The sequence below is a fragment of the Sciurus carolinensis genome, chromosome 15, assembly GCF_902686445.1.
Source record: "Sciurus carolinensis chromosome 15, mSciCar1.2, whole genome shotgun sequence".
NCBI classification, from domain to species: Eukaryota; Metazoa; Chordata; class Mammalia; order Rodentia; family Sciuridae; genus Sciurus; species Sciurus carolinensis.
Window position 1 is genome coordinate 40898270 of NC_062227.1, and position 52508 is coordinate 40950777.

The 52508-nt window shown below is 35.8% G+C and overlaps 1 long non-coding RNA gene across 1 annotated transcript; it reads right to left on the reverse strand.

Annotated features, from left to right (window-relative positions):
- Positions 1-23156: 23156 nt before the first annotated feature.
- LOC124965624 (uncharacterized) lies at positions 23157-32000 on the reverse strand. The gene is made up of 5 exons (XR_007105211.1): positions 31881-32000; positions 30032-30156; positions 29317-29507; positions 25491-25618; positions 23157-23305 (listed from the first exon to the last, which is right to left on the reverse strand). It is a non-coding gene; the product is annotated as an uncharacterized LOC124965624 (long non-coding RNA).
- Positions 32001-52508: the final 20508 nt, after the last annotated feature.

Genomic DNA, 52508 nt, shown 5'->3' on the forward strand with positions numbered 1-52508 from the left:
TCAAAATTAAGTGTGGCTTGGTGGCTCATGACTAGTCAGGGCAGCACTCTTTGAGGAGGTGGCATCTAAACTGAGATGACAATGACAAGAGGAAGCCAGCTATCCTGACCGTGTTGACAGTGAGGGTGACTGGAGAGCCATGGATGACAGGGAAAGTGATATGAAGTCGGACTGGTAGGCAGAGACAGGGTCACATAAGGATTTACAAATGTACATATTTCTGCCACATGCTATTTTTAGAAGGTTTTAAATAGCGTGAGGGTGTCATCTGGTTCATTTTTTTTTCCCAGAAGGTCACTCCAATTGCTCTACTGAAAATAGATCATGGAGACTTAATAAAAGCAAAGAGACCAGTAGAAGGCTACCTTAGCCTGGGAGTTAAGCAATGAGACCTAGGACTGGGTGACAGTGGCAGAGATGAGGAAGAAGTTAGCATGCATAAGACTTACCAACCTATTAAACTTGGGAATGAGGATAAAGAAATCCAAGGGAAACCACTTGCTCTTTGTTCTTACTACCTTGATAAAGACTACCTTGGGCAACCTTGCTTTTCTTATCTTAAAGATTACATTTCAGTTTATATCCAAATAATCACTTTCTTTTGTTAACGACTTTGGTGCATAATTCTTTCATCCAGTCTCTTGGAATGTTGCTTTATCCAAAAGCAGTCTCAGATTCTACTGGCCAATATCCAACTGACTGTGTTAGGAAATTCTCCAACAAGATCACAAATTACCCTCATTTATGTCCCAAATCACTTCTTATTTACTTTGCTTATAAATTTAGACAGTGTATGAAATAAACACTTGAAACACCATTATTCAATAGGAGAGGTTAACTTCTTAACTGATGATTTCTTGTCAAACTATTTTCATCCATTCCCTTAAAGTGAACCAAGTGATTATGTACAGGAAAATTAAATTGTAGTGTTTGTTTTCTGGTTTGGTCAAAATAAAACTTCAATTTTTGTATCCCACATCCTTTTAAATGCACACAATAGCTACAATCATGCCCTGACTGTAGATGGAGCAGACCCCATGAGCTTTTTGTTTGCTCTAAGATTAACAGACCTCTAAGACAAGATGCAAAGTGATAAAATTCAATTCCAACTTAGAAATCAAAATGTCAAACTTGGGATGGAGGTAATAAAGAGAGACTGAATGATGGGTACCAAAGCAGTTAGATAGAAGTAATAAGTTCTAGTGCTTTGCAGTGTAGGGGTGTGACTATAGTTCACAATAATTTATTATGTATTTTATAATAACTAGAAAAGAAGATGACTTCAAACATAAAGTAATGATAAGAAGATGGAAACATTAATACCTCAATTCAATTATTATACATTGTATGCCTATATTGAATTACATCATAATGTACACCAAACATGTCAAATTAAAATAATAACAATTTAAAATAAAAATAAATTAAAGGGCTGGGAAGATAGCTCAGCTGGTAGAGTGCTTGACTTTCAAGCCCAAGGCCCGGAGTTCGATCCTCAGTACTGCAAAAAAATAAATAAATAAATAAATAATAAAAATTAAAATGTCAAGGAAAATAAATGAGACCAAGTGTCAACCACCAGTCGCTCTCATACTACGAGTTCCACTACTTTAGATTCCACACGTGAGTGAAATCAGTATTTTGTCTTTCTGTGTCTGGCTAATTGCACTTTGCCTAAGGTCTTCCAGGCTCATCCATGATGCGGCAAATGGCAGGTTTTTCTTCTTTTTAAAGGTTAAATAATATTTCAATGCGAATTATATTTACATTCTCTTTAGTTGTTCATCTGTTGACAGATATTCATGTTGTTTGTACATCTTGTCTACTGAGAAAATGCAGCAATGGACAAGGAAGTGCAGACATTTATTTGATATTCCAATTCTATTTCCTCTGAATGTGCAATTCTATTTTAACAGGGGATTGTTGGATCACTTGGTGATTCTATTTTCAATTCTTTGAGGGACCTTCCTACTGTTTTCCACAGTAGCTGTGCTGATTTATATTCCTAGCAGCAGTACACAGATGTTCCCTTGACCCCACATTATCACCAACACTTATCTTCTATTTATTATTAGCCATCCTAGCAGGTGTGAGGTGATACTTCATTCTGGTTTTGACTTTTATTTCCCTGATGATTAATAATGCCTTTTTATATACCTGCTGTGCATTTGCATGTCTTCTTTTGAGAAATGTCTACTCAGAACCTTCACCGATTTTTAATTATTTGTTCTGTTGCTATTAAATTGTAGGAATTCCACGTATAATCTGGATATTAAACCCTTATTAGATCTGTGGTTGCAAATGTTTCCTCCCTGTTCCTAGGTTGCCTTTTCATGTTTTTGTCATTTCTCTTGCTGTGAAGAAGTTTTTTAGTTCAATGTAGCTCTTCTTTGCCTGGGTTTTTGGTGTAATATCTGAAAAATCATTGTCAAGACCAATGTTAAGGAGTTTTTTTCTCTAGTTTTCTTATAGTTTTATGGTTTCAGTTTCATGTTTTGTCTTTAATCCATTTTTAGCTGACCTTTGTGTGTGGTGTAAGATAAGGATCCATTTTTCACTCTTTTGCATGTGGAAGTTCAGTTTTCCTGACACCATTTATTAAAGAGACTGTCTTTTCCTCGTGTACTTTCTTGGTACCCTTGCCAAAACTTGTCTGACCATGTGTGCATGAATCTGGCTTTTCTTCTAGTGCAGTGTGTTTGCATTCCCATCAGGGATAAAGTAGGAGGAAGGAGATGAGGTAATAACTCGCACTTGGTTGCATGACCCTCTCTTCTGTTAGGGCTTCTCTAAGTGCTTTTAGTACTGGACTGGGGTTCCCTGCAGCCCCCTTTCACTTCAAGTTCAGAGTCCACACGTAGGTGTGACTTCCCTAGTGGTCTACCTCACTCAGACACACTTTGCTGGAGTCCCTTCCTTCTTCCAGGGACTTGAGCCCAACTCCCCTCCATTTGGTCCACACGTGGTATCCATAGAAAACCCAGATCCCCTGCACCAGGGCACATTTGAGAAGTTTCATCTTGGCTACCCTGATGGTTCCACCCAGTCATAAGCAGATTACTTTTCCCGGAATCCCAGTCAAAAGCAGACATCAAAACAAAGATTGGCATCAAAATAACACATGTTCTTCAAAAAGTACAAATCACCCTTTGTATTAATTCTCCCCAAAACTGTCACTAAAAATAATCCAGATGAGAATATATGCATATAAATTAAATTAGTTTGGACTTCTGGAATCTTTCTCTCTCATTCTTAAGGATATATATTTTCAACTACATTGGGACTCTTTCTTATTTTGGAGCACATTTTCACTCATGCACAGTTTATTTGAATCCAAGAGTGGGACTCCATAGTTAAGGCTTACAGAGTCAGCAGGTTAGATCTTGTCCGCAGGGCAACTTTGCCAGTACTGTTGATTGAAAGTGGAGCTTCCAGAACACACCCTTGACTCTTAAAAGCATGAAAATGAGCAAGGGAGTCTTCTTTCAGTCATAGTTTTCTTAAACTTTGATTTTGGATTTCTTTTCTCTTCAGGATTTCTAAAGATTATGTCATATATGTCATATACTTGCATTAAGGACACCATGGAAATGTTTACCCAGGAGAATATAAATTTAACTAAACTATAAAACATTTATAAACAGGGAAGTGAGGATACCAACAAAACCATCACCAACACCCCATAGTCACTGTTTCATAACTCCCTGTATTCTCCAGAGCTTGTCTGTGCTTGCTAGAGACACTTTCAGGGGATGACACATTTCTTTGAGTACTCACTTCTTTTCATACTACTTTAAGAAAAATCAGTAGAATCCTAGTTACATTATTTATAGATAATATAAAAAATACTTTGCATTTTTTTCCTAAATTATTATGAACTATGGGGAAGAAGGACACACAGAGGACCAGCTGTGGACAGAACTCCAAAGGGGGTATGAATTAACATTGACCCTTTTTAACCACTTCAGAAATCATGCTCATTTGGATTTGCTCACTCTCTCAGGTGGGAGGAACACACATCTTCAGAACTTACAGCCCAGATTCTGAGACCCCTCATGGAGGAAGGGAAGAGAGGATTCATTTAATTCATTTCATCAGGTATCTGAAATTCTCCTGAAACAAAAAAATATAGACTTTTCTTCATTTGTATGAAATTCTCAAATTCTGAAAAACAGTGTATCTTTATTGAAAGTATTAAGAGATATCACATCCTTGGATTCATTCTTTCATTTATTCATTCCTTCAACCAATACATGTTTCTGGACACCTCTACCCATGGACACTTTGTAAGGGTTTGAAGACACAGTGGTGCACAAGACGGTCTGCTGCCATGGACACTTGCTGTTCATTTGGTTCTCTTGTGCTACGGTTTTTACTGAGCACTTGTCATACGTCTGAAAATGTTTTAAGGGCTAGAAAATAGCAGAGAATCAGCCAAAGCATAAACAATAAAAAAGTTAATAGGGTCATTTCAGGAACTGGTATGTCCATCGAAGAAAATGAAGCAGAGAAAGTTAATGTTAAAGTGAAGAAGTTAAGTTAAAGTGATGACAGGGAACATTTTTTCACAAATTAAGAGATGATGATTGAGCAAAAACCTGAATGATTAAAATGATGAGACAATCAAATATTTTGCAAAAACAGCATCTCAGGCAAAAAGAACACAAGCGTTAGGTCCTGAAGGAAGAAGGAATGAATTGCTTCCTTGAAAACATGGTAGATTACATGACCAGTTTCCAACTTTGCAATGTTCAAAATTAAAAACCTTTTTTTTTTTTTTCAATGCAGGAGATCAAACTCAGGATTTCATACGAGCCAGATAAACGCTCTACCACTGAATTACACCCCTAGCCTGCAATGTTCAAATTTAAACCAACATGCAATTAGGTATACACAGTCAACCCCAATAAATGCTTTGTACATTGAGCTTGAAATTTGTGTAGTTTGACACCTTTTGTTTTTCTGTGTGTTTGTTTAGATTTGGTATGTACCTATCCTCCTTGAAATCTCTAGGAAAAATGTAAACCATTCAAACATACTAGAGTCTATAATTTTTTGTGGTGGGGGATAATAAATTTCCTATAGGGACTGGGGATATAGCTCAGTTGGTAGAGTGCCTGCCTCACAAGTATGAGGTCCTGGGTTCAATCCCTAGCACTGCCAAAAAAAAAAAAAAAATTCTATACTTCTCTGTCCTCCTCAATCTGAATTGCTCTCTAGGTTAGCTGTCATGTTGGGTTTTGCTTTAACCAGTATCCAGACCATTTATTCTCTCCTGTGTTGGCTCTCCTGATTTCTGTTCCCACATTATTCTCTTTTTCATGTTAGTTCTCACCCTGATGAACAACATCCTCTACTAGCTTACTACAAAAAGATGCATGAGAAAAAAAATTTGAGACATTGAATATCTGAAGTTGTCCACATTCTATCCTTATACTAAACTGATAGATTGGCTGAGAATAGGATTCCAATTTGGTAGTCATTTTCTATTATTAAAGTATTAAAGGCATTTCCCTTCTATTTTCTAATCATGAAGATTGCTGAGAAGTCTGATGCCATTCATATTTAAAAACGAGACCATGAAAAGTTACATAGAGGCTCAGCATGCATGCACAGAGATTGTCAACCTTTAGAATTTGTCATTGGGTAATCTAGCTAGCAAATTAAATTTGACTACCGCCAATTCTCAGGATCTGTGCATCCCTGCGGGAGAAGAATCTTCCACCTCCCTATCCTGGAGAAATAATCCTGGAAGCTGTTATGTGTGAACTACTGGAGGAAAGGAATCAGGTTCTCACTATTCAAAATGTTGATTTATTTAACCTCCATATGTAGTAGGGGTATCTACAAACTTAGAGTTCCTTTAATTGAACCTCTCCAGGAAGTAATCTTCTAATCTTCTTTGGTAAAGAATGGCTATTCATTGGCTGTGCAGGATTTGGAAGATCAGATACTACCTACTCCAAATATCGACTTTCCACTTGGTTTTCCTCTGCTTCTGCATCTGTCTCCAATCCTTGAGGTCTTTTAGATTTTCAGGCATAAATTCATCTACATCTGATTTCAACTCTTAATGGTCTAATGATTAAAATTCCACTTGTCTGTCTGATTTCTACCTTCTACACCAACCTTATAATTGTCTGCCTTTTGCCTTTGTACATTAAACATTGTTTTAATCTCTTTATCATTTTTTAGGTTCAGTGTTAGTGGTACTCAATCTGTGGTAACCCAATTGTTTTTCACCCACAATTCCTTTCCTCAAAAAATTTCTTATAAAAAGAGTTTTCTATATCTCATCTAATTTCCTCCTTATTAAATATTAAGTGAAGTGTCATAAACAATACAATCCAGATACTGTGGAAATCAGTAGATTTCCCAGGAGCTCTATTTTTTTAGGGTTACTCTAATGCTTATTGGATGTAAGCCAGTTAAATATATAAACAATTATAAGGTGAAAGAATAAGCTTAAAAAACGTTTTAAATGCTTGAAATTTATTTTTGAAAATGATGTTTCATAGGTGACTTGTAATTAAGAAATTTGCAATGTAACTCTTTCTATAGCATATAAGTTTAACACTAGTCTTTAAGAAATTTCAATATCAGAAAGTTCTAATATATGTGCAAAACTAAAGAATTGCTCACACAATTTTTAGGTCACCATCTTAAAGTTAAGAGACATAAAGAAATAGATACTCAAAGTGAACATTTATAAAGTACTTTATGTAACCCAAGAGTTCTCTTGTGTGTTTTCAGGGAATTTCTTGACTCATTTACCTTCTTCTCCAATTGTGCTATGATTCCACACTATCTAATCTTATTTAAGTTTTAAAAATTATTCATGTTATATCTCACAGACAGCACAAATCAATGTAGTACCTCTTGGCCCTAAAAAACAATCTGGCTTGCTTAATTACCTGCTCAAGCAGGTAGAAAATATCTGAGAAAACAAGAAATTAAAGAGGATTAAGTATTAGGAATCAAACACAAATATGTATTATTGTTGATAAAATCCCACAAAATAGCAAGATTTTTCAACAGTAATCTTGAAAGCTGGAAGATAATGGAGCAATATATTTAATATTCTGAGGGAAATTAATTTCCAATTTAGAATTCATTATCTAGTCATATAGTTAAATGAGAGTAAAATGAATACATTTTCATGTAAATCAAGTCTCAGTTACTTCCAGTGCATCTCTTCTCAAAGGAATAAATCAAGAATGCAAAAATCATGAAAACAGGGAAGTAGGAGATCAAGAAAGGGAAAGAGTGACAGAAAATATGGAGGATGAGGATGGAGCAAATCTTGTCTAATCTGGCAAGAACAGCAACCAGACCACAATGGAGAGCTGAGAGACAGGTCATTCTAGTAGGCAATTAAAAAAAAAATTAAACAAATGAACTGTTAAGTTAAAATTCTGAGTGATCACCTAAGCTTTCAGAAATCTGTAAACGTTCATATATGAATGACCTATTGAAAGATACATAGAAATCTAAGCAACGCCACAATTATTAACTGAAAAAGAAATGGGAAAATGTAAAAATATATTTACTCCTAGTTGCTATGTGGTTCAGATATGTACAATATATATAGTAAGAAAAATGTAGGCACTGAAATTTTCTCTTACTAAAATTATGGGATAGCTGAATTAGGAAGATGAGTTGAGAGAGAAATATCTGTATGGAACAGGGTTTCCCTCCTCCCCTCCCCCCCCCTTTTTTTTTTGTTTTAAAGAAAACTAAATGGTTGTCTCATCTTCTATAGGAAGAATTTAATAGATTATACCACAAATTTTAAGAGAAACTAACATAAGATATTTAATAGTATGAAAGAAATAGGGTTTGAACATGAGAACGTTAATTTTTCTCATATATCTTGTCATTTTATTTGACATTTTAAAGCATAATTGTTATTATTTTCTGGGTCAGTAGAGAGAACTAGATTTTAATCTGGTCTGATTATTTATCTACCCGTATAGGTTTACTGAATTCCCTGAACTGTACCCCCAAATTACAAGTTTACAGCAAAATCATCTCCTCATTATACACCCTGGCACTCAGTTTGTTTTCTGAACCTAGAAGCCTGTTCTTGACACAGGACAGCATGCCTACATCCTCTCCCAGACCAGGGATGGTAAAAAGATATGTGCTCAAACTCCTGCCCCACCACCTGCTAAATGAATTCAGCAGAGGCTGAGGAATAGAAAGGTCCAAATTGGCCTGCAACCTTTAAAGATTCTGCAGACAGGCCAAGGAATTTCCAATGCATCTGTAGATTTATGAGGCTTCTAGAGACTCGCAAGTCTCCAGTTTCAATGTGTCTTTGAGATAGTTCTGAATGAGCAACAGAAGGAATGACTGTACATGCCCAGAGCAAGAGGCTGGGTGGTCACACTCCCTCATGGCATGGTGTGTCTATTGGGGTGTGTGCAAGTGCAGCGTGAGTCACCTTCTAATTCAGATTTAAATTCATGTACCTAACAAATACTTGGATGAGATTGTTTAAAACCTTATCTACCACACTTTAAAAGTTTGAATATACCCATGCATTTCATTTTTAATTTCCGTCCATTTCATTTGTAAAGCTTCTTCTTTTGGAAATTTGTATACAAATAAAATAATAAATAGATTATTAGAAGCAAATGGTGTCTGGCATTGTGTTTTAGAACACCTCTCTGTTTTTCTGTGTCTCCTCACGGTTGCTATTTACAAAGCAAACTGCACCTCCTTAACATTTCTCACTCTGAAAAACAGATCCACATTCTTCTCTTATCAGGGTCTGGTCCCTTGTACTCAACTTAATGTTTAACTAAAGTAACTCATGCTGATTTTACTTATTTGACATGCTTAAAAAAAAAAAAAAAAGTTCTCTTATGAGTAAAGAACTAAATGAGAACATTTAGGTTGTTTTAACGAGAATTGAACAACTTCTGTACACTGGAAGAGGGGTGTGTGTGTGTGTGTGTGTGTGTGTGTGTGTACATCACACTCATGCACATGTTCTCTGTCTTTAAAAAGTCTTAACACAAAGGACAACTGACCAAATGAAATAGAAACAAGCCTTAAGTAAATATAATCAAGTAAAGTTTAAAGATTAGCTGTAAACCATGTAAAAACAAGATTATCAATTTACTTTTCTACTGAATGAATGTAGATAACTATAGACAACTTGTTTCAAGTTTCCCATGTACTGGAGAGTATGTTAAAGACTTCACATTCTTTGCTTCATTTAACTGCCACCAAAATTGACATAGATACTGTTTTCTTAAATGTAAATCAGTGTTTTACATTTCCTTCTTGATCATCCCCTCAGTACAGGAGTAAATTGTTATATAGAAGTCAAAGTTAAGTATCTTAATTTCAATGGAATAAATACTCAAACCAGTCAAAAAGCAGTGATCTTCTCTAGTAAAAAAGATTCTAATAACTGGAATTAGAAACCTGGCATAATTCAACACAGTTTTGTTTTTTATATGCTTAGCAATATTGAATTCATAGAACAATCATTTTTTTGTGTAATTTTCTTATGAACATCACAGCAACTCCATGGAAAAGCACTTTCACAATTTCACAAAGCAGCACACTTGGGCTCACAGTGAAACAATTGCTACCCAAATCACATCAGTTTCTGTAACTGGCCAATTACAGAGCTCTTATAAACTGAGGATATGAACAGATTTCAAAGAAAGAAAATCCAAATAACCAATAAAAAAATATTGAAAATCCTCAACTTCATTAAATTCAGTGAAATGCACATTGAAACCACAGATACTGCAAACTTTTTATCCCTCAAATTAATAAATAGTTTAAACTTTTCCAACGATGAAAAGGATACTTAAATCAGGACTTGCTCCCTCATTCCATTGCACACAAAGACACTTAGAAGTGGCGCGGAGGGGGATCTAGAGGTGCAATGGAATACCTGACTTTATGAAATTATTGGGTAATTTTTGTGGTCAAAATAAATATATATTCCTTATGTGGAAAAAAGAATGTAATTTTATATTGGTTTGTGTGTTTTAGAAGAATGTCACTTCTATACAAACATAAATAAAAAGTTTACTATACATAGATAAGTACAGAAATTGCTTTTTAGTTATTATTTCTCTATTAGTCTTCAGAGCATGATTTAAAATGAGGAAATCTAAGGAGCATATTATCAACTCTAAAACTCTTTAAATTTCCAGCTTTAGAAGGATTTACATTTGTAATGAGTCATGACCTCAAACAACTTTCAAGATAATCCATATTTCAACCCAACATTGAGTGAAAATTATTTTCAAGATAAAAACAGCTTTCTTAAGCACATCTTAGGGAATTAAGTATAACTATATTAATAGCCACATCATTAAAAGGCACCAGAAATTATAAGGAAAATGCTTTATCATTTAATCCCTCTTAAGTAAGAAAATATTTAATTATTTCTCAAACTCTTTGCAATGCTATATGTAATTTTCCAAGTCAGATATAATATTTTAAAATATTTAAAATTCACATCATGGCTTTATTAGTTTTAAGAAATGTATTTTTCTTAATGGAGTAACATAGCTCATTTCAAATGCTTTCCAAACAGAATATTTTAATGTCAAAGTGCTATTTAACTCTTTGCTCTTGGGTAAAGAAAAAAAATCTTAATTTGACTACAGAGAATTTTTAACACCCTTTAAAGAGAAATGGATTCCCCAATATCATATATGCAAACTATCACAAGGTGAAATTTCCTGAAGGTGGCAGCATCCTAAGCAAATCTGTCTCGACCTTTGCAGCCAGCTGTTCTTATTTATAAAGTATTATGACATTTGCTTGTCAAAGCAGCTAGCAACAATACAAACTATTATTAATTATGAAAATAATCTAACAGTTCCCAGCAAGACTCCTAAAGTATAGCCTATACCTATAAATATGTAAGTAAACTCATTACAAATCTTTTCTAAGACCTTTGATATCTATGAAGATCTCATTTAATTCCCTGATAGCTTATGTTCATCTTCTTACTAATAAATGTTACATAAATGAGCTGTCAGATATTCACTCCAACATTGCAACTTCCCAATTTCCACTTTGAATCCTTTTTAGAGAAAATAATTTTAATGCTCATTTTTTCCAGATCTTTCTTGAAATCTAAGGAACATAATGACAAATATAATGACTACAATTCTTGTAACTAAGAATGGTCCCATAAGTCAGTATATGCATCCTAATTTAAACATTGGGCTTTAATTTATTCAATTCACTGCACACTTTGATCAAAACAGAAATTCATAAAGTCTTCTTGTCTGCTAGTAAAATACTGTGTAACAATGTACCTTTGAAAACAGAATGCCTTATACAGATAGTGTGACTGTTACTGCTATTGTTAAAGGGCAAGTTTCCTAATCTGTACTCTCTGATTAAGGACTCTAATAGGAAGAGACAGTTTTTGTTCTGGACATGAAGATCACTGCCATCCCTGACTTAATTACCCATCAGACACTAACCCCTGCCCCCAAGGATATGTTGGCATGTAAGAGCAATTGAAACAGACGTTTCATTGGTAAGAATCATTGAAGCCTGGCACGGGGGCACATGCCTATAATCCCAGCAGCTCTGGAGTCTGAGGCAGGAGGATCGCGAGTTCAAAACCAACCTCAGCAAAAGTCAGGTGCTAAGCAACTCAGTGAGATCCTGTCTCTAAACAAAATACAAAATAGGACTGGGGATGTGGCTCAGTGGTCGAGTGCCCCTAAATTTAATCCCCAGTAATCCCACCCAAAAAAAAAGAATCATTGTACACAGATCTTTCCATCCATCCCCAATCAAATGGCACCCGAATTCTCCCACATTCACAAAGCCTCTGAAGAGCACACCAGCCCTTTCTCAGTGATTCCAAAACTTAGTCCTTTATTGCATCTTGTCAACAAAGTTCAAAGTTCCTCTGATTCTTGGCATCTTTCCTTTAAGATGAGATGGGTTTCCTCATTTCTTATAATTTATTGGTTGCTTCCCATCACTTATTTTTTATTCTGTCTAAAATTCCAGGTAAGTGTCTAAATTCTAGAGTGTTTGTCAGTAACTTCCTGTCTAAATTTTAGTGCCCATTTATCATCATGTATATACTAAATTAAATTGCCACATAAACAAATGTTTCCTGGAAAGATAATGAAGCCTTTAGTGTCATAGTTTCAGAGACTGGTGCTCCTTGCAGTCCAACTAGCCCCCAGACGACCGTGACCATACACATTAGCAAACAAAAAGACCCTGGAAGGCAGCAAATGCAATCTTTGCATTATTTTTTTCTTTGGACTCTTCCCAGCCAGAATTTCCTCTCTATTCCTATTGCATTTTCATTGTTCTTCTTTCATTATTTTTTTTTTTTTTCTTTTTCCACTTCTGCCCTCTCTTCAGTTTCTGTCTCTCTAAGTCTAGGGGATATCAGGGATTTTCCTGGGGTATTTTTTAAAGGTTAGAATAAAGAATCAGGACCAGAACTGAAGTCACAGAAGCAGCACTAGCCCAGGCTCTCTGAGTGACTGTAATTGTGGATGGAGTCCTGACGTAATCCAGCTGAAAACAGCAAAAACCGAATGGAGACAGAAGTTTACTCTTAAGGTAAAAACAAAAACCTCCAACATACTCGTCGAATACATCTGATTTTTTTCATATTTGGGACTTGTTAGTTAAGAATTCTTAAGATATTTGTCTTCAATTCCTCTGTTAATATTATAGACAGAGAAAGTACTACAACTATGCAAGAATTTTCTAGATTGAGATGAGGACATGTAGACAGAAAAACTGGGCTGCTCTGTTCTATATTTTGCTAAACAGGCATGAGGAGAGTAGATTTAAGAAAAAGAATGAGGGTTATTTTGAACTAGACACAGAATGGCTGAAGCATAAGACAGAAAAGCATTAAAGAAAATAGAAAAACAAGCATGATTGGCAGGCATGTGGGGAGCCTACATCAGAATGAAAGTCAAAATACAAGAAACAATGGAAGGCTTCATATAAGTAATTAATAATTGTCTCTGAGGAAAATTAAAGGACTTGAGGAAGGGAAAAAAATTAATTAGGATTATGATGTTGGCAATGACACAGGAGAACAGAAACAAGAGTCAGAGAAAAGATCTAATGACAAGGGGAAAAAAAATTCTTGTTGACCAAAGAAGTAAAGAAAATAAATTTGGAAAAATTTATCATGGAGAAAGAAGCAGTCAGATTTACCATGAACAGAAGAAGGTAGGACTGATCTGCCAGGAGGAGGAGATTTGGACACCAGAGACAGACAGAGGAAGCAGTGAGTGCTGAGTGAAGGGTGTCATCTCTGCTTTCGATGGGAATTAAGTTACGTGTCTGTTGCCCTTTTAGGCTTGATGTGAAAATCTGCTTGCTGGCTAGAACCACAATCTCATGGGGTGTGATAATAGGTCAATCAAATCATGAACAGCATCAAGCTCATTTCTGGTGCTCATCCAAAGTGAGCAGGTGGGAATTTAAGTATATGACTCAGGATTTAGTCACCTGGAAAACTTTAGGTTTGCTTTTAAGATGCGCTTACTTGTTTCCTGAGCCCTCCTTCAAAATAAAGGTATGCATGCACTTCTTTGTTAAAGTGAACAGAGAAAGGAGAGCCCAGGCAGAGTCATCCCCAAACACCTCCCTCCTCCTTTGCCAGTGGGTTGAGCAGGCTGGTCACACCAAAGGTGTGGCATCCTCAGCCTCCACCCAGTTTCCAACTCTCCATTAGAATACTGACTCTCCTCTGTGGACTTCCAGCACAAGAATGTAATGTGAATTCTGAGTTTCCACAATTGGTAGATAATAGTTGTTAATTTTTTCCTATGCGGTCCCACCTGCCTGACCTCTTTAAACAAACCTGTGGTGTCAAAGGAATTTTATTTAGCAGGAGACAGGAAACAATGGAGCTCATATTCAGATTCTTCTGTGACTGAAGATTAGGAAAAGTCTAGGTTTTTATTATTATTATTATTATTTTCTTCAAACTCTAGGAAGAATGCCTTCAAAGGCATTGCTTCCAGGCAAAAAAGAGTAAATGCAGATGCCTCTGGACAAAGGAAAGCAGTCTTGGGCTTACAAATTTGCATGTATTTTGCTGAACTCCTTCCTTTAAGCAATGCTAAAAGGATCAAAGGTGGACCTGGTAGTGTGAGCCTGTAATCCCAGTGACTTGGGACGCTGAGGCAGGAGGATCACAAGTTCAAGGCCAGCCTTAGTGAGGCCCTAAGCAACTTAGAGAGATCCTGTCTCAAAATTAAAAAATGGAAAGGACTGAGGCTGTAGCTCAGTGGTTAAGTGCTCCTGTAATCCATCCACAGTACCAAAAAGGTATATAACAATAATAAATAAATACAAGGATCCAAAAAGTTATTTGTAAAAGTAAATTTATAAGAAGTTCTGTCCAAAGTCTTAGGGAAAGTTTAGTTACTTTAAAATCAGCATATAATATAAATACAGAAAACTGCACTGATCAGGCCTATCTATGCCTTGTTGAATTTTTACCCTCTAGCTCCTTGATCACAATCCAGAATGTTACCAAAAATCCTCCTTCACCAATGCTTCAAATGCAACTGCTAGCTAATTTTTTTTTATTATTATTGTATACAAATGGGATACATGTTGTTTCTCTATTTGTACATGGAGTCAAGGCATACCATTTGTGTAATCATACGTTTAAATAGGGCAATGATGTTTGATTCATTATTTTTTCCCTTCCCCCCCACCCCTCCCACCCCTCTTTTCCCTCTATATAGTCCTTCTTTCCTTCATTCTTATCACACTCCTTATCCCTAACCCTAAACCTAACCCTAAACCTAATGCTAACCCCTCCCACCCCCCATCATATGTCCTCATCCGCTTATCAGCGAGATCATTCGTCCTTTAGTTTTTTGAGATTGGCTTATCTCACTTAGCATGATATTCTCCAGTTTCATCCATTTGCCTGCAAATGCCATAATTTTATCATTCTTCATGGCGGAGTAATATTCCATTGTATATATATGCCACCGTTTCTTTATTCATTCATCAACTGAAGGGTATCTAGGTTGGTTCCACAATCTGGCTATGATGAATTGAGCAGCAATGAACATTGATGTGGCTGTATCTCTGTAGTATGCTGATTTTAAGTCCTTTGGGTATAGGTCAAGGAGTGGGATAGCTGGATCAAATGGTGTTTCCATTCCAAGCTTTCTGAGGAATCTCCACACTGCTTTCCAGAGTGGCTGCACTAATTTGCAACCCCACCAGCAATGTATGAGTATTCCTTTTTCACCACATCCTCGCCAACACCTATTGTTGCTTGTGTTCTTGATAATCACCATTCTAATTGGGGTGAGATGAAATCTTAGGGTAGTTTTGATTTGCATTTCCCTTATTACTAGGGATGTTGAACATTTTTTCATATATCTGTTGATTGCTTGTACATCTTCTTCTGTGAAGTGTCTGTTCATTTCCTTAGCCCATTTGTTGATTGGATTATTTGTATTCTTCGTGTAGAGTTTTTTGAGTTATTTATAGATTCTGGAAATTAGCGCTCTATCTGACGTATGGTTGGCAAAGATATTCTCCCACTCTGTAGGCTCTCTCTTCACATTGCTGATAGTTTCCTTTGCTGAGAGAAAGCTTTTAAGTTTGAATCTATCCCAGTTGTTGATTCTTGCTTTTATTTCTTGTGCTATGGGAGTCCTGTTAAGGAAGTCTGATCCTAAGCCAACAAGTTGAAGATTTGGACCTACTTTTTCTTCTATAAGATGCAGGGTCTCTGGTCTGATTCCGAGGTCCTTGATCCATTTTGAGTTGAGTTTTGTGTAGGGTGAGAGATAGGGGTTTAATTTCATTCTGTTGCATATGGTTTTCCAGTTTTCCCAGCACCATTTGTTGAAGAGGCTATCTTTTCTCCATTGCATATTTTTGGCACCTTTGTCTAATATGAGAAAATTGTATTTATTTGGTAAATTTTAATAATACAGTTTTGCCTTCTTGTTTTGTTTTGTTTGTTTGTTTAAGTAAATGAAATAATGGAGTAGGTTCTCTTTTGTGTCTCTCTGCTTCCTGTCAATATTATGTTTGTATGATTCATCTACGCATTTGGGGATTACTGCAGATTGGTTATTCTCTTTGCTGCATACTATTCCATTTTCTGAATATGCTATATTACCCAACATTAATGGATTTTTTTTGAATGGTTCGAGGATATGATGAATAGCACTACTCTGACATTCTCAGATGTATCTTTCAGTGCATATATTCATTCATTTCTCAAAAGTATGCATCAAGAGAGTGGAAATGTTAAGTCATCCTGTATGTATATATTCTTTTGTTTTAGTGAATAGCACCTGATAGGGTTTGAATATGTTCTCCAAAAGCGTGTGCTTGGTGCTTGATCCCCAATGCAACAGTCTCAAGAGATGGACCTTTGGGAAGTGATTAAGCCATGAGGGAATGGTTTAAGGCTAACAGAAGTGGGTTTGTTTTTGTGGGAGTGGCTTTATTAAAAAAGGTCAAGTTTGTCCTACCTGGTAGCCCTCTGCCCTCCACACCCTCCACATGCCTCCATAGAATGATACAACATAAAGGTCCATGCCAAATATGGATCCCTTGATATTGGACTTAATAGCCTATAAGAAATAAATCTCTGTTCTTTATAAATTACCAGTCTCAGGTAGTTGTTACAGTATCACAAAACAAACTAAGACAGTGACAAATAATTTTCAAAGTGTTTCTATGTATATATATTCCATCTGTAATATATGAGAATTCCAATTGCTTTACACTTTTTTAACAATATATAATATTGTTATATATCATTTTTAATTTTAGCCTTTCTGATAGGTGACCACAGGGGTTTAGAGCTATACTCTAGCAATAACCAAGATCTTGATAATTCAAGTTGTCAATGATATATTTAGGTTCAATATTCTACTTTGATATGTGATTTTGGTAACTGAAAATAAATTGACTCAAAAAGATCCACCCAAGAAGACTTTACTCAACAACAAGCTCTGAAAAACAGCTGGGGAGTATATTCTGTGAATCATTAAATCAAACAAACTTCCAGTTTTGAGGGTATGTATCTTTTCAAGTAATTCCACCTTTTCCTAATAATTTTTCTTTTAATCAGACTATTATTTTTTCTTTTTCAAGTTTATCCAAAATACTTTTGCTTTTTCCAAAACCAGAAGGGGACTCATTAGAAACCTTGTTCTGATAGCCAGATTGTGGAACCAACCTAGATGTCCTTCAATTGATGAATGGATAAAGAAACTGTGGTATATATATACAATGGAATATTACTCAGCCATAAAGAATGATAAAATTATGGCATTTGCAGGCAAATGGATGAAACTGGAGAATATCATGCTAAGTGAGATAAGCCAATCTCAAAAAACCAATGGACGAATGATATCGCTAATAAGTGGATGATGACACATAATGGGGGGTGGGAGGGGTTAGTGTTAGGGTTAGAGTTAGGGTTAGGGAGGGGGGCAAGAATGGAGGAAGGAAGGACTGTATAGAGGGAAAAGAGGGGTGGGAGGGGTGGGGGGAAGGGGAAAAAATAACAGAATGCATCAAACAACATTACCCTATGTAAATTTATGATTACACAAATGGTATGCCTTTACGCCATGTACAAACAGAGAAACAACATGTATCCCATTTGTTTACAATAAAAAAAAAAAAAAAGAAACCTTGTTCTGAACTAAAGTGCTATTCATTACATTACTTCTTCATGAAATTTACTATGATAATTATCGGTAATACAAAGCTTTTTTCCAATAACTCACAAACTAAGAAGAAAGGTTATAATATATTACATTCCTTGATGTTCACCATATGAACTTCAAATATATTATTTCATTTAATCATTTCAACAAACATATAAATAGGTTTTATTATTGTGCCTTTTCATAGAAAAGGAAACTGAGGCACAGGAAGTAGTGATGTTAAAATGTGATTCAAAGCCAGGAAGTCTGATTCCAGAGTAGGCTCTTAACCATTCCAGCACCCTATAGACAACGGTAGACCAGGATATGTGCTTCAAAACAGGGGTAGAAACAGTTTTCTGCAAAATATGAGTGGGAGAGATGAATTCAGACCACAGGAGTAGGGGACTTCATGGAAATGGTGCAGAATGAGCCAAAACCTTAAAATCAGGTAGCACTTTCAAGGAACTATATGAGGAGAACTGGAATTTCAGATAGACGTAAGAGTGCAGGTTCTAAGCTCCTTGGGGAATGAAGTTTGCTTTTTGTTTTTGTAACCTGGAAATTAGAAAAAGATCCGTGAGTTAGCTGATGTTGAATGAACACAGAAATTTAGGGTATATTGGGTGTGATGTTCATCCCACAGTCACACTGCAGTTCAGGGTGACCAATAAAGGACAGAATGGGTGGACACATGAGTGGGTAAAGGTGGGTGTGCAGAGTACTTTCAGGGAAACAGTACCTGGTCAGCTTGGCCAAAACATAGGAACTCAGCAAGAGGTTAAAAAGTCCTCATTCTTTGCAATTTCCTACAGACTATTCTGTTGCAATCTTCAATTACAGTAACTTTTTTCAAAATTTTTGGGGTGATTTTGCTAAAGGAACATTGAATTTAACTGTATACAAACTAGGCCAAATTTTAAACCAGTATCAATAACATGGTTTAAATAAGACGTGTTGAGCAACTATAAAATAAAATGAATAAACAAATAATGGTTAAGTAAAGATATTTTGAAATTAGTTCTCGAAATACTCAGAAGATATTTATGTATGCTTATAATCAAAGATTTGTGGTTACAACAACCTCAAGATGCCAAAAGACACCCAGGCAAGTGCCAAAAATCTTCTCAGTGATAATGCTGACTGTGTGGTGAAGAAATTGGTACAATGAAACATTACACATAACTTTATAAAATTTATGTTTTCCGAAAAAAATTTATTTTGGTGATCATGGATAAGTCCACATCATATTCCATTTCTGAAAATTTGGTTATTTATTTATTCAGTGGATTTTTATTGATCCCTTATACTAGGGTTCTATAACATAAATATCAGCAATATCCATCCTTCTCCTTGAAAAAGCAAATATAATAATTGAGAGCTTAAAACAAGTAATAAAATACTATTTTGAGTTTAATACTAGTTTCTATAAGGTACAATATGTCTGGGAGAGAGAGAAAACTAAGACCATACCATCCTTAGGAAGTCACTTTAAACAGTGATAACCTCATCTTGATGTTAGTGGAGAACTTATAATAATAAAAACAAATCAAGGGGGAAAAGTTCAAAAATTCAAAGTGTATTGGTTTAACGAAGCAGTTTAAAGCATTCTGATAAACTAAAGCAGAATATGACAATACTTTTTAAATTGCAAAACCACAATCAAGAAAGATATTATAATGTAAAATGGTTTGTGTAATATTATAACAAGCATGTAAAAATGTATGCAAATATAAGGTAATGGATAAAAGCTGACCAACTTGACTAAAGAAATATTTTAATAGAAAATGGTATTTAGTGTTTTGTATTCTCTTCAGTAAATGGTAAGCTTTGTTCATTGGATGGTTTTTGGAAAAGTGAAAGAAAATTCTATTCAAATAATAAAATTATAGCAATATACCTAAATATTGAGGTGAATACTCTGTTATATTGTAGAATGTTAAAACAGCATGAATGATATTTGTACTATATATTCCAAGAAGTTCAAAATTCTTCTAAGTTGTTATCCTTATAAACACAATATTCCTGTTGAATAAGTAGGTGTTAATTGGTGACTATCTTGTATTTTCCAGGTGAGAAAAATGAAACTGAGATGATTTAAATGATATCAGTTTTTGGTACAAGAGCAGAAAGACCTCTTTATCTAGAGTCGGCAATGATTTCTAATAATCCATAATCAAAACTTCTTAATCGTAACCTTTTTATATTAAAACTTTGAATATGGAACAGTTTTCCACCAGAGATTATTTTATAGCACTGTAAAATCATTCTGAAGTTTGAGATACTGCATTGCATAAAGTCGAGAGAGGCAAAAATTCTGAAAATCAGTTTGAGTTGATAAAACCTTTTTTCAAGAAGATAAAAATCCCATGAGGTTTTATTTCCAGTATCTTCACACAACATATTTTCAAGGTCAAAGCATGTAAATGCTATTACAAAAAATAATAATAATAACTCTGAATTAGGCTATCATTGAATCATTGAATCAACTCTTTAGTATTGACCTCTGCTGTTATTATTTGGAATAATACTCTAGGCCTTTAAGAATTACAGGCAGAAACACTTGCAACTAATTGCCCTTGTGAATTAAATAACAATGCTTGGGTTGTGCCTTTTGTTCCTCCAAAGCTATTAGTATCTGTACTGACAAGTTGATGGATTGAATTTGACATCTTGCTCCCAGCTTTGAAAAGGAATGGCCCATGTGTACATATAACACAATTACTTATAACAATTTATGTTGGCCCTAGCTCTAAAGCAAGTATTGTATCAAAAAAAGTATCATCATCATCATCATCATTATTATTATTATTATTATTTTGCCGTCTAAATGGAAAACTAAAACAAGTCTCTTTATTTAAGGGAAAAAAATTTGGACACTCTAAATGTAAAATTGCTCCAGTTTTCTAGAATCATATCTTTCCTTTCCCAAGGTCATGTTTGTGCAACAGATTTACATTAATATTTTTCTCGTTCTTTTGAAACAATGATTACCAATTATTTTTCCTACTACTATCCTTATGTTCTCAGACTACTTAGATGTTTAGTAACACCAATTTACTCGTATTTCCCCCTGTTCACTTATCCCTCCCAAGTCTGTATTGTGAGCAATTTCCATCAGGACAGATTAATAAATCCCAGCCTATGCATGGGAACCCACTGATTCAGAATGAATCTTTCCTAATTGTTTTGTGTGAACATGGGTGTTCACTTGGGCTCCTTGCCAAGCTTCCAGCCGGTGGGGAAAATTATCTCTCCACACCCAGCTAAAGACAGAGTCAAAGAATAATTCCTCTGGTGAGCAGCGTCATGAATAAGCAGTTCCAGCTTGGTGTGTGTGCTTTCAAATGAACATCTTTTGTTGATTAAGTCAACAAAGCAGCTTTCACATAGAAGATCCAAGATCCTTTTGTGATTCTTTTCTAGAAACAACATTCTGAAATTTGCAATCTTTACTATCAAGTTTTTAAAATCCCAATTAACATTTCCTGAATGAGATAGTTTTCTGAAAAAAGCTGTCATTCCTCTTTCAATCTATTGCTGTCTTTCCAAAAAATAACATATTATCATCTTTCAGGCTGTTATAAATGTAGAGGTCTTTGAGTTAGCTCTTCTTTTCAGAAGGTGAACACTAGTCCCCCCCCTTTAAAAAAAAAATTCTGACAATAATATGGAATAGAACTTCTTGAATAATTTGTTGCCCTTTTGTATACAAATATTCAGGATTAGTTATTATCTCTACTGGAGAATGAGTGTCTGAGCCTGCCAGACAGGCCTGGGTTTAGCTTTCCATATCAGTGAGTTCTTTGCTTTAAGAGAGTAAAATAGATTGGGTGCTTATGAAAAAGAAAAGTGAAGAATTCCCATGAACTAAATTCATATTTGAGGGTAAGGTGGGACACTTTTTATAGATAAATTTGGATCTATTAGTTTTAAGACCTCATTTCTCCCCAGACCTACATTCAGGACGTCCCACCACCTCTTTCCAAGGGGATGAATCACCATTCACTCATCTCAGGAGTGGTTTTTGCAGTGACGACTGGCAAAGCTCACAACTTGAAGGTTCAGAAACAATTTTTGAAAATAGAGCTGATGCAGGTTGGGTACCATGTGAGAGAAGGATTTTAATTGCATTATTTCAGATAACAGGATTTTTAATAAATGGTACTGAGAGGGAGAAGAGCTAAATGAAATCAACAATGTGTGCGGAGGTAAGAACACAAACAGAAATCTGAAAACATGTCTGCTTCTACCAGGTCACAAGAATTTCTTTCGGATCCTGAAAATGAATGACCTCCTTTCACGTGATGACTATTCTGACCAAAGCTCAAACATAGCAACATCAAATAACTATGCCATTGCATCTTTCAGAGTTTACAGGAGGTCCATGATTTTTGCTGCATAATTGTCTCAGTGTCATTTACCAGTTAAACTCTGACTTGGAAAAAACTTACCTGACTCCGCATTTTCTGAGAATTTCCCCCACTTTATAATCTTAGCCAGTTAAGAAAACTAGGTCTCTTTAACCTTTGTGAGCCCATTCCAAGATCTCAGTCAAAGTAGGCAGGTTTCTATTTTATTTCTCAGAGAATACAAGTAATTGTGGGCTTGCACCTTTCCAGTCTCATACGCCACACCCTGTATGAAATGAAACTCAGGCTCCTTTAAAACACCAGAGTAGATCTTTCTAGTTTCCTTAACCACATTCTCTTTTCTTCCCTCACTTCATGCCCTTTTTAAAGCAGATTCTTTGTTTAACAGAGAGACACACAAGTTTTCTATGCTAATACCCGTAATTCAAGGCTGTGGGAATGGTGCTACCTAATTATATTTTGGTGTATGTCCAAGTTGTTCTATGTTTGTGTCTTTTTTTTTTTTTTATCCCCATTTCTCTACTCAGGAAACAATCTATAAACATTTCCGTAGCGTTTTCCATGTATCTGCAAAACTGGGTCCTTCTTTGAACACTTAACTGGCAATGGGAAAGGTTCTGTGAAAGTGAGTGGACCCCACCCCACCCCTTTATTCCAGGATGTTACATTTCAGTGTGAGTGTGTGTTGTATGTGTATGTGTGTGTGTGTGTGTGTGTGTGTGTGTGTGTGTGTGCGCACATGCACATGCCAAAGAGCAGTGAGTGGGATCACATGTGAAATTTACTGCAATGCAAGTCAGAATGAGGACAGTAGAGATCTCCTGGAAATGTTCCTTCTGATGGAAAGGACATACCCAAAGGTCCATGGAAGCAGCCAGCAGCTTCATGAGAGGGTGGCAGCTGGCAGCTTCATGGTGGGCATAACAGGTGGGGCAGCAAGCTAAGCCAATGCAAGGGACGTGACTGTCCTGCAGGAGGGTGCTAAGCAGCTGGGTAGGTGACTTAGTGTGATCCTAGGGAAATGATGACTTGGATGACCATACAGAATGGTCATGTTCATACACTGCAATCATCATATACATCATATACATCATCATCTACATCGTCCAGAATGAACTGGATTTCATTTCTATCAGGAAGTAGCCTCTCACTCAAACAATTTTCTCTTGTAGTTGAAAGTTCCACATTTAGTGTTGACCTTAGGAAGATGCAGTTTGAGTGCTTTTAAATCCTCATTTCCTAAAAAGAAAAGAAAAAATACTTCATCAAAGTTAAAAAATATTCAACAACGAATCTAGAAAATGTGGGTGATTTCCCAGGATTGCCTCTTGGGGAAAACCCTGACAAATAGTTCTTGAATATATTTTATTGACTCCGAACATCACTTTCTCCTGATTCTCTGATCATTTATTTTCTAAAGGATTAAAGATTGTTAGTTCACTGATCTATTCATTTTCAGTATATAGATAGCATATTGTTTTCCACAAACTGTAGGAGCACTCACAGAAATTAAAAGGCTGTTTTTGTTGTCATGGTTTGCTTTGTTTTGTTTGTAGTTAAAAATAAAAGAAAGGAGCAGGATAAATGCTCTGGCAAGGGAAATCCAGAGCATTCAGGGAGCCTGAAGAAAAGTATGCCCTAGCCAGACACAGTGGTGCATCCCTGTACCCTCAGCAACTCAGGAGGCTGAAGTAGGAGGATTGCAAACTGGAGGCCAGCCTCAGCAACGTAGCAAGACCTAGTCTCAAATTAAAAATAAATAAATAAATAAATAAAGGCCAGGGATGTGACTCAGTGGTTAAGCACCCCTGGGTTCAATTCCCAGTACCAAAAAAGCAAAAAAGAAGAGCATGCCCTGCCTGTCCAGAGGGGTCAGGAAGGCTTCTAGAGCTCATCCAGGATGACTGTGAAGATAAGAAGCAGTAAAGCAGAAGGTTAGAGTACATAAAGAGAAGGATGAAGGTGAGAAACTGAGAACGAAGGAAAGGTGGAACCAAGGGACTGAGCAAAGGGAGAAGCTGGAGCACCGGGAGCTGCCAATGAAACAAGGGAAGGGTGTCCCGCCTAGAGGCAGAGACGGGGAGCTCATGAGACCTGGGGCCATTCCTGTTGACTCTTGTTCTGCAACTCCTTGAGCTGACGCCACGCCACGTTTGAGCACTGTGATAGCTCCCTGTATGCAGGAGCAAGTCCGAATTCCAGAGCAGGCACCCAGGGCTCAGCAACTGCCTCCAGTGGCCACCTCCCAGCCAAGCCTTCCACTCTCCCCTTCTCCCTGTGCTCAAGCACACCCTGCACCCTCAAATTCTGAGCCTTCACTTATGGAGTCTCTGCCTAGCTTTAGTCTACCTGGTTAAATTGGACTCATTTCTGCAAGGTCCATTTAAATGTGGCTTCGGTGACAGGTATTCTGGGACCCCTCACAACCCCCTAAGTCAAAATGAACCAGTCCCTTCCATGCTGCCTTGGTACTTTTATCTCCATTAAAGGAGCAAATATTACTTTGGACTGCTAATAGCTAATAAATAGCTATAGATACCACTTACTATGTTTAAGACATTTTTTAAAATTATATTAACTAATTTATTCTCACAACTGATATATGAAGTACATACTCTATTAACCCATTTTAAAGAGGTGCAAACAGGCAGAGAGAGTTTAAGTAAACTGCCCAGAGCCACACAGCTAATAAGACCTATAGTAGAGCAGGATTCAAGCCAGCCAACCTGGCTGTAAGGTCTGTACTCTCAGTCAGTCTCCTATGGTGAATTCCTGGAAACCCAAGACGGTTTCTCTCATCATCGTGTCTCCAGCGTCTCGATTGCTGGAAATAGTCCGTGAACATCAGTTACTTTATTATTTATGTTAATGTTTTTAAATGTCAGAGGATAATTTCAAATAACTGCTGGTCTCACTACTATATATGGTCAGGAGGGTCTTTCTAATATTTATCTTGAATGTTCCTTAATAGGAGTGAAATACATTCCCCCTGATTCAGTCCTCAATGGACATAAAAACACCCATCTTTTTTCAATTGTCTTTCTATATTGAATCATTCCCACCAACATATAAATGTACTTCCATTTCTCTCATCTTAAAATTTTTTAAAAATCTATCCAAAAATGTGTTACTCCTTCTTTTCTTCTCAGTTACCTCCCCATTTCCCTCCTCTTTTAGTTTAATCAAATCTCCTGGAAAAAGTTGTCCATTTCACCATTTCTTCTTCCCCCGTTTCAATCTTTTAAACCCATTTTAGTCAAGCTCTTCTACAATTTCTTAAAAACTGGATCCAACTAATGGTGCATTTTTCATCTTTCGTATCATGTGAAATTATTCAATATAATTGATTGACTTTATTCAATTATACTTGATCTGCTTCTCTTTGAAATGTCCCAGTACAGCAAACTGACTTTTTCTCTCTTACCTTATTGATTCTTTTGCTGGTTCTGCCTGTCTTTCCTTAGCTCTCATTTTTGTGATTCCAGAAGATTCAATCCTACCTTTTCTTCTTTCTTGCTGTACTTTGTTGATTACACCCTCTTGTTTCATAGTCTGAAAACCATGTAGACACCAATCACTATCACATCCATACATCCAGCCCAAACACCTTTCCTGAATTCCAAATGCATGTATCCAACTGCTTCTTCAATATATCCTCTTAGACACATGATTGACATATCAAAGTGAACATTTTCAACCAAATTCCTCTCTTTTTTTTTTTTTTTTTTTTTTCATGCTCCTTATCCAACCTGTCTGCAAAGCCTCTTGACTCAACTCTCAAAATCTATCCAGGTCAAGTTCCTTCCACATCCATGGCTACAATAGTGACATTGTCAACCAAGATCATTCACCTGGATTACTTCTTTAGGCTCTTAGCTGCTCTGACTGTTACTCTTCTTTTTACCTCTCTGGAGTCTATGTTTCACATTGCAATAAGAAGAATCCTTTGGAAATGAACATTGAATTGTATTTTCTCTCTGTTTAAAAGTCAGCAAAATTTTATTACATCCAGCATAAAAATCAAATTCCTTATGATGCCTTTACAAAGGTCCCACATCATCTGTCCCACTCTTTCCTTTACTTTGCTGACATCTCCTTCCCCTCTGCTTTATTTAAGGTATTTCTGCTTTAAAATATTTGCATTCAATGTTTCCTCCAGTTGAGATGTTCATCCCCCTGATATCTGCATGGATAATCGCTTTCTTCTCTGGTGTTTGTGCTCAGAAATCATGGGTACAATTATCCTGATCACCCTGTGTTACCATGGCAGGTCCCCACTCTTTGTTTTTAAGTTGTAGATGGACACAATACTTTATTTTATTTATTTATTTTTATGTGCTGCTGAGGAGCAAACCCAGTGCCTCATATGTGCTAGGCAAGCATTCTACAACTTCAACCCCAGGTCCCCACTCTTAAATTCCTTTTCCACACTTTGATTTTTACCAAAGCACTTAACACTTTAATACATATCACATAATTCAGCTATTATTTTACTGTTCTTGTCTGTCTCCTCTCACTCAACCATAAGCTCCAATAACCCAGGGGTTTTGGACTTTTTGTTTATTTCCCAAACACTTAAAATTGAACCTAACCTATGTCAAGAATTGATACATGTTTACTAAATGAATAGACATGAAAATAACTGTCCTCCCTCACACTTTATAAACTGAATGAACACAGTTTATTGCTTTAAGTCTTCTTTTAAATTATGAATAATTATTTTTATTATTGTCTTCTGGAGTTTCTCCATTTTCTTAGCATGTATTACATGTTACACATTCAAAGAGAACTGAGAACTTCCGTGCAGTTTGTACAGTCTGAAAGTGGAATACTGACATCGAAATTCTCCAACTATCCTAATATCTTTGTCAGGCAATTGCTATTTCATTTCTGATTTTATTCCAAAATCCAATTAGTCTTAGAAGAGGAACCAATAAACTTGAGTTCTTTCTTCAGTGACAAATATGTCTGAGTCTGATCACCAGAATCTGCAAATAGCAGCACCTTATCCTCCCTGTAGACTCTGCACACTACACTATGAAACAGTAAGTTTTTATATGTTATAAAACCTTAAGTTACTAGCTCCTGGCTTCATGTACCATTCCACATTCCTTTAATCTGTGGCTTGAGGAGGACAAGTAACCCTTTTTTCTTTTATTTTTTCTTTCCTTGGCTTTCTCTTGTAGCTAGCAACACTAGGATTATTCTGGGAGACATACAGACTGTAATTCTTTTTTCGAACATAATTATAGTCCAGTGTGTCAAAGAAATTAGATGTGACCAAAATTTAGCATTCATAAGAGCTAATAAAATTTAGCCTTGAGTCTAGCATGATTTTTTACATTAGTGTAACAGAAACAGCATTACCTTTTAAACTTTTTTAAAACATGTTTTTTTTTTTTTTTAACTTGGTGAGGAGGTTGATGGAGGGTTGACAAGGTGACACAGCTTTTTTATAGTTTTTGTCGATACTGTTCTTCTTGTTATTCATAGTTTTAGATATGATGACTTGGCAAGAGAATTTGAAAGTTTTCTGTCCAGATGATTAAAAGCCCATACTAACTGGGCAAGATGGGGCACACCTATAATCCCAGCAGCTTCAGGAGGCTGAGACAGGAGGATATTAAGTTCAAAGCCAGTGTCAGCAATTTGTCGAGGCTCCAAGCAACTTAAGAGGACCCTTGTCTCAAAATAAAAATAAAAAGGTCTGTGGGAAATGTGGCTCAGTGGCTAAGTGCCTCTGCATTCAATCTCCAATATCAAAAAAAAAAAGGAAAATTATAACTGAAGACCATTGCACCCTAATTTCCAAAGTGATAAATATATTTTGTAAGAAGAATATGTAATCTTCAAATAAGTATTTGTCCAACAATCTGTTTTTAATAAACTGTTTCTCTAAGGGTTTGGAATTACAAAGCAGAGAAAAAAAATCTCATTTTTTTAAAAGTCATCTTTATTTGAAATGAAATTCCTAGTCAGATAATCCCTGTTAAATAATCTCAATCTCAAAATAAAATGTTATGGAAACAAACGATGACAACAGAAAAAAAAAATTAGGCAAGAATTAGAGCATACAGATCTTTGGGCTACTTTTTTTTTTTTTTTTTTTTTTCTTTTCTTGTACCAAGGATTGAACCCAGGGGCACTTAACCACACAGCTACATCCCCAGCCCTTTTTTATATTTTATTTTGAGACAGGGTCTCATTAAGTTGCTTAGGGCCTCACTAAGTTACTGAGGCAGGCTTTGAACTTGCAATCCTCCTGCCTCTGCCTCACTGGGATTACAGGCATGCACCACCATGCCCAGCTAGGCTACTTCTATTTCCTATTTTAGTCAATCAGACTTTGACTATTCAGGGGTCCCTAATATGAGCTCTAGCCTGTCCCTTTGGTGGGTACTAGGAAATATATATGAATAAAATACAATCTAGTACAAAGAAGGCAGATTAGCAGGCAATATGCACCAGATTGTGCTAGATAGTACAACAGAAATGGATACTGGAACACTAGTTCTTCCCCAGGAGTCAAGAAAGATTGCAAAGAAAAGAAACCACCTAAGGTGCCTCTTAAAGAATAAGAGAAAACATTCAGCCTTTGGTTTTTTGGGATTGGCTTATTTCACTTAGCATGATGTTCTCTAGTTCCATCCATTTATTTGCAAATGCCATAATTTCATTCTTCTTTTAGGCTGAGTAATATTCCATTGTGTATATGTACCACATTTTCTTTACCCATGCATCCATTGAAGGGTGTCTAGATTGGTTCCAGGATGAATGTTTTCTCTGATAAGGGGAAGCTGATCCATGAGGGAGCAGTGGCAGGTAGGGAAGAATGAAGGAACTTTGGATTGTGCAGAGGAGAGTGAGAGGAAGGGTAGGGCAGTGGGGATGGGAAGGACAGTAGAATGAGACAGACATTATTACCCTATATGTATGATTACACTACTGGTGTGACTCAGCACCATGCACAGCCAGAGGAAGGAGAAGTTATGTTCCATTTGTGTCAAAATGCATTCTATTGTCATGTATAACCAATTAGAACAAATAAATACATATATATGTTATAAATACATATAATATATATAAAAATATATATAAACCCTTGGGGGGAAAAAGAATCTGTCAGACTGAAAAAAGATGGAGACTGAGAAGAAGACACTTCAAGAAGGTGAAGCCACATGAGCAGAGAGTTACAGAGGAATGAAAGGGCTTGGCCTCTGGAGACAAGAATAAGTAATTCAGCTGCATACCCAGGGGAAGCCGGCAGTGATGAGGCTTCAGTCACATTCTGAAGATGGTTGATGCGCATAAAGAACAATACTCCCTGGGCGTGGTGGCACACACCTGTCATCCCAGTGGCTCAGGAGGCTGACGCAGGAGGATCGAGAGTTCAAAGCCAGCCTCAGCAACTTAGCAAGGCCCCAAGCAACTCAGGGAAATCCTGTCTCAAAATAAAAAACAAAATGGGTCAGTGATGTAGCTCAGTGGTTAAGTACCCCTGGTTTCAATCCCTGGTACCAATAATAATGATAATAATAATGAGGAGGAGGAGGTGGAGGAGGAGAAGACTCTTTGAGCTAGCCACCTCTTCTCCTCACAGCCAGTTCATATGGTACCACAATGATGATTTAGTTGTTACTCTCAATTCATTTTTCTCAAGATAAAGAGGAAAACACAAAAAGGATGTTTCAATTCTAGGCCTCCAGTCTGAGATCCCAGTTCCATAGAGACCCTAAGGCTAATTGCCTCAATGAGTCGTCTGTCTCAGCTAGCCTCTGTATTCCTCATGAGAAGCATGTGCAGTACTTTTTGACCTACAGAATCCATTTGAATCTCATTTGACTAATTTATACCTTTAAATGACTGATATAATAGAGTAAATGGTCTGAGCATCCGTGCACATGAATCTTTGGTTGCTTGTCTGGTTGGCTCTTGTTTCTGAGCTATGGTGAGAGGGTCACTTACCCCTATGAAATCTATGTGGAATCCCATGATCTCTAAGAATACTTAAGATGTTTCATGCATGCACATGAACTTGCACCTGCCCCAAGCGGGTGTTTTCTTCTTCTTCTCTCTGCAGATACTTTTTCCTGTGGGATACAGTGATCAGGGATGAGCTAGTTTTTCAAGGTTTATCCTCATCTCCTGTCATATACCTTTGCCTCTCCAGGAATATGGGAGGTGTCCAGAATCCTCAAATTGCAGAAACTACAGTGGGTTCTGCAAAGAGTTGTTAGACTTTTTTCCAATCGGGTATCATGTATTAGTAATCTATGCTTATAAGTTTTAGTGAAAATATCATTTCAGTTTTATATATGTCACTTCTTTTTCCATTGGAATTAGACATACGTTGGATCAAGAGACAAATCTACACAATGCTCAACAGGTATATTCATCAGTGGCTCTTCACCTCTTACAACCCATGTTTGTTTCTTCTCCACATTCTCATGACTTTTTCCCAGGTAGGAGTCTCTCCTAGGTGGCTTATCAGTCCCTCTCCCATGCCACAACTCCTGGTGATCCATTCCATACATATTGCACCCAAAGGCAAAAACTGGGATTGGAGAAAGGAATCTCCCCTTCAAATAGATTCATGCTTCCTGCAGGTCAACAACCCTTTCATTTTAGGAGGAGATACAGGAGAGAACATATTTCATGTAATTATATATTTATTCATAGTAAATGCTAAATACCAAAATTTAGTTTTCTATGAAAAATGTTCTTTACAAACTCTAAAATGAAAGCATTGATGCTAATTTATTTATCTTTCTCTAGTAACTTTTGAAAGTCTTGTTTTATTTTACAATCAAATGAAATTACAAAAAGTTAAATAATCCGCATGATTGTGCAGTGAGGCAGAAGCATGGTCCTAAGGAAAGAGGCATCCGGGCAGCGCTCTGCCCCACAGCAAAGCCTTGGCTCTGGGAGACTGGAGCACACCAGGCAACAGACCGCTGTGGGTCAACAGAGTTCTCTTGAACTGCCCACTCATGAGATCAAGGTGCACAGAGGTACACAAATCTTCACTCTGGAAAGATTTTTATAATGTTTCATTTATTGGCTCTCCCTCATAATAAAAGAGAGGTCACCAGGTGCCTGCATCCAGGATCCATCTGTCTCCATCTGGGGATGGGCAGTGCTGCACATGGTCTCCGACCAGATCTGCCCATGAACACTTGAATGAAATCCTCCAAGAAATCTCAGGCATGATTTGCGGGGGAGGGGGGGGGGGTTGAGAGGGCGGTCCTTTTAGTCATCTGAGGATTCGGTAGCAGGTGAGGGGCCCTATCTGGTAAAGGATCAGTTATAATTAAAAGGATCAGAGCTATTTATTCATCCTTTCTCCCCACAGACTGTCCTTTGTTGCCTCCATAGAGTTTATGGGCTTTAGTAAGGAGATAACTATAACTTCGGGTGGTTTCTTGGGAGCTTCAATACCTCCCTAGGAAACTCCCTAAACAGAGCACTCTGCGAATCACCCCGCTACCCTTCATGCTTCTTCAGTTCATTATGAAGATTGCAATTTGACCAAAATCCATCATCATCTACCAAATTCTGAATTTGGTCTTGCAGCAACAACTTCTTGTTCTTATTCCCTGGATCCAGAACAAATCATGAAGAGCAGCATCACGTGGGTTGCTGTTGTTCCATTTAGCCCTTAATTGGCTTCAGGAGCACTAACGCACCATTTTGAGTCATAAGGAGTCTATTGTGTCCAAATTTTTATTCAATTGATACCAACCTCTTTGTTTTTTTCTCCCAGTCTCTTTCACAGTTCCATCATGCCCCACCTACCCTCCGATCTTTTCCTTACCAAGTTTTCCGCGGTGTTACCCCAAGGAACTGCATCCCGTGCCAAGCAAGTTTTAGCCAACTTGCACATTTCCTCCCTCTTTCAACCTGCGTTCCATCCTTTCAAGCATGCCTAATCTCCCCGGAGCCTCCCCAGTCCTCGGTGCAGCCCCGCCCAGAGTGTTAAGCACAAGTCGCTACTTGCTCTGGGACCTCTGCAGCTCCACCCGGTTACACTTCTCCACCGCCTACTCTGCCCCTCGCCCAGTCTACACCCTGGGGTGATCGCCTGCCCTCCCAAGCTGGTTATGCCATTATCTTCACTCCCCATCCCTGGAGCCAGTTTTACTGCTCATTGTTCACTAGAGGGTGAAAACCCGAGACAGTCCTCAGAAACTCTCAGGAGCTCCTGCGGATGGATCCAGATGCTCTGGGAAGCTCACTTTCAGTTTTTTTTGTTTTTTTTTTTTGTTTTGTTTTGTTTTGTTTTTTGTTTTTTCCCATGAACCAACACAAAAAATCTAACCTTCTGACACAGTGCCTACACACATACACTGAAAAAAAATATAAAATAATTCAACACACTTGAGGAAAGAACAGAATATACCAACACTATCACACCAAAAGTTAATTCACACGAATTTGAACACATATTTTTAAATCAAGAAAAGTTGGGATCTGGGATTGTAGCTTAGGGGTACAGCACTTGGCTAGCACATGGGAGGCACTGGGTTCGATCCTCTGCTCCATCTATAACTAAAAACGTTTTTTAAATTAATGGAAATTAATTAAAATTGTATATGTGTATTCAACATTATATTATGCTTATTTCTATGTTATAATAATAATAGCTAACATTTATTCTAACATTTATTCAGCATTTGTTCTGTGCCTGGCATATAGATATTAAATCACATAATTGTGAGATTATAATTAGCCCAATAAGAAACTGAGGCACAGAGAAGTTAAGTCACATAGGTAAGAAATGGAGTCACATAGGTAAGAAATGACTGGACAATTAGTATCCAAGGCTGACACACTCCCTGATACCCTGTATTAGATATCTATAACTTTATAACATTACAGATGATTAAGTATACAAAATGAAACATATTGTTATTTGTGGGTAATTTAATGATTTTCATATGTGTTTATGATCAAAATGAATCTAGCTCCATTGATTTACTTCATAATCTTACTCCTTTACTTTAAAAATGAAATTCAGAGGAAACACTCATATTTGGCAGACACATTTTATTTTCAATGATGTAACCTATCATGCAATAAACTGTAGTTGATGATATATTATTTCTAATTAAATATAAAACACTTTTAGTAAATAATATAGCTAGATCTTTGCACAGATCAATATTATAAAGAAAGCTTGGAATGGAACCACCATTTGACCCAGCTATCCCACTCCTTGGCCTATACCTAAAGGACTTAAAATCAGCATCCTACAGAGATACAGCCACATCAATGTTCATTGCTGCTCAATTCACCATAGCCAGATTGTGGAACCAACCTAGAAGCCCTTCAGTTGATGAATGGATAAAGAAATTGTGGTATATATATATTTCATTATATAATATATAATATATATTTATATATTTCATTATATATATATTTCATAATATATATAATATTATATATATATTATATATATTATATTATATTATATATATTATATATATACATAATAATATATATTTCATTATATATATAATGGAATATTACTCCGCCATGGAAGAATGATAAAATTATGGCATTTGCAGGCAAATGGATGAAATTGGAGAATATCATGCTAAGTGAGATAAGCCAATCTCAAAAAACTAAAGGACGAATGATCTCGCTGATAAGCGGATGAGGACATATAATGGGGGGTGGGAGGGGTTAGCGTTAGGGTTAGGGTTAGGTTTAGGGTTAGGGATAAGGAGAGTGGTAAGAATGGAGGAAAGAAGGACTATATAGAGGGAAAAGAGGGGTGGGAGGGGTGGGGGGAAGGGAAACAAAATAATGAATCAAACATCATTGCCCTATGTAAATTTATGATTACACAAATGGTATGCCTTGACTCCAGGTACAAATAGAGAAACAACATGTATCCCATTTGTATACAAAAATAAAAAATAAAAAAATTTTAAAAATCAATAAATGGAATGGACTAAAAAAATATTATAAAGAGAATACAAAACACTTTCAGCTTATTTCTCAATGTATCTTTCTTTTATTCTTCTAAACAAAAGGGGAGAAGCATATGCATAATTGCTGTTACTCTGAATTGTTTAGCATTTTAAAAATATCCCTACAAAATGATAACTATGTGCCAGTGTCCAAGCAATCTTGAAAATCAATGGTTGGTTTGTTTCTTTGTTTACTGGTACTGAAGATTGAACCAGGTACACTTTACCAGTAAACTACATCCTCAGGCACCCACTCCACTGAAAAAAAATTTTTTTTTCTTATTTTGAAACAGGTTCTTAGGGCCTCACTAAATTTCTGAAGCTGGCCTCAAACTTTCAATACTCCCATCTCAGCCTCTTGAGTCAATGGGCTCACAGGCCAGGTGTGAGCCACTACACCAGGGGAAAATCAATGGTTTAGCAAACTGAATGAAAATTGAATGTTTCCATTCTCCTAATAGAAACAAGCAACAAAGTTTAGACCCTACATTTTAAATTATTGTTTTGATATTTTAATTATTGATTGAAGTCTCCAGTCTTTTTAAAATTGTGAAAATAGTACAACTCTTTCCATTCATCTTAGCAATGCCTAGTACCTTTATCATTCTGATAATTGTGTTATGTTGTAGTAATTTCAATCTTTGAATTGCAATTTTCTGTCCCCATAAAAATAGCTACATTTGGGAAATCTCAAATTGAGAAACTAAGTCAACATGGAAGGAAGACCTGACTTGACCTTGGACAAGTCCTTTATAACCATCTCAGGTTCCCATGTTCTTTTGTAAAGTGGCATCACTATATAAAAACAATGTTTCTTCCTAAACCTAAGATTTGATTACTTGAAAAAATATGTGAACTATATACTGTATGGTAATCACTGGGTTATATACAAAAGTAAAAAATTTCTATCATACAGGATACAGAAGTTCATCTTGCAAAAAAATCATGAGAGAAGTATACATTACATTAAGAACTAAAGCAATCTTTCTTAACACAATTTCAAAGTTTCTTTTCTATTAAATTTAGAATAAAATATATTTATTACAGAAATATGTATTTTCTGAAATCAAAAACTGTTAGAACCAAAAGTGGCCTCATTTCATCTAACATAACTTTTCCACTTTGTAAACAAGAGCTCTGAGACCCAGAAACATGGCAACTCTGCTTAAGGTATAATTTATTTTTAAATGAACAAAAGCAAAGCTTTCTAAAAATTAACCACAACTTCCCTGAATAGTGCCAAGAAAAACTCATTTTTAATGTCACAAAGACTGTGAGATTTTTTTAAAAAGTAGTTTGTCTTCTTTGGATGAAACTGGAGAATATCATGCTAAGTGAGATAAGCCAATCTCAAAAAACAGAAGGACGAATGATCTCGCTGATAAGCCGATGATGACACATAGTGGGGAGTGGGAGGGGGGCAAGAATGGAGGAAGGAAGGACTGTATACAGGGAAAAGAGGGGTGGGAGGAGTGGGGGGAAGGAAAAAATAACAGAATGAATCAAACACCATTACCCTATGTAAATGTATGATTACACAATGGTATGCCTCTACTTCATGTACATCCAGAGAAACTAGTTGTACCCCATTTGTTTACAATAAAAAATAAAATAACTATACCACAAAAAAAGTAGTTTGTCTTCTTGATGCTTGGGTAAAGTATTTTGATACTTCTCTAAAGTATTTAAAATACTTTGTCTTCAAAACTAAGTTCTGAGTATGTAGCAAAAATTGGTACAAAGAACAAAGAAATAAGTACAGTGTGTAGTTACATTTTAATAGGGCACACCTACTCAGAAAAAAAGAAAACAAGTTTAACAAGTTCTTGCCAAGAACATCTATTAACTAGACCTATTCATTTAGCAAATAATAGTAATATTGATATAAAGCAACTGTGGAAACTAGCAGGATAATAAGATAGGAGTGAACATAGGACAGTGGGCAAATTTTTCCTGAGTTGCACAAGCTTTATTCCAATTCACAGTGTACATGCATCATAAGTCCAGCATGAGGTAGCATTTATATTTATGGTTTAATCTGGGAGGTGTGTCTCAGGGAACAAATATGTAGTTAGACAGTAAAAGAAAGTCCAGCTTCTATTAGTGTCCCTGATGATTTGAAAATTGAGGGATTAATATTGAAATCAAATATTCACCCCCACTTAGAGAATTTGCAGCCAGGTATCACCAATCTATCTCAATATTGCTTTCAGGCAAGGGTCTGGGGAATGAGCATGAATCACTCTTACAATCCAACAACTGTCTAGTGATCAGGAAGGTGGTTTCCTGGCTAGAGCCTACAGATACCGTCTCAATATGTTAACAGCCCCTAGAACACAAGAGGCCCTTAAGTTAGGTGGAGAAGATGAATAAAATTGTCACAATCTACTAATTTTCTCATTGCTATGAAGAAGTGCCTGGTTGTCGACTGACCCAGAATACTACAGCATCCACTGCTTTGGCAAGTTTGTGATACACGTCAGCTATAAGAATCACAACTTCCTACAATTCAATGACAGCTAAATAAACTCTATATAACATCCTTAAAAAGATTTTTAAGAAGATAATAATTGATTGACTTCATAACAAGTACAAAAGAAGTGAACATTTCATGTAGAGTACCTGATACTCTAAGAGTTAAGGAGGTTTTCAAGTACTCTCATTAAATTTGAAAATCTTTTTATCTGCCACCTTTATAGAAAGTACCCACATTACCAGAATTTTGACTTTTTTGTTTTCACTTTCATAACTTATATTCCTTTATTTACTTTAAATATAAAATAGTGCTATTAAGGATTATTTCAATATATTTATTCATTCTGAACTTTGGGAAGATTAACAATTTTTCTCAACAATTTACCATTAAATATGTGATAAAGAAAGGAATTTGAGCATCAGGGAATATAGAAAATATCTGTTTCTTTCTAATTATTGCAATGAAAAATGCATTTGTACCACTTTCATTTTTTTTTCCTGCATTCTTACTTGATAATATCAGCCACCAGGACAATAACAGTGTATTTGAAACATTAATAACTTCATATAAAAATTAATGAGAAAAGTAGATTCATTACAGAGAAATTAATTTTTCCATACATCTTGTCAAAGTATTAATCTCACAAATATTTATCAAGTTTTTCTGCAATATTCTGTTCTAGATATTGCATCTAGTTGTAGATACTCAACAAATATTAGTGAAATAATTTTTTAAAATTTTTTTTTTTTTTTTTTTTTTGCAGTACTGGGGATGGAACCCAGGGCATTGTGCTTGCAAAGCAAGCACTCTGCCAACTGAACTATCTCCCCAGCCTCTGAAATAATTTTTTGATTAATGCATTTTTATTTATTTTATAAACTATGCTTCAGGCTTATTCATGTACACAATTTGTATGTCAGTGGTTCTCAAGTGGTTCTTATTTTTGGAGTATAGAATTCCCCCTTTTAATGTAGTGTTATATAGTTTGCAATAATATAAAAAAATTTAATTAGAATATAAGTCTTACTATTAATATCTATCAGGAAATAATGACAAAAAGTTACAATTAGTCAATTTAATTTGAATTTATTAATGTTATATTTTCCCAAATATGATACTTTTTATAGATATTTGAAAATCCAAATAAGTATTTGGATTTATTACTAACCTGTCTAAATAACAAATGGAGGACATAAAATTTTGGACCTATCGATTACTTAGTCAATAATGATGGATAAATGTAATATAGCAGAGGCTCTTTGCAATAATTTCAACCCACTGAGTTTCTGGCTTAAAGGTTGGGCCCCACTGACCTGTAGAAAATAGCACTACACATATAAATACAAACTAATACTTCTGTTTTGTTCAAGAAAGCATCATGCTATCCAGACTATGACCTCTTTATGGGTATCTTGAATTCCCAATACCTAGCATGGCATCTGACACTCAATAAGAACTCAATCCATGTTTATTGCATGAATAAATTATTGACTCACACTAATTAGCTGCTCTCTAAATTCATTATCCACTGTTTCCTCAAATTAGTCTACTCTCAGGATCTTTTCTGTGTCTTGAGAGTCAATGAGTATTTTTACACCAGGTCAATGTTTGCTGGGATCTGAATGCAAACAGAGGAAAGGGTATTCATTCTAAAGAGGCATCCCTGCCTGGGCTCACACCACAGGGTGTTCTCATTAAAGAGAAAATAACCCCCAAGGTGAAACTACTTCTTACCACGAAGAATCTTGGCATTGAAGAACGCGGGTCCAAGCTGAGTTTTATGGGCCAAGACACACCCAATGTCTAAAAGCCCTTTTTTCTAGAATTAGGTAGAAAGATGTAAAGGTTACATAATGGGATATGTAGTTCCACAGGAATTTTTCCAAGTCCCCAAGTGTTGACAATAAATAAAAGACAATCAGAAAAAGAGAATCTTTGATATACTATGAGGAAATCTGCAGTATCACAAAACACATGGACATGCACATAGGCACTAAAGCACAGACACAGTCACACTCCACACACACACACACACACACACACACACACACACGTGTGATGAGAACATCCTCTGGAAAGAAAATATAACAGATAAGCAACAATAATAACTTGTTAAGCAAACATTTGGAAGGGAATACCTAGCTAGCATTTAAGAGCTTTGTTTTGGATTCTGGTTGTACAAATAAAACGGATAGGAAGCTTTCCCAACAGGACTCTCATTCCCAACTTGTGCTGAAGAGAAAAAGCTTATCACAGGGCATCCTAAGATGCCTTGCAGATGAGTAACACAACCCAAGTGTTGAACAAGCACCAGGAAAGTAGCACTTGACCTTCAGAAAAGTAATTCTGACGTGGGCTGACGCTGGCAAGCCAGTGGTGATTGCAGAGCCACCTGCAAGGGTGTGACCTGGTGAGGAAACGGTGGAGGGGAGAGGATGACAGCCCACTTGGCATGCCTTCCCTGTGAGGCCTTTGCAACCCACTCTCCAGCTGGAGAAGGAAGCTCACCTGTGGTTCCCATTGGACTAAAGAAGGCAGGGCTGGTTATAGCAAAGCTCACCCAGAACAATCACTGGCCAAGTCCAGCCTCTTCCAGCTCCTCAGGCCTGAGCTCTCTGTGGCTTTGGCATCATCTGCTCCCTCTAGGATAACGCACTCCCCTCCCCACAGTCTCCCCCTGTAGACATTCTCCACCTCCTCTTGAGCCCATCTCAAATGGTAACTCCTCTGTGAGGACTCCTCTCACTCTTTAAAGCAGATTAGTGTTTTCTCTTTGTGTTCTCCTATAGCAATATGTACAAACTTTAATTACAGAAGTTGTTGTTATTTTTGATGTACATGTATTTCCTTAAACGACTGTGTTAGTCCACGTGTCTCACCTACCTTCATATCCTCAGTGTGTTCTCCATAATGGTGGTCAATGCAAGCTGTTTCAATGCTCTGACCCCTCGCAGCTCCCCAGAGAGAGCTAAGTGGAGCTGGCAACCTTTCTTGCTGGTGAGGAGATTAGCACCACCTCTTTTCCCATCTGTGTTCCCTAGTAATGTCCCTATTGTTTTCTTCAGGATCCTTAGATAGTGAGGCTGGGGTTAAATGGGGCTGAGATTGTTTAAAGAGATAGAGGAAGAATTTGGGCAGTCTCTAATAAAATAAGGACCATGAGACCATATTTGGAGTTTGAAAAATTAATATCATCTTTCAAATGACTCACTGACTACAAGATAATTCATAATCATATTTCTGATTTTCTCTCTTACCACTTCCTATCTCATGTTTCCTTTCATGTGGATTGAAGTACCCAAGGTTGTACAAACTCGTCATGATTCTTTCTCATCCCCCTCACTTAATTCCCATACACATTTATTTCCCTATTAAACATGTTATTATCTCTATTTTTTAAAATAAGAAAAGCTAAGATTTATGGACATTAATTGATTTGACCAAGGTCTCAAAATGGAAGACGCAGGATTGGATCTCAGCTTTGTCTGATTCCAGAGGTTTTTTTTTTTTCTATGTGCCAAGAAATTCTTTCTAACAGCAACACTCACAGGGATGGGAATGTCATAAACTGGCAATAGCAGTTTAAGTAGTAGAATACTCCTGGAATCACTGTGTCTCTATTCATTTGCATAACAGTTGTGATATTTGCATCAGAACAATTTTAGGGATTGAACCTTACTATTCATGTTTCTGTGTCAAAGGTTCTCAAAATTTGAAGGTGCATTTAATTCACTTTTGGCACTTACCAAAAATCTAGTTTCATGGTCCCCATTCTCTGGAAATGAGAATTTGATAATGTAAAATAGGGTCTAAGAATCCTCATTTTGGCACATTTGCAGAAATAGTTTTCTATATACTCTATTGTGTAAGGCACTTATTATCATAAAACATAATACCTTTGGATGGACGTAAACATTTTTGAGGGTAAAAGATTTTTGTAAGATTTTGCATTTACTCCTTGATGCCAGTTGGAATTGCTATTTTTTAGATTGAGTTAAGGTTGGCTGTACAGATTCCTGATAGGATTGGGTGTTACTCTTGTACCTACTTCTCAATCAATACCTCTGGCAGTATGCAGATTTCCCTGGGTGTTCTTCTTACTGACTATAAGGCCACAGTTCTGTGAGTCATAATATACAAGTTTGGCTGCTTGGATGTGCATTTCCAGAGGTTAGTAATCAGCATTTCATAGTGCCTTGCTGATTATATCATGGAATTTTGATGATGTTTGCAGTTGCTTGAGTTGAAAAACCCTCCTGAGAACGACAAACGTGTTTTAAAAACCTGTTCTCTGGTTTCTTGTTGTAACTCTTGTCATAATTGCCAAGATACATTCACTGCTCACTGACTGCAACCGCAACTTAATTCTTAGTCCCAACACTAGAAAAAAAGTGAAACACATACACACACAACTCTCTGCTTAAGATCAAGTGATAGAAAGTGGATGCTTTAGCATAAATACTAATTATTCCTTTAAGAAGTTGTGTGGAAGCAGTTTGGATGAGCCAACTGTGAGACACAGAGTCTAGAGATGTGCTATAAGAACAAAGTGGCTGAATTTCTAAAAAATAAGGTTTTCAATTTAACTTAAAATTGACATATGTATTTCACATTACACTGGGTGTCAGAACTGGGGAAACGGAAAAGAAGACAAGCTCCTCACTTTAAGGATCTTTTAACTTCTCGGGGAACATCATTCAGGCTCTAGACCACAACTCATACTGTCATAAGCACCAGTTTCTATGACAACACCCTAAGCCTCATGAAATCATTCTACTTTTCAACAGGTAAACTCTAATGTAAAGGTTTGAGGTTCACAATCTACTGTCCTTCTGGGTTTCTCATTCCTTTGCTTCAAATATGTGTCTTTTGACTTCAGGAGAACTTATACTCTCGTACTCAGCATTTCGTCAGAACTAATCACTTAGGGGATCTATTTTTTATTTCCTTCTTTTCCCAAAACGTACACCGCATGTTAGATGTTTGAGTATTCTTATCAACTCCTACCTTCATAGTCTTTAAGGCGCATCTGGAATTCGCCAAAAAATCGGCTATTTTCAAGTTTTTTCACTGTTTCTTAGAATTCATTGCCATCCTCAGATCTTTCAACCAAGTTACAAACACACACCCTTTATTCTTGAAACTTAACTTTGCTTTCATCCATTTAGCCATTAATTCAAAAATATTTATTGAGCAATATCATGCAAGCTTTCCAATTTTTGGTTTTGATCAAAATAGCATTATTCTTCTTCTGGTGAACATAACCATCTGTGGTAAGAATACCACAGAAATGAAAATTTGTACCCCATTTGTATATAATGAATCAAAATGCAGTCTGTAAAAATAAAAAAATAATAATAATAAATAATACAATGTAAAAAGCCACACAAAAAGAACAGACAATCATAAATAATTACAAACTTTCAACTATGATAATTACAAGGAAAGAGATGTATAAGGGCCATGATGATTCCATATGCACAGAACACAGCACAAGATAGACTGGAGAGTAGGCCAGTGTTAGACAATTTAAGACCTTTTAATCCAGTCAAAGGATTTCTGTTCCCCTTTATTCTAAAGGTCAGTGAAAGTTTTTAAGGGATTGGCAGTCTCAAGGTGCTCTTTGACATAATTTTCGGTCGCTATGTAATAAACAGATGGAGGGCTGGCCAGAATGGATGCAGACCTGTTAGAAAGTTATAATAGCAATCCTGGTAAGGGACAATGATCACTTGGCTAAGATGGTGGTGCTCAAGACTGAGAGAAGGTAATAAACTTGAGAGTCATTTTGAATATAAGATCAGTAGACCTTAATGATGGATTGGAAATGAAAGGGTAAGAAAAAAAGATGTTGGACTTCTATCTTGCACAACTAACTAGGTGGTGGTCTTATTCCCTGGGAAGTGGATGCTGGTGAAGATGAGAACATGAATTTTCAACACACTGAGTTTGAATTGTATTTGAAACTTCCAAGAGAACATAGGTTTTTAGATGTAGAGGTTTTGGAATTTGGAGAGAAGGCCAGGAGTGGGTAAATTTACCTGTAAGTTGTTGCATGAGATCACTCTTGGTACAGACTACTAAGTGGGAAAAGGAGTATAGATTCAAGCTTTATGAGACAAACACATTGAATGCTGGATTAGGAAAAAATATGGTGGCAAAGAAACTGAAAAGCGATGACCACAGAGTTGGGAGGAAAATCAGGGAAATGTGCTCTTCCCATTTTTCTCTATTTTTCAGGACTCTATTGGAAACTCTTCGTCTGGAAACTCTGTCTTTGATTTAAATTATAATGGACAGATCTGGTTTAACCACTTCTTGAAAGCCTTTCTGTTGTCTTCTCTGACTCTTCTTCTCCTTTGCTAAGCAAATGTGAACATGCAAGTTCCTCTTCAGAGATTTTCACAAACTTCTCTTCATGCCCTCCCTAGATGATTTCCTCCACTTATGCAATGTCATAACACCTTTAAATTAACAACTTTCACAAATATATAATACTTATCTCTCTGTCTTCAGAAGGACACTCAAGATCTCATCTATTTGCTACCAATCTTACATAATCATACCACACTAGCGTGACAATTGTGAAGCTTAAAGTATTGTCACTTTTTATTATAAAATAAAGGTCTGCTAATGTATAGAAATGGATCAAAAGGATACAAAATTAAACATGCAATTCCTTGCACTAAAAAGTTTTGTATGAATAATTCCAGAAAATTTCTATGCAAATATAAAAATATGTATACATAACATATTTTTACTTTTATACAAAGCCATGTTCATTTCCTGCACATTGTCTTGGTGTTTGCATTTACTACCACTTAGACATCTTTCCATATCAGTAGATGAAGATGTCTCGTTTTTTATTATTCTGCTATGCAACTGAACCCCAGTTTGCTTAGCCAATTCCATTCTGATAGACACAGTTCACTACCAATTTTTCACAATTTTATAACAATAATGCAATGAACATTCTTTCATGTAATTTTAATCTATTGTACCAATATATCTGCTCAGAGCATAAAAATTGTTGCATCAAAATGTATGTGTATTTAAATATTAGTTAGCTGTTGTCAAGTAGCTGTCTCAAAACATTATACCAACTTCCACTTCCACTTTCAAAAAGGAAAGTGTTTTCTTACTTCCTCTCCAGCAATAGATATTGTCTAATGTTTTTGTTAACAAACTCCAATTTAATTGGTGAAATTTTCTTTACTTGTTTTGTTTTCATTGTTATTCATATATTGATTTCAGACTGAGATTAAACATCTGTTACCACTTAGCCATTTTATGACCTGTTAAGTATCCTACCTATTTATGTCTTTTGCCTATTTTTGGAACATCAACTTTTCCTTTTTATACAGATTTGCAAGTGCTCATAATGTATTATGGAAATTGAACTTTTGTTTGTTATACAGGTAAAAAATATTTTTCTAGTTTACTGATTTGGGGGGATTGTGCTTATTTATCATATTGGTATTTTAAATTTCATGAGTTTAAATTTATCAATTGTTTACTTGATGGGTTTTGGATTTAGGTAGGCATTCCTCACGTCAAGCTATTTAAATTTTTCTTACTCCTTTTGTTCTATAATGAGCTTCCTTTATAATTAAGTGTTTTCTTCACCTGTATTTTTCTCTGGTATGAGTAAGTTAATTTTGTTCTAAGCAACTAGTCACATGCCTCAAAAACACCTTTTGAGTTATATAATATTTTTAGTAATTTAAAAAACATCTTCATATCAAACTAAAGGTCTTTACTTAACACATCTGTCAAGTTCATTCTGGAATCCCTAATCTATTTAATTGACTGTTTTATTAATTTTCAGTTCCAAATTGCCTTAATTACCAGAGAGTTTTAAGGTTTAGTACCTTGTCAGGCTTGACCATACTCATTACTGCATTTTTATTTAAATTACTGAATTTTCTTTATTAATTAGGTAATAAGTTGCATTAATAAATTTTATGTTGTTTAAAATAGTAATTTTTTATTCTCTTAGGATTACATATAGAAAAAGTTATGATATATAAATAATCATAAGATAACTTCTTCAAAGAATTTTTATGTGGCTATTATTTTCAGAAAATATTAAGTAATATAATAGTGGGATTTTCTAGTGGATTTTCCCTCACTTTAATAAGATTGTGTTTACCAGGTTGATACTAGGCATAATGTAGTTTTTTTATGATACACAATTTTGATTAAATTAGTGGCCATTCTATATGTGTTGCATTTAATATCTTGCATTTAATAACATATGATAGGGACTGAGGGTATAACTTAGTGGTAGCATGCTTGCCTAGCATGGAAGAGGCCCTGGGTTCAATCCCCAGCACCACCTGAAAGAGAAAAAAAAAAGAGGAATATTATAAAACTTCACTAAACACCTATGTAATTTACTTTTTAATTTGAGTTGTTACAATAGTGAATTACTATAATACATTTCTCTAATATTAAACTACTTTGCATTCCTAGAGAAACCTCCTGTTGGTTATGACTTATTCTTTCAATGTGCTCCCTAAATTCATGTCAATATTTATTTCAAAAAAAAAAAAAAAAAAATATATTTATTTCAAACATCAGTAATTGTATTAGTGAAAGTGATTATCATATTTAGCTTGTTCTTGTGTTGCTATTTTGCTGCCTTTTGTTTGTTTTCATAATCATATTTTTATAATTTCTCAATACCTAAAGATATATTAGTATCTTGGTCCTATTTATTTCCTCTGCACTTTTTCTTTTAGGTATAATAATTTACTTACACAAAAATATTCATGACAATTACATTTTCACAAATTTTTGCCTTTTATGTTTTAGTTTGCCAACAATTTATAATGCTACTGCTGCTTTTTATTCTGTGTATATCGCAGCTAGAAATATTTAGAGAAATAACATTAAAAACATGATCTTTTATATAGTGTAAAATCCCCAAATTCAAAATTGGTAATTGTCCCCTAAAATATCCTTAATTGCTATTCTTTATTTATTGAATGTTCTATGATACAACTAACGAAAGCACATTGTATTTAGTTTTGATGTCTTCTTTAATCAAATACAATCCCCTACTATGTTTTGTATGTCATAGCATTGACACGTTTTAAAGATCCTGATCATTTTTTAAAAGAATGTTACAAAATAGAGAACTTTCTGATTGATTTCTGATTTGAGGGTTTGGTTTAAACATTTTGGGCAAGAACACTGTATGTGTGACATTGCAGTTCTCATTGCATCCCCAAAGGTGTGTGTTGTCAGTTTGTCCCATTAAGGACAACTATGAAGATGACATGATACTTCAGTTCATGTAAACTGATGGTTTTCCAAAAACTTTCATTCAATAGTATGAACACCCCTTGTATCATCTGTGTCTGAATCAGTTATTTTTTTTCTCTATATTTATTAGCTAGCAATCTTCTCTATAGAGGAGCTTGTCACCACCACCACCCTTTTATAGAACCCTGTGAATTCACATATTCTTTTTCATTCAGTGTGCCCTAACTTGTTAGTATCATTTTTCTTTTTGATACTTTTTGCATCAGAGACACTTAGGCTATGGCAGAATGCTTTAGTGTTAGAAGATAAATATTGTAGAATTTGAAAATAAAGTGACATGATATCCTTAACTTTCAAATTATTCAGCAGAAACAAAAACAAACAACATTCACAGAAAGAAAGAGGGCACTAATGTGGCAAAATGTTAACACGTCATAAATCTGGATGGAAGGTTTGAATTTATTAAGGGTAAAAAGAGAAAAATAAAACGCAGACTAAATGCTAAAAACATTCATTAAAATCTCAGAGTTTTTTCTTTGTTTAAAGGATCAGTATCTCCCCTGACTTTAAAAGAAAGTAAGCATTTCTCCCACTCCTCCAACTCCATTGAGCACACCATTCTAACTCCGCCATGGTTCTATTGCCTTTTCCCTTCCCACCAAAATCACACTCCTTCAGGTTCATTACCTAATCTATCGTTGTTGTTTCCAAATATCTTTCTCTCTCTAGAGTCTCTTGCTTGTCCATTCATCCAAAGTTTCCAGGACGAACTCTTAGAGCACAACTTTGATGAGGACAATGCCCTGCTCAAAAGCCGAAACTGGTTCTCCAACTGCCATAGACCATGGTCCAAACTCTTCATGTTCAAAGTCTTCTGGTTCTGCCCCAGATCTATTTCTCTTAACTTATCAGCCATACTACTCACAAATAGTTTCCTCAGGTGTAATATGACTTCCTTTTACCAGAAAAAAAATTTTTTTTTCTTCTGCCTTCTTTCCCATCTGCATCTCCATTTGTTGCAAGTGTTGCCACTCCTGAAAATTTCAAAATCTACCTTCCAAGCAGAGTTCTCCAATTCCCTTAACATGGAAATCATTTTCCTTTTGCAGGGGCTCATAAAGCACTCTAGGCCTTCTCTAGAGCAATATGTCAGTATGCTTTGTAATAGAGACAAGCTCATCACCCTCTTAGAGCCAGTCAAAATTATAGCCTTCTTAAATATGGGAACTTTTATTATCCATTTTTATCTCTCCTGAGAACCCACACAGTTCCTTGAAGAAATGCTTGTGGCATTGAATTTTAAAAACCACAGTCAAAAGGTTTTGAAAATGACAAAGTAAGCTGTTTACCTATTCATTGACTGTACACATATCCCAGATGGAAAACAGTCTATACAAACATCAATCACCACTGTTACCTGGAAACACATTGGTATCATCACTTTGAAAAACAGTGTCTTGAAAAATGAAAAGCAGTGGTGGAAAATCTTATAAGTGTGGAAAGTGATGGACTTCGTTTCCATCAGATCCATTAAATAACCCAGAGACATAAATCTGTAGCTGAGGGGTTAGAATACAGACATTGATCTGACAAGAGATAAGGAGTTACTGCATCTTCTTAAGAGTTGTAATATAAGGAAAGCAATGTTCTGGGAACACTATTCTGGAAAATAAATACAAAATGGGCTAAAAAGATTTGAGATGCAGGAAGTACAACTAGAAGTGTGAGAGCAATCCCAGGGAAAGAGGACTTGAAGAAGATCTACACCAGCAGAAATAAAAGCAATGGCAAAGTTGAGGTGGGGGAAAAAAAGATAACATTTAAAGTATAAAATGAAGGATTTAGGGGCTGGGGTTGTAGCTCAGAGGTAGCACACGTGAGGTACTAGATTTGACCCTCAGCAGCACATAAAAAAATATTAAATAAATAAATAAATGTGTACATCTACAACTAAAAAAATTAAGAATGGAGAAACTTTAGATTATGTAGAGGGAAATGAGGGGGGTATGAAAAATGGTGGAATGAGGCAGGCATCATTACCCAATGTACATGTATGATTACACAGATGGTATGAATCTACATCGTGCACAGTCATTGAAACAAAAAGATATACCCCATTTGTGTACAATGAATCAAAATGCAGTCTGTATGAAACCAAAAAAAAATTAAATTTAAATGAAGGATTTAGTAAGCTATAAAGAAAGGAGAAAAAATCAAACATTTTAGCAATCAATTCTATTTTGTCATAAATATGTAGTCTCATTTCTCAGATGTCACCTGCAATGAAGCTGGATTTAGAAGCATTTTATTCATGCTTCTATTGAGCAATTTGGGGGAAAATTGGTTATCTTTCTCATTCCAGTTAGCCTGGAGCCACAAGAGCAAGTAGGAGGTTATATCCATCTTTGTCACCTCCATGCTTAGTATAATGCAAGACAAATAGTAAGCCAAAGAAGAAAATATAGAACTGAACTGATGGTCATTTGTTATAAGAGGATGGACTGAACTTGCACAGGAAATTCAAATTCCACACTGGTACAGCCCCTAACATGCACAGGGGTAAGTGTAGACAGGCCTGCAGCACAAAGTAATAGTACTTTTGATCTCCAGTTCACAGCCACAATGCAACCTCTTTAAAGAATAGTATTCAAAATTATTTTGAATATCCCAGAGTGCACAGCACAGTGAAGAACATGCAGTGAGTGGATGTCTAATCAGAATTATTATTTTTCAACCTTTTAAAGGACAAGCAATAATAGTTTATTCTTTCACCACACCAAGTATTAAGATAGAATTCGGTGTTCTCAAAATCATTTGAGATTTTCCTCAGCTCATAAACATTCTTTTTCTATCAAGTATATAGATATGATGTTATTGAACTCTCATTCTAGAATTTACTAGAGAAAAACATAATTGAAGTTTTACTTAACCGACTTAAAAGAAAGGAAGAGGCCTTAGGTTATAGATTATTCTACTCATTAAACAAAATCTTTCTGAAAATATCAAACTAAAAATACAATTTGATTATAAAGATGTATTTTTACCTCAATGATGAATTTATTTAATCTTAGGGGTTACTTTCGGTCATCATGATTTCTGTTCACACCCTATAGATCAATTTTATGGATTCTCTTAAAATCAACTCATGTGCTAATGAGTCACATTTTGTACTAAATATATAATCTATTCATCTCATCCAGGGCTTGGAAAACATTTTCTGTAAAAAGCCAAATAAGTAATATTTTAAGCTTTGCAGGTCACATGGTCTCTATCATTCTCAGCTTAGCTTTTATAGAGTAAAAGTAGCCATAGACAATATATACACAAATGAACATGGCTTATAAAAAAATTATTTTAAAAGTGAAAACAGGCAGTAAGCCAGATTTGGTCCATAGCCATAATTTTCCAAACCCTGCTACAGTTTATTATTTTTTTACTATATAAATTTGAAATAAACCAAAAACACTAATAATACCATACACTCTCATTTCCATTTAATAGTTGATAACATTTAGCCATATTCACTTCATCTATGCTATTACTGAAACACCACAGAGAAAATTTCTCTCATCATGAAATTTCCTTCTTACATAAACACATATTTACAAAAATAAAGACATAATACTACAGAACCAAATAAAATCTATAATAATTCTCTAATAGTTTATATGAAAATTTCCCCAAGTATCCCAAAATTGCTTTTATGTTGTTTTGTTCACACCAAAAATCCAATTAAGGATCAAAAATTGCATTTAATTGTTACAAATAAAAAGAAAAGTCTTTATCTAAAATAGCAGCCCCCATCTAAATCTTTTGTGTGGGACATTGGCTCATTAAGCAGCAATCTAATTTTGAGCAATATGAACAAGATTTAGAAACAATATACCTCATAGGAATATGACTACAGAAGTAAAAACAGTTTTTTTCTTTTATATTATCTTCATCATATTTACTTCAATTTCTTCTCCACTTTAAGATTTATGTTTATCTTTTATATATATATATTTTTTAATTATAGGGCTTACTACAGTACTATTGACACATACATGAAACCAGAGGTTTGTACATGACATAAAAGCATATTCCAAAACATCTCTCTGACATACAAGCCCATGCTATGGGCACTATGTACATGATGGTGAACTGTTACCAGAATTAATCTTAAAAAATCATAAGCCAGTAAAAGCTACCATCTTTAAAGATGCTGTTTTCATCTTTCAAGAAAGCATTATGGTATCCTAAGCCATGAACAAATACAGAAATGCAGACACTTGGGATGGATGATATTCCGGAGTCTGCAATGCCTTATCAAAGAGAGGAAAATTTGCTTCCCAAAAGAACTTTGATTTCCATAGGAAATTTTGTTAGATCGCCAGGAAAATTCCAAGAGAGAAGTCACCCTAACTTTCTTAAAATTTTCACAAAATGAGAACTGTAGGCACCCATGGGATGGTACGTATACTAGCCAATGGTAAGAGTAAAAATGGAGTGAATATGTGCAGATCAGAGAGAAGCAGCAAATGTTGAGTAGTTATGCCACAGTGTAGTGTCAAGTCATAGATACGGTGACTGCAATATAAGATTAAAAAAATGTGGATATGGAAATGAGAAGGGTTTGGGTTGCCTATGTTTTAAATCACTGGCATTGAGAAAGACAATCAGTAAGGAGACAAGAAAAGAGATTGGACTCAACTGAAATAAGATTACATAAAGGAAAGGGAATTAGAGGTGTTAATTGGAAACTGAAACAAAGGTAGCATTCCCCCAGTTGAGGAAATCTAATTAAAGGAAGTTAAGTTTTCAAAAGATAGAAGTTTTTTGGAGTAAGACAGAAGATAATAAAAGCAATAGTGTTCTTCCAACTCTTTTGAACTGTCCAATAGGGTAGCCAGTAGCCACATGGTTATTTAAATTTATATTTAAATTAACATAAGTGAACTTCAAAATTCAGTTCTTCCACATAACAGTCACATTTCAGATTATCAATAGTTACATATAGCAAGTGGCTACCATTTTGGAGACCAGAGAAAGAGGATATTTCCACATAGCAAAAAAGTTCTGTTGGACAATACTGTTCTAGGAGATTAAAATGAGTAAGAGAGAAAAAAAACAGGGGAAGAGGCAAAGGAAGAGGAATAGTGATTCATGAATTCTCTCTCCCACTGTGCTTAATGTCTTCAGCTCTCATGTGATCATCAAGACTGCCATGTCCAGCCTTGGGGTTCTGCCACATCCCTTCTGCAGAAGTCTGGAGAGGTTGCTGCCCTGAAAAGTCTCCAGGGGTTGGCATTGTTGGAGCAGGGCATTGAGTTAGGAGTGGAGCCAGAACTGGGCTTAGGGAAGGGTAATTCATTGGATGAAGAGGACCCTGGCATAACCTGGCATCATGCCCAGAATCCAAGATAGATAATGCGTTCACTGGAAGGGTACAAGAGTAGGTCCTTTGGTTTCTGGTGCTCAGTGAGTCTTCTGTCATTCACGATCAGACAATCCTACCACTAATACATTGCTCAGACTTGAATCATAGGTCAGCACTCACATTCTATTTTATTTGACTAATGAGAAATTGAGCCAGTTCATTCCTTTTATTTTATTTTATTTCATTTACATTGACCCAGTTTGTCATAGCATTTTTATTCATTGCAAGGAGACATAGACAGCCTTTCTCCATACCTCGGAGCTCTATGATAAATCACATGAAATTTCAAAACCCTGAGTAACTTTGCTCCACATCTGTAGTGAAATAACAGCATTCTGTAGACTGTCTGATCCTCAGAGATATCCTTACTTTCTGGGATTTTTTTTTAGCATCCTTTGACCATAATCAACATCTTGGGTAAGTCAGTTGTACCAGACTACCCTTTCAAACTCTGAAGGCATCCAGCATCTGTAAGACTTCCTGCCACTCACAGTATTTATACTAGACATCATCAACTGAAGAGAACATATCACAAGAATATGTTCCAGTGGTGCCCTGTGAGGGTCACTATTTATTTTCAAAACCCTCAGAACCGCAATTAGTTTTCCACCTGCATGTGTGGGCAGCCATTCCCTATGTTCTAATTGGCTCACGGTGTGGATTCTTGGCTCTGTGCTTGGGAATCATTGCTGACTTTTAACCCACCTCACCTGAAGAACAACTTTCTGTGTTTCCATTAGCATTGCAGGCACTGAAATGTCCTTTAAAAAATTATCGATAGGATTTTAATTGGTTGTTTTATTGTTTACTTTGAACCTAGCTTAGCGACGTTTTAAATTTTGTGTTGCTGCATTTGAAAAAGGACAGAATCTAAAAGGAAGAAAAATAATTGGTGAGAGAAAAGTATTCATTTATTCATTTAGAGAGAATATGGAGGCTTACCTGGACTAGGCTGTCACTTACAGGGAATTGTTATTTATGTAGAGAACCTAATAATTATAAGTACGATAGTTTTGCTTATTTGGATTAATGAATTTTTTTAAAAAATAAGTTTATTCTAAACATGGGCAAATTTTCTGTCTCTTAAGAAACTTAGAAAATATCTGTATCTTCCCTAGCATCTACTAAAATGTAAAGCTTATAATTTTCTACCCTGACCTGAGGGTTTGGCTCTAAACATGGGCTGGATCATTTTCTGAAGAATATGAACAGTCAAACTATACCTGCCTTTTTAATATGGGGAGAAGCTAAACAACCTGTAAATAAGGGCTATGATCAGAAGCCCCTATCAATTGCACAACC